Source organism: Rhinolophus sinicus, chromosome 8, assembly GCF_057876585.1.
Source record: "Rhinolophus sinicus isolate RSI-liver-muscle chromosome 8, RSI-T2T, whole genome shotgun sequence".
Lineage (NCBI taxonomy): Eukaryota > Metazoa > Chordata > Mammalia > Chiroptera > Rhinolophidae > Rhinolophus > Rhinolophus sinicus.
This window is the reverse complement of record NC_142508.1, coordinates 47,774,291-47,846,379: the sequence shown is the minus strand read 5'-3', so window position 1 is coordinate 47,846,379 and position 72,089 is coordinate 47,774,291. Positions and strand designations below refer to the sequence as shown.

Sequence of the window (72,089 nt, the reverse complement as noted above, 5' to 3'; positions counted from 1 at the left end):
GATACCTGTGATTGCATTTAGGACCCGCCAGGATACTCTCCCCATCTCAAAATCTTTAACTTAATCATGTCTGCAAAGTCCTTTTTGGCCATGTAAGGTAACGTTCACAGGTTTCAGGGATTAGGATCTGATATATTTGTAGTGGGAGGGCATTATTGAGTCACCACAAGTCTCACCATCACCCTTCCCCTGAACTATTGCCAATGGCCTGCTATCTGGCCCCATGACCTCCCTTCTCCACGCTGTCACCAGAGACGCCTGTCTGAAAGGCAAACCTGCTCAGGTAGCTCCATGCTCAGAGCCCTTCGATGGCTTTCTGCTGTCCACAGGACACAGTGCCCACGGCCTAGGCGAGGCCTCAGCACCACCCCTCGCACTGCCCTCCAGGTTCACATGCCTTGGGGACCAAAGTAGGCTCCTTGTCCCGTGCCTGGCCAGATGTTCACGGCTCCAGCTGACTGCTGTCAGGTGGGAATGCAGACTGCAGATTTTTAACAGAATCCAACTGTACAGGTTTGGTTTGGTTTGGTTTGGTTTGGTTTGGTTTGAATGTGAAACCTCTCAGTATTTAAATGTTGGCAGCTAATTAAAAAAGAAAGTGTAACATAGGGCAGGCCACACAAAGCGGTCTGCGAGCTGCCCCTTTGCAGCCTCTGCCCAGCAGCTGCAGCACTGCTCCTTTCTGCCCCCACCTGGGGCTCTAGCCTGCTCTGGCCCCTGTGCTGGAAACACACCCCTGACCACCCCGCCCCCACCCACACATACCCCTTGTCTGACTATCCCCAGCTCCCCTTTGTTCTCAGTTCCTGCTTCCGAGGGACTGACTCCAATCCCAGCTCACACCCCCTGCGGGGACGGTGCCCACACCCACAGGTCTCAGGGCTCTGTCTCCCTCCGCAGCATGAGCACCCCAAAGAGGAGGGTGACTCCCCGCAGTGTCTATTAGAAACCCTGGTACAGAGGGAGTGCTCGACAGACATTTGTAGAATTATGACTGAGTCCTCACCCTTAAGAAAACGTTAAACATTTTCAGAGCACAGCCACAAAATCATCCAATTCGGGAACATAAATATGGGTTAAGGCTCTTTCAATATGAGTCCTTAATTTTAGACTTAAGGATTGTTCGATATCCTCCAGCAAAGGACCAACAGGATAAAATCGAAGCCGCCTGCATTTTATGGGCAGGTTGGCTACCCATTGATTTGTCCATGGTTTGCTGCACTGAGGAGATCATCCTGCTTCAGTAGCCGGGACACCTGCACCATGTGCACACCCCTGCATGTCCCTTTATCCAAGTTTATCAATATACTGTGGGCAACATTCATCCTCGTGTGTATGAGAGACTCTTACTCTGCTGCTTTGTGGATACCAACTTGTTCTCAGTTCCTGCTTCCGAGGGACTGACTCCTATCCCAGCTCCCCACTCGAAAGGAGGCGGGCATCCCTTTAGGTAAATCACGCTGCTGGGAGTTTATACTCTCGTATTAATTATTACTGCAAAGGACTAATTCTAAACAAAGTTAGAATGCTTGCCTCATGCCCAAAAAAGTCCATTAAAAGAGTTAATTTGACAATAACCAATATAAAGAAGCGAAAGTTCAGAAATGAGAGTGTAAAATCAATTAGAACATTATATAGGTGGGTTGGGGGCCAGTGGGGGGGGGGCATAAACAAGCTGTAACAGTAGCTCCTGAAACAGAGTTCAGCTGCTTTGCACTTTCTAAATTGTCTGCATCAACACGCATTACCTTTAGGATCAAGCAAAGGATGAAATTTGTAAGTGTGCGGAGAAACAATCAATAAGCAGAGGCTTCCCAAGAGGCCACAGTACTGCTGGCCTGGGGGCAACAGCAGGTGGGCAAGACTTTGCCATCCAGGAACAAGTCACGACTCAGGAAGCTATGGCATGGCAGGTAGGGTGGCCCCAGAGGGTCTCTTGTCCCGGGAGAAAACCTTATGGGGCTTTCAGTTATTTTAATACTGTTTTCATTTCACTCTGTGTGTGTGTGTGTGTGTGTGTGTGTGTGTGTGTGTGTGTGTGTGTGTGTTTCCGCCCCTTTATATTCTTGTAACTCATGTTACTGAAGCAAATGACATGCTGCAGGAGCCAAGTCGCTAAATGCAGGGAGATGACAGGTTTTTGCCCGAGCACGGATGCACTGGTGAGAGGCCCGACCACATGGCCCTTCCTGAGAAGCTTCTCCTAGGTGCACTGGTTCTGCAAGGGACCGCTTCAGTGCCCAGCTCCGTGCCTGGCAAACAGAAGTGACGCTGGCTGAATCTTGAAGGATTACCAGATTGACTCCCAGCGTCTTCTCTAACCCTGAAAATGGCAAAGCCTAATGGCAGTTGGGGGCATGCTGAAACAGCCTAAGGTTGTGCCTCTTGACCTTCCCCAGGGAGATGGGACTAAGCAGATTTGGGGGCTTCCGGACTCTAAGTCAATGTTTTCATATTATTGTGAGCCTCCCCCAGTGATCTGGAAAGCTCACTCCACAGACAGGACTTGTCTAAGAAGAAGGTGGTTTAACCCCATTAACTCCATGGAAGTGAGAAGGGATTCCTCAGTTAGAAGGGGTGTGGCTCTGGGTCCCCTGGCTCTCCCTCCTGCCTGTTGCTTGCCTGACCACCGGAAAGAGGGATTTTGTTTAGAGAAAAAAAGAGGGGCACATCATATAAAGTTGATGGGGATGGTACAGCTTGCAACTGACACTTCACAACCAATTTAGAAGCAGCAGTGGATTCCAGTGGTGATGAATTCATCATCGCCTCCAACACCACTTGGACGGCAGGTGCAAATGTGGCTGGACTTTCCATTGCCATGGCTGTGAACCCCTAAGTTGTGAGGCAGAAGGCTGTTAATTTACTATGATGCTCAGTCCCCTCGACCGGACGCCTCCTCCCGGGTTGCCCTCGCCTTCCCACCCACCAAGCCCTGATGGTTCAACCTCAGAATGCCTGCTGGGTCTGTGCTGGTTTCGACCCTGGCTAGCCCTTGCCTGGATGGAAAAGAGCCTGTGTCTTGCTCAACACCTTAGAAAACATTGTGAAAAGTGTCTCTGGTGTTGCACAACTGGGCGGGGGAAGGGGCGCTGGCCAAAGCCTCCTTTAGAAATGCAAATCCGACCCTGTTTGCACTCTGTCCTAAATCCTTCCATCCTCTTCGCCCTGGGCCCTACTGCAAAGGCTCCTTTCCTGAGTCAGAATGGGGGTGAATCCTCGCAGCTCCTGACCACACTGCACACATCCACGTCTCCTCGCTCTGCACTCCCCGCTCCTTGACTAGAAAACCCTTCCCCACCGCTTCAGTCTAATAAGTCCTATTCATCATGTAAAACTCAGTGCCAGTGTCACCTCCCCTGTGACGCCTCTCTCTCCCGCTGCAGCTGCTGCTTTGATACTTGCCAGTGCGTTTTCTGCATCTCTGCAAACATGTATCCTGTCCGCCTGTCTCTCGTGAGCTTCCTAAAGGCAGGAGGTGGTGTCTTTCTCATCTTTGTGTTCCTGGTGTTTTGCACTGACCCCAGCAAAGAGAGGGCATTCAAATCTCAATTGAGGAACTGGACTGGGTGTTTGGTCCATGCTGCCACTTGGATCTTCAGTAAAAGTCTCCAGCCAAACAGAAGTGGCTTCTTTTGCCTGTGAGATTCCTGGCAGGCCAGTATCCTCCCCCTCTACACCCCAGGTCCCACGGTCCCTGCATCCAGGGCTGGAGCTCTGCAGAGGGCAAATGTGCCAAAGGAGCTGAGCACATTTTGCACCCTCCTAAGAAGCCCTGCAGACGTGCTGAGCCAGAACACCTGGCGAGGCCAGGCACGCATTGACCTCGTGCCCTTCCACATGGGGTGGAGGCTTCTAACAGTGTGGACAGGGATGCAGAGAGAAGCACCCAGGTAACATCCGAGGGGGAACGACTGGTGCCTCCTTGCCCGCACAGTCGGCTCTCCTCTCACTCACCCAGGCTGCAGCCCTCTATGCATCTCCACACCTCTGTGTGCTGTGTGCCCTGTGCTCCCTGCCTGCAAGGCCTTCCCCGCCTGGCAAGCTCTGCTCTCTCCCCAGCAGCCCTCACACACGTCCTCCCTCTGTGACCCCAGTCCCTATCCCCCTCCTCTGTGCAGGCTCCCGATCACCGATCTCCCGATCTCCGCTGCTTTGGGTGGCGATGACTGGCTTCTTCTCCTGTCCTTCACTCCATCTGCCCTTGGGGTCCTGAGACCAGGGCTGGGCTGGGCAGTGTTTTACGTGCAGCAACTACTCAAGGAATGCTTGTGGGCACAAAATCAGATGTTCAAACGGTGGGAAGGGCCACCCTGGAAAACAGCTACCCTGGTCTATGCCCTTCCCAGGAAGAGCAGGTACCAAATGCTTTCCTTTTTTCTGAAGCATATTTGAAAATCACTTGCCTAAATCTCTGCAAATGAGCATGAACAATTACTGCAACTGCGTAGGGTGAGCAAAAAGGTTAACTGTGTTTAAGACACTAATTAACCACGAAGACTGATAACGGGGCTGCTGAATCAGAGTCCTGGGCAGAGACACCCCGATTCATGGGGCTGAGCCCCCTCCTCTCTTTTTTTATGGGAAAACTACACCTTTCGTGCCCTCCTCTCAACGAGTGAGAGTTCGCTGCCTTTTCTTATTCTTGTTTAACTATAATATATAATTCTGATCAAGTCAAAATATTATTTGAACTTGTTTAGTTTGTGAAAGACCCACGATACATCTATTAGGTTGGTGCAAAAGTAATTGCGGTGTTTGCAATTCTTTTTAACCTTCTAAACCACAATTACTTTTGCACCAACCTCATAAAACCTCGATTCCAGTAAGTGGGGGTCTCGAGTACAAAAGAATGTCTCAATCAGAGTTACCTGCTGTGCCCTGTTTCTCCCCAAGCAGAGGGGTCCTGGGGGAGGCCGGGAAGAAGGAGCTCCTCTGAGGCTCTGGGTTTCAGAGGCTTCCCTCCATCTGGGCAAGGACAGAACAGACCACCAGCCCAGACTCTCACGGCTCAAATGAAGCAGCTGTGTTTCCCACTCAACACCCTCTCTCACTGGATGAAGGACACTGATTCCTGGAGAGGAGACACATATTTCAGGCCGTTTTCCATACACTGACAAGAAGTAAATTAGGAAATCATGTAAGAACAATACGCGAGTCGTCCCTTCCCATTGATCACATGTAATTTACATCCTACAAAGATGTGAATTCTTGCATTCTCCCTCCACAAGGAAAATCTCAATGATTTATTCATTTCAAATGAAAAATAGAAGGTAGATGAGAAGAATGACTTCACAGACGCATCGTTCTCGGGGCACGGGTGCGAGGCTCTCTCGCTCACTGCCCGAAGGGCTCCGTGTGCAAGTCCCTCTAATTAACAAGGTGAATCAGGCGGCAGCTCTCTAATTAGTGAGCATGACAAGCCAGCGGAAACAGGCAGGCAGACTGGTACACATCGCTGGCCAACAAAGGCACAGCACCTTCCAAGGGAAAAAAATGTAATTTCCTCTAAACAACTATTAAAAGTAAGACGGTTGGGGGGAAAAGAACACCTAATTTTAATTCTCACATTTCATGTGTATTCTTCATTCATTCTCAGGGACGACCAGCTCATTGGTAAGAAAGGGTCTGTGTCAGCTCTTTTTACCACCATTCCAGGCAAAGCATTGCTTAACACTGGTGTTTTTTTGCTTGAAATAGGAATCTACTTCTTCACTTTGGACTTATGGTCAATTTGTGTGTTTTAGTCCAGTAAGGACTACATGCTATTTCTCCTTACTCCTAATTCTTCCTAAAAATAGAGATGTCGCATGGGAAACCCTCTTCGGAGACTTCCTGGGAGGTGCTCAGTCCCTCAGGACACACTGCAAGGAGCCCCCAAAAGGCAGAGACAACTGGAACCTCCTGCTCTCCAAAAAGGGGCAGAGCCCAGGCAGGGCCCCACCTGGTTACCAGCTTGGCCTCAAGGTGAGCCCAGGCTGCCACTAGGTACAGGCCTGGCCTGCTGGCCATTTGCCCTGGGTTTACATGTCTCGGCTGCTCTGCCAAGGATTGTCAGCTAGTCTTTCTGAGCACACCCAGCAGGTGGGAAGGTATTTTAAGGGCACTGATGAGCCTCCCCGCTGCATAAGCCACGCTTTGTGGGTGCGGCCTGCAGTCACCCATCGGACAGCTGTGTATTGGTGGGAATACCACCACTCACGTCCACCTCCTAATCGATGGCTTCAGAGGACACGGCCACACCAGAAGACATGGCTGCACGTTGCAGCCTGGTGGGTAGACTTCTATGAGGACTGTGAATGACCTCTGCATCCCTTCCATTCCAGCCCCTTTCAGTGTCACTCAAAAGTTGTTTTCTTTTTGCATCAGGGACTGGTTGTTAGATAGACACTAGAAACAGTTTTGTGAATGGAGAACATACTAACCCAGATTCAGATCCAACACATCTGTTGGACACCAGCTCTTTGCCAAACACCGTGGGCATGTGCTCCTGAGCAGGCACTGAGGTCCTTTGTATAAAACTACCACTGTACAGCCAAAGAAATGGGCCATCGGGAGGGTAGAAAAGTGTGCCCTGGGTCCCTCAGCTAGAAAATGCCACTGGGAGCAGACGGTGAAGTCCGCTGTCCTCTCTTGTCCTTCCTAAGACTCTTCCCCAGCTCTCGACTGGCAGGCAAAAAGCTGTCACTTCATAAAGCTCGCTGCCCTTCTCAGCGAAGGCCAGTGAGCCACTCAACAGTTCTTTGCAATGGACAGTCACCCTGCCTCTCTCTGGAGAGAAGTAAGAATGATGAGTTTAGAAATGTGGGGACCCTTGTAAGGGCAGTCTGCCCCCTCTCCCCAAACCATTCTTCTCCCTGAAAGACTGAACTTAGTAAAAGATCATTTCAAGGCAAATAGGTGAAAAGGAGTGACTGGTCAAAAGAAGAAGCTAAAGGCAAGCTGTGGCCAAGTGAGAGGCCACATGTGCCCCTCTCTACTGAGCCCTGGGGCTCCCCTCCTGCCATGTGCCATGGCAGCTCCCAGTTTAAATTTTCTGTGAGTTTTTCTCTGCATCTGAGCAAACACCCCTCCACATGCCCGCTCTTCCCTTTTCAACTCTTCATTCACAATCAGGTTTCTCTATATAGTCTCTCATGTTAAGCTCAAACTCAACATTTAAGAGTTTCCCTCACACACTGGCCCACAAGGAAAGTGGTGGCCGAGGGGAGAGTGAGGGCAAGTGTGTCCCCTTTGCCAGCTCCCCTGCCCTTCTGCATCTTCTTCACCAGCTCTGCCTGGAGCAGCTTCCATAGCCTACCTCTGCGCCCACTCTTCCATGAAGCTTACTTTGATCACCCTCATCCTCAGCCCCCCCACTAGAGTGACATCTCCCTCCTCCCCATCATCAGACGAGACCTGACGGCACTTTTTAGAAACATGTATCACATCTGGTTTATACTGTACTGTCATCCATGCAGCAAAACAAAACTGTTCTCTCAGCCAGTCAAACCTGCGCTCAAATTCTGCCCCTGACAATTTCTGGCTATGACATCTTATTTTTATATCCTTGAGTTTCTATTTCCTTATCTGGGAAAAGGAGAAGTAACCCTCCGACCTTGGAGAGTTGTTCAGAGGATTAAATTAGAAAGCTGTGAACTGGTCTCATGTGGTGTGTGTTATACAGTGAGTGCTAAGGAATAAATGAACAAAAATTCTTTTCACTTTGGGGACTGCCTGGTATCATAAAAAGATGATGTATTTGAAATTCACGTATGTTGGGTATCAACCAACCGCAGGCAGGTCAGTCCTGAACTAGCTGTGTGACCTTGTGCAGTACACTAAAACTCTCAGAGCCTCAGTTTTCTCATCCATAATATGGGGTTAACCATACCTGATTCACGTGAAGTAGTGTAGTGGATGCCAAAGCCCTCAGCACAGGGGTCTCCAAAAAGTTAATCCGAAGCAAGAACTTAGTCTCCTTCATCTGTGCGTGCCTGGACCTAACAAAGAATTTGAACAAGAGAGTTGCTCTCAATAAGTGGATTCTTGTGGAAGGAATGAGAAGAGAAAAGGTGTGATAGATGCATGTTCTTTTTGCAATTTTTATTCATTATGGCCTTGGACAAGCCACTTGCCCTCCCGGGATCTTAGCATTTTCAATCTACAAAATGGGAGAAAATGTCACCTCATTGGATTGCTTCCAGAATTAAAACTTTAAAAATGTAAGTCTAGGAAAAAAGTGTGTCAAATTATGAAACAAGGACGATTTCAGAAATTTAGTTAATTATTTCAACTGATGGCTGGTCAAAACTTTTTTGCTCAATATTAAACATGTCTGCCTTTAACCTGTGGAGGCAAGCCATCTGAGGTAATTCATGACAGCTGTTTTTACATTACAAGTGGAAATTTTTAAATTTCACTTTAAAAATTACAACACTTTTTTTGTGCAAATAGTTTAAAATGTCTGAACGTTCTTACTGGAAAGTTAGTATGTGGTTAAAAATTCCAAAGTAATGCATTTTTAGGAATTTGCAAAGCATTGAAATAAGTAGATTAAATTTACTTATGTTTGGAACAGAATGATAAACACCCATTTAAGTAAATCATAATTTGTCTTTAGGAATATATTTTAGTGCTAATGCCTTGTAAATACATAGCTTGAAACATTTATTTATCTGAAAAGAACTAAAAAAAAAAAAAAAAAAAAAAAAAAAATGAGACGATACTTATTCAACCCTGGACACTTACTGGGTCCCTGCTGGTAGAAATTCCCCACAGAACTTCTCCAGTGCCACACCAGCTTTTCCCAAAGGTAGTTCATACTCCTAGGTGTTGGGGAAGGTCAACAATAAGATGTGACCACTGGTTTGACGCACAAGGTGGACCCCCGCAGTTGGAGGCTCCCCACAGCGCCCCCTGGGCTTTGGAGTGTGCGTTCTGCCTGCTTTCCCTGTTCACAGAAACTGCTCCAAGGAGACAGACTTCAGATAGAAAATGTGATATCGAGACTATCTGAATTGATATGTGACTAACTCCCTGGGTACGTGACTGAATCCTGTTTCAGGTTACACCTGGGAGGCTCCTGAGAAGCCTGCCACCCAATACTCATATTAGGGCATTGCTTTTCTGGCAACAGGTAATATCAGGGACCAGGGCTAAATGATGAATCATAATTAACAGCTTTAATTCAGAGTTCCCTAGTGAAAGTCTGGCACACAGTGGATTAGTTTCCTAGGGATGCCGTAAAAAACCACAAACTGTGTGGCTTAAACAACAGAAATTGATTGTCTCCTGGTTCAGAGGCTAGATGTTTGAAATCAAGGTGTTAGCAGGATTGGTCCCTTGGGAGGGCTGTGAGCCTGTTCCAGGCCTCTGTCCTAGATTCTGTTGCCTCGGGCATTTCTTGGCTTGTAGACGGTGTTCTCTGTATCTTCACATTGTCTTCCCTCTGTCATCCAAATTTCCCTTTTTTAAAGACACCAGTCAAATTGGATTAGGACCCGCCCTAATAACCTCGTCTGAATTTGATCATCTGCAAAGACCCTATTTCCAAATAGGGTCATATTCACAGGTACTGGGGGTTAGGACTTCAACATCCTTTGGGACACAATTGGACCCATAACACAGGAAAAACCATCAAGAGTCACTGGTGTCAAGGAGTCAACTCTCCAAGGCTGCAGTTGGGCAGGAAGCGGACATATGTGGTTGGCCTGCTCTTGCCAGGCCTTCCAGGAGGTGGCTGGCAGAAACACTGCAGTACGAGGTCTACCCATCGGCCCTGCATGCTTGGAAACTGGGTGTTGCCATATATGGAGAGCATATCCATCTCTCAGGGGCTGGATTCCATGAGGCAAGCTCTCAGGACTGCTGTAAAAAAGCAACCTGCCCATTTATTGATAAAGAGAGCCCACTCACAGGGAGAATGATGCTTGGGGCTACATGATCTGTACATTCCTCCTCCAGGCAGACAGCAACTTTGGGGACAGCGTGTGTTATGTGTTTTGGAGCAGCATAGCTTGGTCTCCATCTCCATAGTAGGCCTGGCCTGCTCAGAGGGAGAGGTGCTGCCAGGAGTCCTTGGGGAGTGCCTGGAGGCACCTCTCATGGTCTCTCTCCCTCTCAACCTTGAGTGAACTAGTCATGCTTCTAAGAGACACATCTTTTCTGAGATAGGCCCAGGAAGCTTCCTGTTGAAATGCTAACTCTGAAGAACTCAGCTTTGATCCAGTTCCTACAGATTTCATCACTTAGCTCTGAGATCATGCTCTCCTCTCTCATTTCCTGTTTTTGGGGGTATCTCACTATGGTCCCCAACTACTCATCCACAGCTTTCCTAAGAACATTTTGCCTTAATTTCTTCTTTCTTTAAAAATAATGAAGTCTACCCTCTGACTGTGGGAGTATATTCAGTTCCCCTCCTGGATAAGGTCTGTTCTTCCTCCCTTACAAGTAGGGGTGGACCACACAAGCTCACCAAGCTCCATACAGCAGCTCTGAGCAGAGTGGGCGATGCACGTGAATGGCCAGGAGGAGAAGGGCGTTAGTGCCATATTCACCGAGGTTGGGGGGATACAGATGTGACGAAAGAGCAAGGAAATGCTGGAAGAATTCCCTTTTTTGGACCAGGACATTTGTAGCTCCTGTAAAAAAAATCTGCTACTAGCTCATTCTTCTTGTGCTACATGAAAGGTTCAAACAGATCACGGATATCAATTATACCGCAATAAAGCCGGAAAAATAAGTAAAGAGAAACTTGAAATATTAAAACCAAACAAAACCAAATAGATCACTGATTTTTCCAAATGACAAGACAACTAGGTCACAATGAAAAAATAAGTCTTATTCCAGGATCAGTAATACATGCCTCTATTAAAATAAAAGTATTTGGGGGTAAGCAAGTATTAATGGCATTAATCATGCTCCAACTTAGAAAACCGCTTTGAAATCAGCATTCAGAATGAGGAGTTGAGATCATGGAAATAAATAACTAAATAATTTCTTACCAAATATGAAGTGATTCCTTTAATCCAGCATCCATCTCAATCTTTACTGTCTTGCTGAATACGATTAGCACCTAATTCCCGCTTTTAAGTTCAGACTAATTTCCCATTTATATTTCTGACACCTCCCTAGAGTCTACTTGACTTGTCTGACACATTTGCCAGATATTGGGAGGACTCCGTGTTGAAGAGAAACTTCTTCCCCTTACCATTTGGAGACCCTAATAGGTTTTGGGGAGGCTTGACATGTGGATAGAATCTCTGTGGAAAATCATGGACAAGTCATTAAAATACAATTATCACTAGTTTTAAAATAGGACTACCTTAAGGAAGATCCCCCAGATATTGGTATATTTAACGTTGTTTTGAAAAGTGTGTCTGCAGTGTTTGTGTATAAGAGCAGAAAATGCATAGCAAACGAAGATTCCCTTCATCCTGCCCCATGGAAATGGCAACTTCTGTGACTAAGACAAAGGATGCAGAACTAAGGAGAAGCCCTGGCACTTAGAACTAAGAATCTACATGATCTTGCCTGTGAAGAGACCAACAAAATACTCTGAAATAACAAACAGAAAGGCATAGAGGTTAAGAACAGGTGTCCTGGCTGGAGCACCTGGGGGGCTACTTACCTCATCCTACAGTCCTACTTATGGTGGCACCTGAGCAGAGAGCCAGTCAGCAGCTCTGTCCACACACAGAGCCAAGCTAGTAACCTTCCAGGCCAGGGAAATCAGTGAGCAGTTTGGTCTAATTCAGGTCCCCAACCAATGAATTCTACCAGCCTTGGAGCCTGTTCTGCCACCCCTCTCAGGCAGGGAAATGGGTTCATGGTCCTGCCTATGACTGAGTTTAGCCTCCAGCCCTACCCAACCAGGGAAACTAACCAGAGCCCTGGGAAGCTGTATAGCTCATCCTACAGCCCTGCTTACAATGGCACTCAAGCTGAGAGCCCAGCCAGTATCTCTGCCCATTAGCAGAGCTAAGCCAGTGGCCTGTCTGGCCAGAGAGCTTGGTGGGCCATTCTGCCTGATTTGGGTCCCCAGCCATTGAGCTGTAATGACTATAGATCCCATTCTGTGACCTTGCCTGGGCAAGGAAGCAAATCTGCAGTCCTACCCAACTGCCAAGTATAACATTCAGTCCCACTTAACTAGTAAACTTGACCAGAGAATCTGGGCAACTGTGGAGCCCATCCTATAATTGTACTTGGGCAGAGAAACAAGCCAACAGCCTTATCCAACTGTTCCCAGCTAGCAGCACCCCCCCAACTTCAGAGTTTGGGCAGTGGCCTTGCCCAAATATATACCCCGATAGCAAGCCTCACCTGACCGAAGATGCTACTACCGTATTTCCCCAAAACTAAGACCTAGCCGGACAATCAGCTCTAATGCGTCTTTTAGAGCAAAAAATTAATGTAAGACCCGGTCTTATTTTATTATAATATATAATATAATGTAATATAATAGAATAGAATACCGGGTCTTATTGTAATTTTTGTTCCAAAAGATGCATTAGAGCTGATTGTCTGGCTAGGTCTTATTTTTGGGGAAATGGTACCTGCCCCATCCAGAACCCCAAATTGCACTGACTGGTGAAGGTCTCTGCCAAAGCAAACCTGTAAAGTCTGGAAAAGGAGACTGCTTACTCAAATGTGCAGATACCAACTCAAGGAATCAAGGATCATGAAGAATCAGATAAACATGACATCACTAAAGGAAACTAATAATGCTTCAATAACTGACCCTAAAGAAATGGGTATCTATAAATCGTCTGACAAAGAACTCAGAATGATTCTCTCAAAGAAGTTTAGGAAACTACAAGAACACACAAACAATGAAAAATTAGGAGAACAGTACATGAACAAAATGAGTTCAACTAAAAAATAGAAACCATCAAAAATACCAAACAGAAATCCTAGAGCTGAGGAATACAATGACTGAACTAAAGAATTCAATAAAGAACTTAAACAGCAGATTTGACCAAGCAGAAGAACTAATCAGTGAACTAGGAAATAGGTTATTTGAAATTATCCAGTCAGAGGAGCAAAAAGGAAAAAGAATGAAAAAGAGTGAAGAAAGCCTACATCCTATGGAACTAATGGGATGCCATAAGAGGAACAATATACACATGGAAATCACAGAAGGAGAACAGAAAGAGAAAGGGATAGAAAGTATATTTAAAGTCATAATGGCTAGAAAATCCCCAAACTTGGAGGAAGAAATGGACATCTAGATTCATGAGGCCCAAAGGACCCCAAATAAGTTCAACCTGAAAAGAGCTGTGCTGAAATACACAATTAAATTGTCAACAGTCAAAGAAAAAGAGAATTTTGAAAGCAGCAGGAGAAAAGAGACTCATCACATACAAGGAAACCCCCATAAGACTACGGAGTGGTTTTCTCAACAGAAACTGGAGGCCAGAAGAGCATGGAATGACATATTCAGAATATTGAAAGAACTAAAACCTGTCAACCAAGAATATTATACCTGGGAAAGCTGTCTTCAAAAATAGAGAGAAAAAGACTTCCTTGAACATATAAAAGCTGAGGGAGTTCATTATCACTACACCTGCCTTACGAGAAATGCTAAAGGGTATTCTTCAAGTGGAAATAAAAGGATGCTAATTAACACACAAACATATTAATGTATGTGTAAAACTCACTGGTAATGGTAAATATATAGGCAAAGGTAGAGTCTCCAACATTGTGATGATGGTATATAATTCATTTACAATTCTAGTTTAAAAGTTAAAAACAAATGTATTAAAAATAACCATAACTACAGGGGTTGCCAGTTAGCTCAGTTGGTTAGAGCGTGGTGCTAATAACACCAAGGTTGCCAGTTCAATCCCCGCATGGGCCACTGTGAGCTGCGCCTTCCTTAAATAAATAAATAAGTAAATAAAATATAAATAAATAAATAAATAAAAATAATCATAACTACAATTATTTGTTATTGGATATACAATATTAAAAATATGTAATCTGTAACATCAATAACTCACAATGTGAGGGGGGAAGTAAAAATATAAAGTTTTTGTATACTATTGAAGCTAAGTTGTTATCAGTTTAAAATAGAATGTTTTAAGATATTTTATGTCAGCCCCATGGTAACCAAAAAGGAGAAACCTGCAGTAGATACTCAAAAGATTATTATAAAGGAGCCAGAGCATACAGCTAGAAAAGTCATAAAATCACAAAAGAAGTCAGCAACATAAGCAAAAAACAAAGAATCTACAAAACAATCAGAAAACAATAAAATGGCAACAGTAAGTAACAGATAGTTACTTCAAGCATAAATGGATTAAATTCTCCAATCAAAAGACAAACAATGGCTGAATGGATAAAAACACAAGATCCAACTATATTCTGCCAGTAAGGGACTCATTTTAGCTTCAAAGGCACACATAGACTGAGATTTAAGAGACAGAACAAAATGTTTCAAGTAAATAGTAACCAAAAGAAAGCAGGGATAGCTTGCCTAGACCAAACAAAATAGACTTTAAGCTAAAAATGTTCAAGAGAGACAAAAGAAGGCATTATATAATGATAAAGGGGTCAATCCATAAAGAAGATATTACAACTGTAAAAATTTATACAGCCAACATCAGAGCACTTAAATAAAACAAATGCTAACAGAACTAAAAGGAAAAATAAACAGCAATATAATTATAGTTGATACCCCACTGTCAACAATAAATAGATCATCCAGACAGATAATCAACAAAGAAACAGTGGATTTCAACAATACTGTAGACCAAACAGGTCTATATACAGAACATTACATCCAACAACACCAGAATACACATTCTTCTCATCCTCACACAGAACATTTTCTAGCATAGATCATATGTTAGATGACAAAACAAGTCTTAGCACATTTAAGAAGACTGAAATCATATCAACTATCTTTTCCAACCACAGTGGTATGAAATTAGAACCGATAACTTAAGGAAAGTTGGAAAATTCAGAGGTACATAGAAATCACACAACAGATTCCTGAACAACCAATGAATCAAAGAAGAAATTAAGAAGGAAATTTAAAAAAGTCTCAAGACAAGTGAAAATGGAAATACAACACACCAAAACTATGGGATACAGCAAAGGCAGTTCTAAAAAGAAAGTTTATAGTGATAAATGCATACATCAAGAAACAAACTCAAATAAACAACCTAACTTTACACCTCAAAGAACTAGAAAAAAAAACAAACAGCCCAAAATTAGCAGAAGGAAGGAAATAATAAAAATCAGAACAGAAATAAATGAAATAGAGAACAGGAAAATAATAGATAAGATTGTCAAAACCAAGAGTTAGCACTTTGAAAAGATCAACAAAATTGACAAAACTTTAGCTAGACTAACCAAAAAAGTAATCCAAATCAATAAAATTATTAATGCAAGAAAAAACATTACAACTGATACCACAGAAAGACAAAGAATCATAAGAACAACTATGCATCAGCAAATTGGACAACCTATAAAAAATGGATAAATTCTTAGAAACATACAATCTACTAAGACTGAATCATAAAGAAATAGAAAATCTGAGCAGACCAATAATGAATAAAGATTGAATCGGTAATCAGAAACCTCCCAAAAAAGAAAAGCCCAGGACCAGATGGTTTCACGGGTGAATTTTACCGAACATTTAAAGAAGAATTAACATCAATTCTTCTCATTCTTCAAAAAAAAAAATCAAAGAGGGAGGAACACTCCCAAACTCATTTTAAGACACCAGCATTAACCTGATACCAAATCCAGAAAAGAATATTACAAGAAAAGAAAATTATAGGCCAATATTGCTGAAGAATATAGATGCAAAAATTCTCAACAAAATAGTACCAAACTGGAATTCAACACCACATTAAAAGGATCACACACCGTAATCAAGTGAGATTTATCCCTGCTTTGCAAGGATGGTTCAACATATACAAATCAATAAATGTGATACGCCACATTAATAGAATTAAAGATAAAAATCATACAATCATCTCAATAGATGCAGAAAATCCACTTGACAAAATACATTTTTTTCATGACAAAACCTCCCAACATAATTTTACTTTTACATGTAATTTTGATGTAATTATTACATCAACATAGTAAAGTCCATATATGACAAGTCCACAGCTAACATCATACTCAATGGTGAAAGACTGAAAGCTTTTCATCTAAGAATCAGGAACAAGACAAGGGTTCCCACTTTCACCACTTGTCTTCAACATAGTACTAGAAGTCCTACCCAGAGCAATCAGGCAAGGAAGATAAACAAAAGGCATCTGAATCTGGAAGGAAGAAGTAATATTGTATTTGTTTGCAGATGACATAATTTTATATAGAGAAAACCTTAAACATTCCACCAAAAAAAATGATGTTAGCACTAATCAACAAATTCAGTAAAGTTGCAGAATACAAAATCAACATATAAAAATCAGTAGCATTTTGATACACAATAGTGAATTATTTGAGAAATAAATAAAGAAAACAATCTCATTTACAATAGCATCAAAAACCAAAAGGGAGGAAATAAATTTAACCGAGGAGGTAAAAGATCTTTACACTGAAAGCTTTAACACATTAATAAAAGAAATTGAAGAAGCCACAAATAAATGGAAAGATATTCTGTGTTCATGGATTGGAAGAATTAACATTGTTAAAATGTACATACTATCCAAAGTCATCTATAGATTCAATGCAATCACTATCAAGATTCCAATGGCAGTTTTTACAGAAATAGAAAAAACAATCCTAAAATTCATTGGGAACCACAAAAGACCCCAAAGAGCCAAACCAATCCTGAGAAAGAACAACACTGGAGGTATCACATGTTCTGATCCCAAACTATATTACAAAGCAATAGTAATTCACACAGTATGGAACTGGCATAAAGACAGACCCATAGACCAATGGAACAGAACTGAGAACCCAGAAATAAACCCCACGCATACACAGTCAACTAATATTGGACAAGGGAGCCAAGAATACTCAATGGGGAAAAGATAATCTCTTCAGTAAGTGGTGTTGTAAAAACTAGACATTCACATGCAAATAATAAAATTGGACCCATATCTTACACCATTTACAAAAATTAACCCCAGATGGATCAAAGACTTATATGTAAGACCTGAAACTATAAAACTCTTAGAAGAAAACACAGGGAAGAAAACTCCTTGGCACTCATTTTGACAAAGATTTTTCAATATGACACTAAAAGCACAGCAACAAAAGCAAAATAAAGACGTGGGACTACATCAAACTAAAAAGCTCCTGCATAGGAAAAGAAATGATCAACAAAATGAAAAAGCTATCTACAGAATAGGAGAAAATATTTGCAAACTATATATCTGATAAGGGGTTAATATCCAAATATATAAAGAACTCATTCAATTCAATAGCAAAAAAAAAATAATTATAATACTCCAATTTAAAAATGGGTAGAGGATCTGAATAGACATTTTTCTAAAGAGGACATGCAGATGGCCAATGGGTACATGAAAAGATATTCAACAACACTAATCACCAGGGAAATGCAAATCAAAACTACAATGAGATATCACCTCATACCTGTTAGAATGGCTATCATAAAAAAGACAGCAGTTAAGAATTGGTGAGGATGTGGAGAAAAGGGAACCCTTGTGTACTGTTGATAGAAATGTAAATCGGTGCAGCCACTATGGAAAACAGTATGAAGTTTCCTCAAAAAATTAAAAATAAAACTCCAATATGATCCAGCAATTCCACTTCTGGGTTTATATCCATAGGAAATAAAATCACTATCTCAAAGAGATATCTACACCCCCGTGTTGACTGCAACCTTATTTACAATAGTCAAGACATGGAAACAACCTAAGTGTCCACTGATGGATGAATGGATAAAGAAAAATGTGGTTTATATATAACAGAATATTATTTAACCATAAAAAGGAAGGAAATCCTGCCATTTGTGACAACATGGATGGGCCTTGAGGGCATTATACTAAGTGAAATAAGTCAGACAGAGAAAGACAAATACTGTATGATCTCATGTATATATGGAATCTTAAAAAAATGAACCCATAGAAACAGAACAGATTGGTGCTTGCTGGAGCCAGAGGGTGGGGGATGGGGCAAATGGGTGAAGATGGTCAAAAGATACGAACTTCCAGTTAGAAGATAAATAAGTTCTGGGGATGTAACGTACAGCATGTTGACTGTAGTTGACAATCTGGTATTGTACTTTGAAAGTAGCTAAGCGAGTAGATCTTAAAAGTTTTCATCACAAGAAAAATTATAACTATATGAGGTGATGGACGTTAACCAAACTTATTGTGAACATGTCACAGTATATACATATATCAAATCATTACGTTGTATATTTTAAATTTATACAGTATTGTGTGCCAATTATATCGCAATAAAACTGGGAAAATGTTCAAAATTCTTCGCCATCATCAGTTACATTATGAAAGATAAGTTCCATTGGTCTGTAATCGTCAAAGTCAACTGCAGGGGCTGAATCCGGGGTCACTGGCCTTGGCACTACACTACGGTCGTGAGACCCAAGACTCAGGTCAGCAGGGCCTTGTCTCTGTGTGAACTTTTTAAACCTTCACTGGCTTTACTGCTTCTCTGACTTTTCATATATTCCTTCTTCCTGTTATATAAACACCATATGCCTACTCTACATGTCCATTGAACATCTAATAGTCAAGTCAAAACTGGCATGTCTGAAGCCAAGCTTCTCCCTAACCTGCTCTGCCAACAACCTTGCCCATCTCAGTTAAAATTCTTCTCTTCCTGATGCTCAAGTGAAAAAGCTTGGAATCACTCCTCACTCCTCTTCATCTCAAACTCCATGTCCAGTCCATCAACACATTTTGTCAGCTCAGCCTTCAAAATATATCCAGAATCCAACCACTTCTCTCTCTACATTTATTGCTGCCACCCTGGTGCGGGCTGCCACCTTCTCCCATGGAATTACTCCAGTGGCCTCTGCTTTCACCCAGACTTCTTACAGTTATTCTCAACACAGACTGACTGGACCTATGATCAATTAAGTCAGATAATAACCCTTCCATTAATAAAAACTCTCCAGTGGCTCCTCACCTCACCTAGAGTAAAATTATATTGGGATCTTAGATTTATTTGTTTGTTTGTCATATGTGTTGCTGTTGTTTTTAGTTTTTGTAAGAGATACAGTGGCTTGCAGTAAAAAGTTGTGGTGGACATGGAGAGGGATGGATAGATAAAAGAGATGAAACAGGGAATGGGGGGGAAGTATGTAGTCAAATCTAACTAACTTTTTTTCATTATAATAATTTCTACTGCTTCTTAGCTTAGGAAGTCTTCCCTTCTTCAGAGATCTGATGAACATTCATTTGAGATTTTTATGTGCTTCTTTCTTATAGGGAGAACATTTTTTTGTCTGCTGCTAAGATGCAAAGATCCTGTGAACTCTGCTTTCATTGAGCCAAAAAGGCTTTAGAGAAGAGGGGTAGAGCAGGAATGTTTCATCTCCCCTTTGGATGCCAGCCTACTTTTGTTTGCTAGAATTAATCTGTGTTACACTGACTACCAACTTATTATTCTTTACATTTATACAGAATCAGTAAAATATAATTAATGGATAGTTGTTCATCAAAAATTATCTTCTTTTAGCCAAAGCCAAGATAAACAACCTATCACTATCAATGACTGTAAGAAGAATATTCAACAAAGATATTAAAATGTATCAGTTCATTTTGGACACCTCCAGTATCTGGTCCATAGAAACATTTATCCTATTTTCACCACTTTTGTAAGTATCATGGAGAAACCTTAATTTATGTTAGTAGACCCTCCTAAATACAAAACAAATTCCCTCCAACTCTTAACTTACAGCTCATCCCCCTATAAGAGAGACAGATTTAGGAGAAAACTGACCATATTATTGACATTAATAATAGAAATAATGGCACTTACCTACTTTTTCAAAAACGTAACTGGAGGGGAGAAACATTTTTGAACAACAACATGCTAAGCAGCATCTCATTATTCAATTAGGATGATAGCCTTATAAATCAGAATGCTCTTTAACAGGCTGAAAGATAGGGTATTTCCCATGCAAATAAGAAATTAAAAATGGATATTCAAGCAAGGCTTCTTTAGTCATCTAGCTACCAATTAGTGATGCACTGCTTAATTTACACATAAGCTGAGTTTGGGGAATATGATTGTGTCTTGCTTAGCATTTGATTTTTCAATACTTGGGGAAAATGGGAGTTTTTACATCTTTTTGGGCAATTGGCTACATGGATAGAAAACAGATGTGAGCTTGCTGTGTGCCCTACCCGAAGTTAAGGGAGCAACCTAACTCAGCCTCAACCCCAAAGGAAGGCCCAAACTGAGGTCCCCAGTCATGTTTGGTTTTATCCAGACATGGCTTATCCAAACAAGCTTGGAGGTCAAGGCTGAATCCAAAAGTCGTCTCAAATTAAACAAAATATTTTTGATCAATTTTTATCATTCAGTAGGCACCAACCTAGGGACAGAAACTTGAAATATCTATACAAAGCAGAGTTTCTTTTCCTTTATCCTAGATTTTCCTCTCTTAAATACTCATATTCTATATTCTAGGGTTTGCACAACTTTAGGACTCTTAACCAGATTCTCTTTCAGCCTTGCCTTGCCTGTCTGGACCAGCCACACATAATTTCCTCTCTGAGTATCTGCCAAATGCAAGTCACCTCCCTTCTAGTGCTCTCAGCCTGGTCCTTGACGGCACAATGGCCCAGAATACCCGATGACAGCTGAACCTGCATCCCTTCTGTGGGTCAGCATCACTCGATGCCCACTCAGGAGAGTTCTGATGACCCCATCTTTCCTATCCTTTGTGGGCTACTCCACAGTTCAGTGAAAGCAGCCTGAAATCTCAGACCTGGGAAGGGCTTGACGGCTTTTCTGAGCCCACAGTTTCCTGTGCTCTGGGACCTCCAGATTAGGGATAAAGATGTTAAACAATAGTGACTCTCCTGATATCAGTGAGGCTCCAGATTGTTCATGTCCATTTTCATGTTTTTTACGTATAACCAGCTTTCTACACATGGCAAGATATCATCCCCAACTCTTATTGGAAACAATTTTTTAAAAAAACATCCTCCATCCTCCATTGAAATGTTTTTGATGTCACCACCTTGAGCCCTGCAGCTGCTTATGCTGCCTAGGGAAATCCAATGAGTCTGATTCCTTTCTATCTTCCATCTCTTAATTGCCTGTCTTATTTTTTCTTCAATTTTCTTTTTATGTGCTGGGAACTCTTACGTGCCTCATTTAATTAATTTTTTAACAAAAATTTTAACATTATGCTATATTTCTTTCAAGTTCTTTTTCTTTTGTTTCTGTTGTATAAGAAATAAAACGTTACCACTAGAGGTGAAACCCCCATTTTTTTCCTTGATCCCAATCTCCACTTTTCCTCCCAAAGGTAACTGGAAGTTGGTGTGTATCCTTTCTTTTCATGTTGTTATATCGATTATATGTAGAGAGAATTTATAATTCTGTTTTCCTTACTTTTAATCTTTGCATCATGTGATATTATACACATCACCATTCCACATCTTCTCTTTATCAATGCATTTTCAAGATTTATCCATGTTGATGCACGTAAATATAGCTTGATAATTTTAACTGCTTTATATTAACCTATTATATAAAATTTCTTGTTTTAAACCCATTTTCCTATTGGTGGACACAGTTTGTTTCCCATTTTTTATCACCACTAATAGTGCTACAATAAAGACCCTAATATAAGTCTCCTTATACACTTGTTCAATACCTCAAAGGTTTATAACTAGGTTTGGGGTGGCTGGGTCAAAAGGAGTGTATGTATTTAACCTTCAATGGCTATTACGATCTCAAGCACAACTGGCTATTCTCATTTGTACACTAGCTTATAGGGTGACTTCCTGTCACTCCAATACGTTTCAAACCCTTGTCAGATAGTTTTAAAAATGTGACAATATTATGGGCATAAAACTAACTCAAAATTAATTTTAACTTCCCTGATTACGACAGAGTTGAGCATCTTTTCATATGTCTAATGGTCACTAAAATATCCTCTTCAGATCATTGTCTATCTTTTGCCACTTTTTTTAAATTGGGGTCTCCCTTCTTTCCTTCCTTTCTTCTTTCCTTCCTACCCTCCTTCCCTCCTTCCCATCTATCCTTTTTTTTTTTAAGGCAGGCTCTTGTTGTTGTTTTTTTAACTTTTTATTTTATTTTAAGTGTGTTTTTCCAGGACCCATCAGCTCTAAGTCAAGTAGTTGTTTCAATCTAGTTGTGGAGGACGCAGCTCACTGGCCCATGTGGGGATCGAACCAGCAACCTTGTTTTTAAGAGCACCATGCTCTAACCAACAGACCTAACCAGCCGCCCCTTTCCTTCCTTTCTTTTTCTTGAGTGTTCTTTATTTTTTAAGTTTAATTTCTTTTATTTTTCAAATTTAGTTTTCAATTACAGTTGACGTACAATATTATGTTAGTTTCAGGTGTACAACATAGTGACTAGACATTTATATACCTTACAAAGTGATCACCCTGGTAAGTCTAGTATCCAACTGGGATAAGGAATCATATGCAAAGACATTAATTTTTACTGTTATTGTTCCAGCTGTTATACTATTAATAGATACAACCTATTTATTCATAAATAAATATATTCATAGCAAAAATAAGGATAATCAAACCTGACATAACCATCTGTCTAAAGATTTTAATTTCTTCAACCTTAAAAAATTCTTAAGTGCAATTATAATTAAGTGGTTGGAAAAGGATCTTTCTTAATTTACAGTACTTTCTGCAGTTTGGTGAAGGTAAAACTTCTTAATTTTGTAAGTTGGTGTGGATTAGTATGTTTTCATGCTACACAGTTGAAGGGTCAAAATTAAGGATGCATGGTATATCACTTATGCTAATTAGCACAATTATGCTAATACAGTTATCTGGTGGCCACTATATTGCCAAAAAAACTCCCATACATTTGATAGCATTTAAATTTTTATTTATAAAAAGTTATGGTTTCTATACTGCTATTCACTAAAAACCACCAGCAAATAAAGAAACCTCGACATCCAAGAAATGGACATGATAAAATGATGTGATCAAAGCTAAATGATATGTGACATTAGAAACATGGAGGTATGAGGGGTCCCCCTTGATCTCTCCCCTTGAAGGTAAAACAAGTCGAATAGCTATAATTCAACAAGGGATTCCCTATGCAACACACAAACACGTCTGAGATACACACATAGAAACATCTGAAGGTGGGTGAATTGGGGCATACAAGGGGGAAGGAAGTTGAGAAGTGCAGAGACGGGGCCGTGGTACGAAGCCCGGAGCTCACTGCGGTCCCGGGAGAGGGGAGTGTTGAGACGGCAGGTGCACTCTCTGTGGCCCCAGCAATCCTGCCTGAATGATCAACGTATAATACAGCTGAACCCAGCAATGGGGCAGAGACTACAGGGCAAAGACTGAATACGGAGATGCTACAACTGTGGTCTAACAGCCCCCACTGGCAGGCAAAACACAAAGCCACCTGGCCACCTCCCCCTATCTTCCCAGTGTTAGTTGTGGGCCCCAGAAAAAAAACTGTAGCAATGTCAGATTAAAGAGCAGAATATCTACAACTCAGAGCTGGAGAGACAGTTCCTGAGCAGCAGATGCACACTGCAGCTAATTCCAGTGACAAGGGAGGAGATACAGGGTCAAGGCAACTGTGATTTGGCAGTTGCCATTACTCAGAGGAGAACAAAGACATAAATATACCAGCTGCATCTCCCAGCCCACTCTGCCTCCACCTTTTGTGGCTGATCCCAGCAGGGGCACCCAGGGCTACTGAGGCACACAGCTCTGCATCTGGCTGCAGCGGCAGCACTGGGATTTCAGGGGCTCAGAGTCCCATTACCCACCACGTCCTCCTGTGGGGGGAGGGGTGTGCCCTGAGACCAAGGAGACCTGGTCATACAGGAGACACCCACCTCCCCAGGAAATCTTCTACCGAGACAACAGGACAAGAGAAAATAAAATGCTCCAGCACTATCTACTAGAAAACTAAAGAAAGACCTCTTCATATCAACTTGCTGCAGAGTCCATTCCCATAAATGCCCAGGAAGAGAAATAATTCATAAATATTGGTTACCATAAATAACCAAGGTAACAAGGCACCACAGAAAGAAAATTTAAAAATCTCCAGAAAAAAAAGACACGGAAATAGATGACTTAAATGATAGAGAATTCCGGATTGCAGTTCTGAAAAAACTCAACAAGATGCAAGAAAACTCAGATAGCAGTTTAATGAACTCAGAAATAAAATCAATGAATAAAATGAATATTTTACCAAAGAGATTGAAATTTTTAAAAAGAACCAAATAGAAATTCTGGTGCTGAAGAACTCAGTAAAAGAGATGAAGGATGAAATAGTGAGCTTAGGAAATAGAGTTGACCAGATGGAGAAAAGAGATAGTGGTATCGAGAATAGAAATCTGGCAATAATCAAGATGAAAAAAGAGAGACTTGAGAGTTAAAAGAAATGAAAGAACTCTACAAGAACTATCTGACTCCATCAGAAAGAGCAATTTAAGAATAATGGGTATACCAGAAGAAGAGAGGGAGAGGGCACAGAGAGCCTATTCAAACAAACAGTCAATGAGGACTTCCCAAACCTGTGGAAAGAACTGGATCCTCAAATTTAAGAAGCAAACGGAACACTTAATTATCTTAATCCTAACAGGCCTTCTCCAAGACACATTATATTGAAGCTGTCAAAAATTAGTGATAAAGAAAGAATTCTCAAGGCAACCAGGGAAAAGACCTGCAAAGTAAAGTCCATTAGATTATCATCAGATTTTTCAACATAAACTCTACAAGCCAAGAGGGATTAGAATCAAATATTCAAACAACTGAAAGAGAGAAATTACCAGCTAAGAATAATATATCCAGCAAAGTTATCCTTTAGATATGAAGGAGAAATAAAGACCTTTCTAGATATAGCAAAGCTGAGGAAATTTGCCATCACAAGGCCTGCATTACAGGAAATACTGAAGGAGGTTATTTTAACCAAAACAAAAAGACAAAAGGATACAAAACTATGAGTAAGATTACTAACAGACAGACAGAGGCAGAAAATGGCAACCCCTATACAAAATAGGGCACTATACACTTAAACATAACATAAAGGGTAAAGAAGATAAAAGCATTTTTTAAAAAGGAAAAAGAGAAGAAAAAGACAACTTGCTATGCAACTCAGAAATAAACTCACAGCATAAGTAGGGATAACTTGTGGCAACAAAAACAAGAGGGGGGGAGTGTAAAGGTCTGAATCTTCAAAGGCAAATGGAGAAAAGAAGCATGCTGATGAAAAGGACTACTGTATACATGAAACTTTCTTTTACATAAAATTGGTGGTAATCACTAAAAAAAAAATTCAGAACTGAGACACATAACATAAAAATGGAGGAAACAAAGGAAAAACTCATAGAATACCACCAAATTAAAATAACAGACAGAAACACACTGAGCTACCAAAACACACACACACACACACACACACACACACACACACACACACACAAAGATAAAATGGCTATAGGAAATCCTCATATATCAATAATCACCCTAAGCATAAATGGACTAAACTCACTAATAAAAAGGCACAGAGTAGCAGATTGGAAAAAAAAAAAATCCAACCATATGCTGCAAGAGACACATCTCAGCTGCAAAGACAAATATAGATTCAAAGTTAAAAGGTGGAAAACAATACTCCAAGCAAATGGCATCCAGAGAAAAGAGGGTGTATTTATACTTATATCTGACAAAACAGACTTTAGGATAAAAAACGTAACAAGAGACAAAGATGGACATTTCATAATGACAAAGGGGGCAATACCAGAAGACATAACACTTACCAATATATATGCTCCCAATCAGGAAACCCCAAAATATATAAGTGCTATATACATAACATTTACCAATATATATGCTCCCAATGAGGGAGCACCAAAATATATAAAGCAACTACTAACAGAACTGAAGGTAGAAACTGACAAAAACACAATTATAGTAGGAGACCTAAACATGTCATTGACAGCTATGGATAGATCATCCAAACAGAAAATCAATAAGGAAATATCAGCCTTAAATGACACATTAGACCAAATAGACATCATTGACGTTTACAGAGCCTTTCATCTTAGAACACCTGACTACACATTCTTTTCTAGTGCACATGGAACATTCTCAAGGGTAGACCATATGTGGTGACACAAAACTATTCTAAACAAATCTAAGAAGATTGAGATCATACCAAGCATATTCTCTGACCATAATGCTTTGAAATTGGATATCAACTGTAAAAAGAAAGTGGGAAAAACCACAAATACATGGAAATTAAACTACATGCTACTAACAAATGACTTCAAAGAAGAAATAAAAGGAGAGATCAGAATATACATAGAGGCAAATGAGAATGAAAATACATTGTATCAAAATTATTGGGATACTGAGAAAGCAGTATTAAGAGGGAAATTTATATCACTACAGGTCTATCTCAAGAAACAAGAGAATTCCCAAATAAACAACCTAACATTACATCTTAAAGAACTAGCAAAAGAAGAACAAATGAAACTCAAAGTCAGCCGAAGGAAGGAAATAACAAAAATGAGAGCATAATTAAATGAAATAGAGAACAAAAAGACAATAGGAAAAATTAATGCAACAAAGAGATGGTTCTTTGGAAAGATTAATAAAATTAACAAACCCCTGACTAGACTCACTAAGGAAAAAAGAGAAAAGACACAAATAAATCAGAAATGAAAGAGAAGTTGTGATGGATACCACAGAAATACAAAGGATCATACAAGAATACTATGAAGGACTATATGCCACCAAATTCAATAACCTAGAAGAAATTGGCAACTTCTTAGAAACATATAGTCTTCCTAGACTGAGTCACGAAGAACTGGAAAATCTAAATAGACTGATCAACAGTAAGGAAATTGAATCAGTCATCCAAAACCTTCCTAAAAGCAAAAGTCCAGGACCAGATGGCTTCACTAGTGAATTCTACCAAACATTTAAAGATGTTTTGAGGGAGACAAGATACTTGTCTCCCTCAAACTCTTTCAGAAAACTGAAAATGAGGCAATACTTCCTAACTCATTTTATAGAGGTCAACATTACCCCGATACCAAAACCTGGTAAAGATAAAACAAGAAAAGATAACTACAGACCAATATTTCTGATGAATACAGATGCAAAAATCCTAAACAAAATACTAGCAAATTGAATATAAAAATACAACAAAAAGATCAAGTGGGGTTCATTCCAGGGGCACAAGGAGGGTTCAACATATGCAAATTGATCAATTTGATACACCACAATAACAAAATAAAGCGTAAAAATTATATGATCATACTAATAGATGCAGCAAAAGCATTTGATAAGATACAACCTCCACTTTTCATGAAAACACTTAATAAAATGGGCATAGAAGGAAAACACCTCAATATAATATATGCCATATACTACAAGCCCTCAGCTAATAGCATAGTTAATGGTGAAAAACTGAAAGCTTTTCCTTAAGATCAGGAACAAGACAGTGATATCTTTGTCACCACTGTTATTCAACATAGTGTTGGAAGTCCTGGCCAGAACAATCAGGCAAGAGAAAGAAATAAAAGGCATCCAAATTGGGAATAAAGAAGTTAAATTGTCACTGTTTGTGGATGACATAATTCTTTATATAGAAAACCCTAAAGACTCCACAAACAAACTATTAGAAATAATAAACAAATACAGCAAAGTTGCAGGATACAAAATCAATAAATAAAAATCCATTGCATTCCTATATACTAACAATGAAATTTCAGAAAAACAGATTTAAAAAAACAAAAAAACAAAAACAGGTCAATTCCTTTTGCAAGTGCAACTAAAAGAATAAAATACCTAGGAATAAACTTAACAACGGATATGAAGGACCTATTCACTGAAAACTATAAGACATTACTAAAAGAAATTGAAGAAGACACAAAGAAATGGAAAGATATTCCATGTTCATGGATTGGAAGAATCAACATAGTTAAAACGTCCATATTACCCAAAGCAATAAACAGATTTAATGCAATCCCCATCAAAATCCCACTGGCATTTTTAAAGGAAATAGAACGAAAAATCATCAGATTTGTATGGGATCACAAAAGATCCTGAATAGCCAAAGCAATCCTAACAAAAAAGAACAAAGCTGGAGATATCACATTCCCTGACTTCAATTTATACTACAAAGCAGTATATAATAATCAAAACAGCATGGTATTGGCAGAAAAACAGACACATAGACCAATGGAATAGAATTGAGAACCCAGAAATAAACCCACATACATATGGGCAGATAATTTTTGACAAAGGACAAAAAACATACAATGAAGAAAAGAAAGCCTCTTCAATAAATGGTGCTGGGAAAATTGGAAAGCCACGTGCAAAAGAATGAAACTGGACTGCTCTCTGTCACCATGTACCAAAATTAACTCAAAATGGACCAAAGACCTAAACATAAAACCTGAAACAATAAATTGCATAGAAGAATGTCGCGTCTAGCGCAACACAGGCAGTGAGAGAATGAGAAGGGGCGGCGAAGGGTTAAGAAACAAACAGAAATCAAGAAAGTTATGAAACAGGGGGTCAAGGGTCTCCCAGCCTCAAAGGACTGAGAGCCCCAAATGGGGCCGCCTTCTGGCTTTTATTGATGTACACACAAGGAAGTAGTATTGTTTTCTCCACAGTCTGTGAGTCTCATACATCATACCAGAAAACTGATTCAAATCTATCACCCTCGCCTGCAAACAGCCGGAATAGAAAGTCCCATGATGTCATAACAATTATGATATGTGCCTCCCCAGGGACAAATCCTTTATGCTGAAACTTATTGATAAGAATGGAAGGAGAACTGATGTTACCACATCATTGACTCACTTCCCAAGCAGGTTATGGGAAGGAATATAGCCACATAGGCAGAAGCTCTCCTTAGCTGGGGGAAGGTTGGGGGCTGTGCCCACCTCTATAGACCCCATGAGTTCTCCTGGTGGTCCCCACATGGTTCCGCCTGGCTTGGGTTGTTCCTCCCGTGAGGAATCTTACCCGTCATTGGCTGACCAACCATCTTTTGGGGGCCAAACAGGGAGACGTAAGGTGTAAGCACAAAGGTGAAGCAAAGTCCCTGAAAGGAACAGTCTCACAGACTCTCCTTTCTTTAGGGACAGGCACGAGGGGACAGATAGTTAGGCTGCTGCGTGACAACAGAAGAAAATGTAGGTACTAATCTTATGGACCTTAGGTTCAGAGAGGATTTTATGAATGTGACCTCCAAGTCAAGGGAAGTAGAAGCAAAAATAAACGAATGAAACTATATCAAACTAAAAAGCTTCTGCACAGCAAAAGAAACCATCAACAAAACAAAGAGGCAACCAACCCAATGGGAGAAGATATTTGCAAACCACACCTCTAATAGGGGCTGATATCCAAAATATGTAAAAAAACAAAAACAAAAACAAAAAAAACTCATGCAACTCAACAATAAAAAACACACAATCCAATTGAAAAATGGGCAGAGGACCTGAACAGACACTTCTTCCAAGAAGACATATAAATGGCTGTCAAATATTTGAAAAAATGCTCAACTTCTCTAGCTATTAGAGAAATGTAAATCAAAACCACAGTGAGATATTCTTGGAATGGGTATTATCAACAAAACAAGTAATAACAAATGTTGGAGAGTTTGTGGAGAAAAAGGAACCCTCATACACTGCTGGTGGGAATGTAAATTGGTACAGCTAATATGGAAAACCTCCAGGTTCTTCAAAAAATTAAGAATAGAATTACCATATGACCCAGCAATCCCTCTTCTGATTATCTACCAAAAAACATCTGAAAAAATTTATCCATAAAGATATATGTACCCCTATGTTCACTACAGCATTATTCACAGTGGCCAAGATAAGGAAACAACTGAGACGTCCTTCAATATATGACTGGATGAAGAAAAAGTGGTACATACGTACAATGGAATATTATTCTGCCATAAGAAAAGATGAAATAAATACTGCCATTTGCGAAAACATGGATGGACCTTGAGATTTTCATGCTAAGCATGATATACGGCATATAAAACTGAAAGCAACAAAAGAACAAGACAAAGAAACAAATAAAAAATCAGACACAATGATAAACGTCTAAGTTTTGCTTTGTCTTGTGCACCTGAAACTAATTTAAAAAAATAAATTAATTAAAAAAAAAAAATCAGACACAGAGAACAGTTTAGTGGTTACCAGAGGATAAGGGGGGAAGGGGGTAGTAGAAGAGAGTAAAGAAGGTCAAATATATGGTGATGGAAGGAGAACTGACTCTGGTGGTGAACACACAATGCACTATATAAATGATGTATTATAGAATTGTACACTTGAAACTTACATAATTTTACTAACTGATATCACCCCAATAAATTTAATAAAAATGAAAAAACAAAAGCTAAATGATGCTGCACCACAGCTATCCACTCTGTACGCCAATCTCCTTGACACATCTGGCCTTTTGACTCAAGTTCATTGCCAAGGCTATCTTTAAATGGGAGCTGCTTTAAAATAGATTTCTGCATTACAAGTGGCTGCCGACATCCCAGCCAACACCTCATGCCACCCTAGGTTTTTCAGGGGACACATGTCCCATGCAGGCAAGAATGAGACAACTGTTTTTTTCTCTTGCATATCTAGATAATAAGGAGACTCCCAAAACAATTTGGGCAACCAAACTAACATTAATTAGTTATTTTAGTATAATGGATCAGCTGGTATCCCCGAACACGTTTAATCCCTCCGAGTTATAGTTCCGTCATCTGTAAAACTGAAATCAGTTCAATGGTCTCACAGAGTTGTTGTAAGAGTTCACGAAGAGCTGTGCCCATCACAGTTTCCCGTCTATATAGCAGATTTGGGGGACAAGGACTCTAGCAGTGCTTGGCACATCATGAGACTTGATAAATATATGAAAATAAATGTTAGTTAAAGATTCTAGTTATCTTTTGCTGCCTAAAAAAATTACCTCAAAACTCAGGAGCTTCCAAACAATAAACATTTATTATCTCATAAGGGTTGTGAGGATCAGGAATCTGGCAGCTTAGCTGGATGGTTCTAGCTTAGAGCTTCTCGTGAAGTTGTAATTAACCTGTTAGCCAGGGCTTCTGTCTTCACAAGGCTCAACATGGGCAGGAGGATCTGAGGCTGTCCTGAATTCCTGCTGGGCCTATCTAAAGAGTGAGCCCTTCCGATTATGCCTCTGAACCCTGGAAATTGACCTCGTTGTACGTAGTTCTTCCTAGATGAGGTAGGACCAGGATCTCTGCTTCCCAAAGAGGTAGCAGAAGAAGGAAGTTGCTTAGAACATCTGAATGCTAGAAGCACAGCATGGAGAAAGGGTACTTGGCTCGAATGGAGGAATATGCTGTAATATGGCCTAAGAGAAAAAGGGAAAACAGCAGGGAATGATTCTACCTGTGAAAAAAGGATGGAAAATGACAAGTTGCAGCCGGACTTAAGTATATGTTTGTATCCGAAAATTGGAGGTGATGTGGAATCAAGTAGTTAACATTCTCAACTACACGGAATATTTCTTTACTATACCAATACCAAAAAAAAAGTGTCAGTAAAGAAAAAGATTTGGGGAGAAGATTAAACTCACCCTGTAAGAATAGAAATCATGGCTTAATCTTGCTGTCTAGGACATATGCTACCCTCATTTGAAATTATTTGTAGTCAAAAGAATTTCTGTATTGGATTTATCTATAAGCCCCAGCAGAGGTGAAAGTGAATATAAATTAGAGACAAAGAGTCTGCTATAAGCCATAATATGACCCACAGCAAGGCAGAGAATCCACTAGTGATAAAACCATACTACCTAGACCAGGAAGGGCGTAACCTCAGGCCAAACATTCTCACAGCAATTGACAGAAGCCCTACTTTGGAGGTTCAATGTAAGGTAGTTATTCTGTGCAATTATATTATTGCATGTATAATATGATTCCTTATGTAGTTACTGTAGCTTCAGGTTATTACTGTATAATCATAAGGCATAAAGAGAATACCCACTCCATCTTTTGGGGGTGTCACATACCCTTAAGATATAGATGAACTCCTAGCAGCCATGTTCGTACCACATGACAAGGCTTTCTAGCCATAACTGTCTGGACCAGGAGTTGACAACTGTCCAGATGAGCCAATCTGATGCTGAAAATGAGGAATTAACTCAGCCTGGACTATTTCCTTGAACGACAGGACACGAACCTAGAAACTGGGGTGTGTCTTATCACAGCGAAGAGAGGAATAAAGCCAACTCCCCATGAGAAGTGGAGGCAAAGGACCTGGAGAGAGGGAGGGAACATAGATATAAAGGCTCCTCATGGATCCCGATTTCAGTCCTTTCTGAGGCTTAAGACTCAAGTACGTAGCCTACCTTTGGACTCTGTTAAATGGCCTGCTATTGTACAATGGTTGTAGCTCCCTCTGTTTATTTATGCTAGTTTGAACTTGTTTATGTTACTTGACACTAAGATTCTTAACCGAAATAGGCCCATAGATTTAATACAACTCAATATACCTCATATTCCTCTTGTCTTAACTGTGAACCATATTGTTTCCTGCCTCCCTTCCCCATCTAGAGCAAGCCAGAGGGATTAATGAATGGGCGACATAGTGTTAATATAAAGATGGGTCTTGTAGTAGAAAAAAAGATAACTTTTAATATAAGAGAAAACAATTGTGACCTCTTCATCCCCTGCTAGCTACATTCTCAGCTTTAGAGCAGTGACTTATACATGGTAGGTACGACCAAAGATTTGTTCAACTGAATTTAAGTATACTGACTGAATTTAATGTCTCACACTAATGTCCAACACTAAGCATCATAATTCATGGGGTAACATTAGACATTAGAAGCATTGCCAGGGAGTAAGGAATGAGAAAAATGCTAGATGTTTTTCCTCTTATTATTTAATTCTGTCTCAGAAATACTAACCAGGACACTAAGCAAGAAAAAGGTATGAAATAAAATGCTACACAAAGTTTTGGGAAGATGGCATAGATGTACTTTTCCCTATCCCTCCAGCTAAATAACAACTAAAAACCCTGGGTATTATGTATATAATGAACATAAGAAGACTCTGAAAAGTGGAGAAAAAAGAGAGGATTGGCTAAGAATCTTGGGGATGACTACCATAGCATCCCCAAGGAACAACACGGTAGTGACTTCTCTGGATTTTCTTTTTGCCTTAAATACCCAAGACTTATAACTAAAGAAACTGCAACACAGAAATACCAAACAGCACAGACGGAAAAAAAAAAAAAAGGCCCCAACAAAACCCTGCTCTTTCTAGTCAAAGGTCCAGGAAAGAGATTAGCAAGACAGAAAACTCTTAGACAACAACTGTTCTACTCCAGTGAAACGCAATAGAAAAAACTGTGAACTCACCTGCCAGCACAGGGTAAGTGGGGAACCTAGTCTTCCACCCTCACAGGCTGTAATGAGGTGCCCCAAATCCCATGTTCCCTGTTATCAGGGTGGTGTCACAGAAGCAGAGTAGGGGGCTGGGATTTCCACCCTCACCCAGTAATAACAAAGCACTCTTCACTCTGTCCACAGGCGTGGTGTCAGAGAGACCTAAAGAAGACTCAGGACCTTCACCACTGCACAGTGGTAAAGAACCTACCCCAGCCCTCACCCTGTGGTGTCAGTGGAGGCTACATGGAGAGTAATAATGAGAAACTTATCACTCCCGGACAGGGTTATGTCAGCAGAGGCCAGTAGGACTATGTCAGTATGAAGCCAGAACTCCTTCCCCTAACCCGTGACAATGAGAAGGCTCTCCCTTCACAGGTGTCAACAGAGGCCACGTCGGAATCTGGACTTCTACCACTGCCTGGCAGTAATGAGGCAGCACCTCGTTTCTTTTGCTGGAGAAATGTCACAAGAAACAGCTAAAACAGAAGGTTTAAATGAGATCCAGATTCTCATAATACCCAAAATTCCATCTCAATAAAAAAAATCACTCATACCAAGAACCAGGAAAATCTCAACTTGAATAAAAAAACACAATCAATAGATGCCAACACCCAGAAAACAAGGATGCTAGACTTTATCTGACAAATATTTCAACGCCGTCATTATAAAATGTTTCAACAAGCAATGATGAACAGGCTTGAAACAAATGATAAAATAGATTATCTCAGTAAGTAATAGAAGATATAAAGAAGAAGCAAATGGGAATTGCAAAACTAAAAAGTACAATAACTGAAATGGGCTCAACATGGAAGGGACAGAGGAAAGAATCAGTAAACTTGAAGTTACAACAACAGAAATTACCTGATCTGAACAACAGATAGCAAGCAGACTTTTTAAAAAACGAATAGAGGTTGTGGAACTATAACAAAAGATTTAACACTCATATCATCAGAATTCCAGAGGGAGATGAGAATGAGGGTGGGGACAAAAAGTGTTCAAAGATCTAATGGTTAAAAATCCCCCAAACTTGGCAAAGACCTATGCCTATAGATTGAAGAATCTAAGAAAATCCCAAATAGGATAAATTCAAAGAAATCCACACTAAGAGACCTCATAGTCAAACTTCTTAAAGGTTAAGGCAAAGAACATATCTTGAAAGCAATGAGAAAAACAACATCTTACTTATGGGGAAAAGCAACGTGAATGACTGCAGATTTCTCATCAGAAACCATGCAGGCCAGAAGGAAGTGGCACAACATTGTTCAAGTGATGAAAGAAAAGGACTGTTGACCCAAGTATTCTATATCCAGTGAAAATATCCTTTAAGAATGAAGGAAATCAGGACATTTCCAGAGGAAGGAAAACTTAGAGAATTTGTTGCTAGCAAACTACTCAAAAAGAATGGCTAAAGGAAGTTCTCTAAACAGAAGTAAACCTATAAAAGAAGGAATTTGGAACATCAAGAAAGAAGAACAATATAAAGAATTAAAATGTGGTTAAGTACATACATTTCCCTTCACCTCTTAAGTTTCCTAAATTCAGTTTGACAGTTAAAGAAATTATAGGGTCGGCCCGGTGGCTCAGGCGGTTAGAGCTCCAAGCTCCTAACACCGAAGGCTACCGGTTCGATTCCCAAATGGGCCAGTGGGCTCTCAACCACAAGGTTGCCAGTTCAATTCCTCAAATCCTGCAACGGATGGTGGGCTGCGCCCCTGCAACTAGGGTTGAACACAGCACCTTGAGCTGAGCTGCCGCTGAGCTCCCGGATGGCTCAGTTGGTTGGCGCGCGTCCTCTCAACCACAAGGTTGCCGGTTCGACTCCTGCAAGGGATGGTGGGCTGCACCCCCTGCAACTAGCAACGGCAACTGGACCTGGAGCTGAGCTGCGCCCTCCACAACTAAGATTGAAAGGACAACAACTTGACTTGTTGTCCTGGAAGTACACACTGTTCCCCAATAAAGTCCTGTTCCCCTTCCCCAATAAAATCTTTAAAAAAAAAAAAAGAAATCATAATACTTTCGCATGCGATTCTAAATGTACGTACAGGAAATACTTAAGACAATTATAAATCAGGGAGGATAAAGGGAGCTAACAATAAAACAAAATACATAAGAATACACTCAACAGCAAATGTGCTAGAGTTACATGGGAAAAACCATAAAACTTCAGTGAAGGCTAAATCTTGTAAATGTAGACAAGCTGACTCTAAATTTATATGGAAAGCTAAAGGAACTAAATTAGCTAAAACAATTCAAAAAAGAAGAAAGTGGGAGGTTGTTGAATAACTAAGGTGTACACCTAAAGCTAATATAATATTGTATATTTTAATAAAAATATTTTTTTAAAAAGAATAAAGTGAGGCTCTGCCAAGAGCTGTCACATCCAAGACCAGGAGCCACCATGGCCGCCGTCATCATGGTGTCAGTAATTAACACTGTGGACACCTCCCATGAGGACATGATTCACGATGCCCAGATGGACTACTATGGCACTCGCTTGGCAACCTGCTCATCAGACAGGTCTGTCAAAATCTTTGATGTGCACAACGGAGGGCAGATTCTCGTCACAGACCTCTGGGGTCATGAGGGTCCTGTGTGGCAAGTGGCCTGGGCCCACCCCATATATGGCAATATCCTGGCATCCTGCTCCTATGACTGGAAAGTCATCATCTGGAAAGAGGAAGACAGCACTTGGGAGAAGACACATGAGCACACGGGACACGACTCCTCAATAAACTCTGTGTGCTGAGCCCCATGTGACTATGGCCTGATCCTGGCCTATGGGAGTTTGGATGGGGCCATCTACCTGCTGACCCACACTGGGGAGGGCCAGGGGGAAGTGAAGAAGATCAACAATGCTCACACAATTGGCTGCAATGCCATCAGCTGGGCCCCTGCTGTTGTACCTGGAAGCCTCATAGACCAGCCATCTGGACAGAAGCCCAACTACATTTGCCTCAGGCATCTGTGACAACTTCACTGAGCTGTGGGAGGAAGAGGAGGACGGCCAGTGGGAGGAGGAGCAGAAGCAGGAAGCACACAGTAACTGGGTTCGAGATGTGACCTGGGCCCCCTTCGTTGGCCGACCCACCAGCACCATCGCCAGCTGCCCCCAGGATGGTCGTTTGTTCATTTGGACCTATGATGATGCCTCAAGCAATACATGGTCCCCCAAACTACAGCATAAGTTCAATGATGTGTGGCACGTGAGCTGGTCCATCACAGCCAACATTCTGGCTGTCTCAGGTGGAGATAATAAGTGACCCTGTGGAGGAAGTTCGTCAGTGGGACTCCCATGGGCAGTGGGTCAGCGATGTCAACAAGGGCCAAGGTTCTGTGTCTGCTTCCGTCTCAGAGCGCCAGTAGAATGAGCAGTGACAAGACAGGTGGGGCCTGGCTTCCCATCTTCCGACTCCAGGACTGCCCCTTCCGGGGTCAACTGACCAAACAGCTGAGAGAAAGTGCTCCCAACTCCAACAAGACAACTTTCCCAGGAGTAGTTAAAACTGCAACCAGACTGATCGTCTGCCTTAATATGATTTGATATGGTTTATAATTAATTTACTGTTCAGTTGAAAGTGCTCATGTTATAAGGGAAAAACTACAAATGATCTTCAAATCTATTATTTTAAAACGTTTTTGGCCATCTTTATGTATGTTTTGGGTTCAGGCATTATTTGGGGTGTTTTGTTTCCAAAGTAATTAAACATATTGCTTATAATTCTCCCTAAAAAAAAAATAATAATAAAGTGGGAGAAATCAGTCTACCCAATTTCAAGATTTACTATATAGTTGCAGTAATCAAAACTGTGTAGTATTTTCTGTTTTCTCAGATGAGTAGATTTAATGTTGGAAGAAACCCACTAATCTTCAGATAAATCTACAAATATAAAACAATTCCAATAAAATCCTTATGGAATTTACCTGGGAAAAGAAACGCCTGAATCAGCCAAGAACATTTTGCAAAAGAAGGGTAAGAGACTTACCGTACCAGATACTGGCATGTATCGTATAGTTTCAATAATTAAAGTATTTCAGTGGTGGTAGATAGAAAAACAAACCAGGGAAAGAATAGAAAGTTCATAATCAGATCCATGCATATGCACAAATTTAATATGAGTTTATGTACATAAAAGAGTTGCTTCAGATATTTTGACTGGTTTTATAGTTGTTTGTGGCAGGATGGTAAATCGAGCCCTTATGCCAGAAACAGACATTCCTGGCTGCTTTCAGAGAATACACCGTAGGGGGTCCAGGCTATAAGGGGGAGACAGCTATGAGAGCCTGCGGTGATCCAGAAAAGAGCTGTGGTTTGGAACTGGAGTGTGGTAGCGCTCTGTGAAAAGTGCCCAGATTTGGGTGGATTTTGAAGAAAGAGTCAACAAAATTTGCTAATGGATTAAATGTGTGGGTAAGAAATAGTGGGTTCCAGGATGACGGAGCAACTAAAAGAATAGAGCCCTGAGTCAGGCAAGCCCAGAGAAGGTACACGCTTTAGGATTCAGGCCAAGGCCTGTTAGACATCCAAGTGAAGAGGCTGAGCAGGCAGAAAATACAGAGCATGCGTATGAACGCACACATCTGCATTTTCCAAATTTTCCATAATGAATTACACTATTTTTACATTATTTTCTCTGAAAAAGTTGTTGCAAAAGCCATTAGCTCTATTTTCATTGAATTCAGAACCTCAGAGTCCTCTTAATTTCTAATTTAGAGATTTGCTCCCTTAACAGTTCAGAAGAAACTGAGAAATGCATGTGAGAGATACGAGTCGATTAAGGAAATGACTCCCCGCAGCCTTGGAGAAATCCTCAGCTTGGAGAAATCCGCGGCAGGAGGAAGAGCGGGCCCAGCCTTCACACCACCGAGCATGGTGACAGGCCCAAACCACCGCTGAGGCAGGATCCACCTCCTATGGATTCCCTTTTCTTTCTTTAAGCAGAGAACCAAAGATAAGGAAGTTCTTTCCTCACTCTGCCTAGGAGGACAAAATGGCAGCTTTCTTGAAAGTGGTGGAGATCGAGTTAGACCTAATACCCAGGTAAGGAAGTGGGTTGAATTCCACATAGACTGAGTACGTGGTACTTGTTTGTACGGAGATACAAACAGGAACATAACAAGGAATTTGCCATGCAGTAAGGAGAAAAATTAAAATCATGGGCAAGAAGGGAAAAGGAAAGAAATGAACATTTATTAGCAACCACTCAGTTGCCACTCATTTCATCATAACTAGGCTGGGAGACAGGAGTCCAAGCTTGCAGAAGGGGAGGCGGCAAACATCCCAACACAAACACCTAGATGTAGTGGTAAGTCCGAAACATTTAACAACAAACCGATGAGGTGTCCTGGCTAATCACCAGTCCTGCCCAGGCAGGTGGTAGGGAAATCCACTGAGAAAAGAACTTGTACTTTGTCCCTACAAAAATAACCAGAAGTTTTTTTACAGGCAAGTAACTTTCCTGGCTTTTGTTTTCTGGAAGCCTGAGCAACTCAAGATTATGAGTAGGGAAGAGACAAGAGGGGGAAAGGCTAGACCTGTGGGGATGGAACGGGGCAGAAAGAAAGAACACAAGTTGCCCATCTGAGGAGGGACGGAGTCAGCAGGTGCCATAAGCAGCAGGTAGAGCTAGGCCTCATTAGGAGGTACCAGCTCAGTGTACCCCAAGAGGCTGGAAGCTGGACCCCAGTCTCCTACATTTTCTTTGATCCCAGGGCCAAGCTCATGATAGAAACAGCAACCTTCTCACAATCAAGGGAGCTTGGAAATCAGGCTACTGGGGTGATTGAGAGACAGAATATAGGTCTCTTCCCTGATTGTCCACACCAAGGAAGGCTCCCAGATCCCTGTGAGACCCCGGGAAGGAGGATGCTTTATTTCCACTCCCCACGATGAATCGGATCAAACTTCCCTCCAACACAGCCACGTGGGAATTCAGAATTCAATTTATTTTGATTTAAGGGAAATCAAGGGAAGATTTCCTTCTTACACACAGGGGTCTATAGACTAAGACGAACACCCTTTACAGACGTTTCCAAGTCCCTAGTCATTTACTTATGGAGCAAAACTGGACGGGGTGTGTAGCAGAGATGTTCACCTGGGGCTGTGGTTTTAATAACTTCCTTCATTATACAAATAATATTTTCATTCTTGCTATGGGCAGCTTCTGGACTGGCTGTTGGCAACACAAACTTCACAAGGACACAAGCCCTGTCACTAAGTACCTCAGTCTGGAGGGTGGCAGATATGCACCCACAAATGATTCCTGAGCTCCCTGTGGCTGAGAGACACAATTCAAGAGTTGGGATTGTCACCATTCATCCTGAGAAGACCCTTCCTATTGGTCAGTGGTCGATAAAAAGTCACCACCACGCAGAGTAGGTGCCTAAATTGTAAGCCAAGAAGTTTCAAGGACATGAACAGACTCGAGGGTATGCCTGGTTACAGCACCCCATATTAGGAGTCCTGCTCTCGAAAGGCCTCTATCACCAATAAATATTGTGATATGATAGGGAAATTCCAGGATCCCATAACAAACAGGGAACCTGAACAGCAACAGAAGATTAGGACCTAAAAGTTTTAGGGTGAAAAAAAAACCCAAATAAAAACAGTCTACCTGGAAAGTTACATGCGTTAAAAATTACCTAAGATTCCTGGCCCAATATAGTGGACCAGGCAGGTATGATTTTTGTTCTCTTTATATTAGCCAGAGAGCCCCATCTGGAAATAGCAGCACACTCAGTTTGGATCAGTCAAGGACACTTTAATATAGAGATTATTTTTTTTAATGCGGGCAGGGTATAGAAAAACCACAAAGAAAGGGGCAGTGGCCCAGGGCCAGAAAGACCGGGTCCTTTGTCACACCTGAGCTGCAGGGGTGCGGCTCCTATGGTCTAGAGCTAGAAGCCTATGTGAAGACAGCTGCCTGGCAACAGCTGTGGCCTTTAGTAAGGGACTCAGCCAGCCCGAGGCAACCTCACAGGGAGACAGCTGAAGGAATAAATGCCATGGCCTCATGGTTTCCTCTCTGATCTTCTGCTGGGGCTCCTCATTGGCTGGCTCCAACCAGATGTAGACCACAAGACAGGCAGTTAATATATCTCCACCGTTCAGCCTCCTGGAACAAAGGTAAGGGTGAAAAGTGGATGGGAGGGGATGGCAAATGGAAGGCATTTGGCAAACTCTTCCTCCTGAGACTGCAGGGAAAGGATGGTAGAAGAATAGAAAAGATTCACTCCCACACTATAAAGGGAACAGGAAAAGAATCATTGGCGGACTGGATTTCCATAGAGGTTTGGTTGAAGGGAATGAATGGACGGGCATGAATCAGCAGGGCAGGGAGGATTGAGAAAGCTGCCGTTTGAACCTAAGTCAAGGCCTGTAGCTATGAGCAGGAAACTAGCCATGAGAGGTTCTAGACTCAGAATTGTCAAGCTTGACAACCACCAAGTGAGCAGTGCGGCTGGAAACAGGGGAATTGATTAAAGGGTCTATATTCTGAACAGTCTGCCATCTGTCTTCTCAATTCCAAATGTAAAAAAGCCAGCAGCCAGGTAGTCATTCTTCCCTGGACTTATGGGCATAACATCAGTCTTTAGGTAAAAGGTTCTCTCAACGCTTCAACAAGCTGAATATAAAAGATTCAACCTAAATACATCATGGTGAAAGTTCAGAATACCAAGAGGACAAAAAGATTTAAAAACTCCTGAAAGAAAAAAAGAGTTTGAAAAAAAAAAAAAGAAAAGAACCAGACACATTAGCTTTCTCTTCAGCAATACTAGGTGCTTGAGGACAATGGATTTTCAGATTGCTGAGGGAAATTTGTATCTAGAATCCTATACCCAGCCAAATCACTGATCAAGTTTGAGGACAGAATAAAAGCACTTTTCAGAGCTGCAAACACTCAGAAAGTTTCTGTCCCGTGTACCTCTGCTGAAGAAGTCACTTAAGGAGTTAGTCCTATATTATAGAAGTCTAGCTGATACAGAAAACATAGAACTTGGGAGAACAGGGAAGAACCAGAATGTCAGCTGTACAGCAGCCAGAGAAACCACCTAGCCCTGCCTGGAGCAGGAAGACAGCAGGCTTTGGAAGGGAGGTCCCCAGGAAATGATGTGGAAGGATCCCATAGGAGAGTATGACTGAGCTTTGTAGTAACTGAGAGTAGGAAAAATGCATAGAATGCACAGAAGAAAAAAAAAGGAAAGATAACTAGAAACTCTAGGAAAATTGCACCATAAGGTCATAACAAAATATTGTGAAATCAGGGCAAAGGTGAGCAGAAGTCAGGGGATTTAAAAAAAGGATGGAATAAATTCTAAGTAATGGAGAAAATAATCTGGGAGGTATGAGTCATATAATGAATAATATGCTTCTTTTTTCATCAAGAATAAAGAAAAGTAACCAGCAAAGGGGAAGGGGGAACATATACAAGAAGGGTATGATCTAAAAATAATGTAGAAAAAAACATGACGTGACTATGAGCAATTAGTCAAGTACAGGGACAAATTCTTTTGAACATTCTTCTGTGAGTAACACAAGAGGGGGGTCACTGGGAAGGAATGTAATCATAGTCTCTTCTCAGCTCTGAAACAACAGTATTTACTGTTTATAATGTACATGTACTTACAGCCTAGAACTTTTTTCTTTCCCCAGATATCCACATGATTTATGCCCTTACCTCTTTCACGACTTTCTTCAAATATCACCTTTTTAGAGAGCCCTTTCCTGACCATTCAATCGAAATTGCAAAACACACAGGTATGTATGCATACATGTACACACACACACACACTCCCTATACTCTTCCTAGAGTAATTTTTCTCCTAAGCACAACTAGCATACTAATTATCTGACTTCCTTATTTATTTTCTGTCTCCCCCATACTGAAAAGTGTGTTCCACAAGGGCAGGGATTTTTCTTTACTATTGTATTTACTGCTGTCTCCCCAGCACCAAGGACAGGGACTAGCTCATGGTAGGTCGGCAATAAATATTTGTTGCATTAATAAATGTTGAATTAAGCCGCAGGCAAGTCACAGAGCCATAACTGTGTTTATGTGATAGAAATTAAATGTCCTTATGCTTGGCAATGCAAAAACAAAGGTACAGCTCATGAAGTTGGGGGTTGAAAGGCAAAAAAAAATAAAAGAGGGAGAAGGAAGGTTAAGATTGCTAATATTCTCATTTCACCACATGAAAAATCAAGATACTGTCCATAGCTAATGAATAAGAAATATAGGTTTAAGAAGGTTATTTAAAGTTATATAGTTAACAATGAAAATAACTGAAAACACTGGTGTAACTATGTTGGTATAAGTGAGACACAGGAGGTGAAAGACATATTAATAGAAATTAAATTAAATTTCATCTAACATAACAAAAATCCACCAGATAATTCTAAAGTTGAGACATTCAGAAATGTAATTATAAGCACAGTATTTAGAGTTTGGAGATAACTTCAGAAGACCTTATACCAGAAAGGGTTAAACATGATTGCTGTACTACCACTTCTGTAGATAATAATTATGAACTCGACAAAATATGTTTTAAACTATTTAAAAGCACTAGAAAGTGACCTGAAGCAGGCATGAAGATGAGGGGATTCAACCCGTGAAAGAAGGATATTGCACTGGGTGAGATCTATGTTTTTACTGATTTTCCCCAAAGGCACACCTGGGGGGTGGAGCTGGAGCAGTACACTGCATGGGCTGAAGCAGCTAGAACTGAAACAGAAAGACTGAGTTGGCTTGAAGTGCTAGAGTTTGAAGTAGCCAGAGAAGCTGAAAATTGGGAGGAGAAAAGCCAGTTTTAAAAAAGAAAAAGGAGTCACAGAACAGGGAGTCACCAAATTTGTATGTAAACGCCGCTCATATCCTTACTTAGCTGACCCTGAACTGTGAATGTGCAGGGAAATTCCAAGAAGCCTGCTGAAAAGCAGCAGCTTGGAAGACTAGAAAAATTGAGCAGATTTCAGCCTTGGTGGAGTTCCCATGCAAGGCAGTAAATATGCAGCGGACAGTAACCATTATAGACACTATCCCTGTCAGAGGGATCCTCCATGCAATGACAAGCAGAATTACCAGAATAGTGAGAGTGGGGAAAAGAATGAGGGATGGGCGAGTGCTCCTGAAGGGCAGGCCCAATGGTGCCAGCCCTATAGCAGGCACAGTTCCCACCTTACTACATGCAGAGACCCAATGGGCGACGAGCACAGAATGCCAAACTTCCTGTGCAGAGAGAAGTGATGGAGGGTGTGACAGTCAGGTTGCAGGAGAACAAGGTAGATCAGTGAGACAAAATATGCATCAGGGCTATAGACCAGGATTCCTTTAGAGGCTTTCCTTGCCAAAGACAGCCTAGTGAGGATGGCAATGAAGAAGGTAAGGAAAATCAAGGAGATGAGACCCAAGGCAGCAGCCACCTCAACCTCAGTACCACTGCAACTTCAATTACCGATTTAGCTGCCCAGAAAACCCTCAACAAGATGGCAGAGACAAAAGCAGCCAATCCACCAGCTGAGAATTCATCCGCTCCCAAGGCTGAGCAGGGTGGGGATGAGTAAATGCTCACTTACTATCTTTACCATCATTCAGTTTAGTCATCCAACAAGAAGAAATGAGTATAAAATTTCAGCAATAAGAAATGAACAAAAGATTGGAGCTGAAGAGCTTACATGTTTGCTTTTTGCCCGTTGACCAGATAACCAGAACTATCTGCATTATCTATGCAGCATGGGTTTTTATTAGTTTTACTTAAAGACATCTGTTTTTGGTAATGATGAACTTTTTTTTTTAAGCCTGTTTTTCCTCAATACCTCTAAAGTTTTTTAAATTGTTTCATAGCTGGTAAAGTTGAGATTCTTAAGAATCTCTTTTAATTTGTAATAAAAATTTACAACTTTATTTTTTCAAAAAAGTCAACAAACTGCAAGAACCTGTTAATAAAGGTCTATAATAATAATAATAATAATAAATGTTCTCTAATCACAACAATAGTAAACTAGAAATCAATTACAAAAACCTGAAAACCACACAAATATGTGGAGGCTAAACAGCATGCTGCTAAACAATGAATGGGTTAATAATGAATCAAGGAGGAAATTGAAAGATACCTTGGGACAAAGGAAAATGAAACATAATAACCCAAAATCTATGGGACACAGCCAAAGTAGTTCTAAGAGGGAAATTCATAACAATACAGGCTTACCTCAAAAAAAAAAGAAAGAAAAAAAGAAAAATCCCAAATAAAAAATCTAAACTTATATCTGAAAGAACTAGAAAAAGAAGAACAAACAAAGCCAAAGTAAAAGGGGAAAAATAGTAAAGATCAGAGCAGAAATAAATGAAATACAAACTAATATATATATATATATATATATATATATATATATATATATATATATATATATGATTAGTGAAACAGAGCAGAAATAAATGAAATACAAACTAATATATATATATACACATATATATATAAAAGACTAATGAAACCAAGAACTGGTTCTTTGAAAGGATAAGCAAGTTGATAAACCTTTAGCCAGACACATCAAGAGAAAAAAAAGAGAGGGCTGAAATAAATAAAATCAGAAATGAAAGCGAAGTGACAACTGACACCACAGAAAAGGGTTATAAGAAAATGTTACAATTATATGCCAACAAATTGGATTTGTTGGAAGAAATGGATATATTCCTAGAAACATACACTCTTCCAAGATTGAATCAGGAAAAAACAGAAAATCTGAACAAACCGATTACTAGTAGTGAAATCGGATCAGTAATCAAAAGACTGCCAACAAACAAAACCCCTGGACCAGATGGCTTCACAGATGAATTCTACCAAACATTGAAAGAAGAATTAATACCTATCCTTCTCAATCTCTTTCAAGAAAAATGAAGAGGAGGAAAAAAAACTTCCCAAACTCATTTTACAAGGCCCACATTACCCTGATACCAAAATCAGACAAAGACATTCACTACCAAAAAAAGAAAATTACAGGCTAATATCCCTGATGAATATAGATGCAAACGTCCTCAAAAATATTAGCAAACCAAATTCAGCAATACATTAAAAACATCATATACCATGATCAAGTGGGATTTAACCCCAGAATGCAAGATTAGTTCAATATCTGCAAATCAATTAACATGATACACCACATACGAGTAAACAAAACATAAAAATCATATGATCATATAAATAGATTCAGAAAAAAACATTTGACAAAATCCAACATTCATTATGATAAAAACTCTCCATAAAGTGGGGATAGAGGGAACATACCTCAACATACTTGCACTTGTAATAAAGGCCAAATATGACAAACCCACAGCCAACATACTCAAGGAGAAAAGCTGAAAGCTTTTTTTGTTAAGATCAGGAACAAGACAAGAGTGTCCACTTTTAACCACTTTTATTCAAGTATTGGAAGTCCTAGCCACAGCAATGAGACAAGGAAAAAATAAATAAATAAAAGGCATTCAGATTGGAAAGGAAGAAGTAAAACTGTCATTATTTGTAGATGACATGATACCGTATAGAGTGAACCCTAAAGATTGCACCAAAAAACTATTAGAACTAATAAATAAATTCATTAAAGTAGCAGGATGCAAAATTAATATTCAGAAATTGGCTGCATTGTATACAATGATAAACTATCAGAAAGAAAAATTAAGAAAACAATCCCATTTATAATTGCATCAAAAAGAAAAAAAAATACCTAGGAATAAATTTAACCAAAGATTTAAAAGACCTGTACTCTGAAAACTATAAAACATTGCTGAAAGAAATTGAAGAAGACACAATAAATGAAAGGATATACTGTACTCCTGGATTGGAAGAATTAACATCATTAAGATGACCATACTACCCAAAGCAATCTACAGATTCAATGTACTCCCTATCAAAATACCAATGGCACCTTTCACAGAACCAGAACAAATAATCCTAAAATTTATATGAAACCACAAAAGACCCCGAACGGCAAAAACAATATTGAGAAAAAAGAAATTTGGAGATATCACACTCCCTGATATCAAACTATACAAGGCTATAGTAATCAAAACAGCATGGTCCTGGAACAGAATTGAGAGCCCAGAAATAAACCCATGCTTGGATCAATTGATCTACAAAGGAAGCAAGAATATACAATGGGGTAAAGACAGTTTCTTCAATAAATGGTGTTGGGGAAAATGGACAGATATATGAGGTCTGACAATTAAGTGTGTGAACTTGTTGCTAACCTTTTTTGATACCAGAGGGAGTATTCATTATGAATTTGTACCAACTGGACAAACAGTTAACCAAGTTTACTATTTGGAACTGCTGAAAAGGCTGCATGAAAAAGTTAGATGACCTGAACTTTTCACCAAAAATTCATGGCTCTTATATCACGACAGTGCACCAGCTCACATGGCACTGTCTGTGAGGGAGTTTTTAGCCAATAAACAAATAACCTTATTGGAATACCCTCCCTACTCACCTGATCTGGCCCCCAGTGACTTGTTTCTTTACCCAAAGGTAAAGGAACTATTGAGAGGAAGACATTTTGATGACATTCAGGACATCAAGGGTAATACGACGACAGCTCTGATGGTCATTCCAGACAAAGAGTTCCAAAATTGCTTTGGAGGGTGGACTAGGCGCTGGCGGCAGTGCATAGCTTCCCAAGGGGAGTCCTTCGAAGGTGACCATAGTGATATTCAGCAATGAGGTATGTAGTAGTTTTTCTAGGATGGGTTCACGAACTTAATTGTCTGACCTTGTATGCAAAAAAATGAAACTAGACTTCCTTCTTACTCCATAAACAAGAATAAACTCAAAATGAATTGAAGACTTAAATGTAAGACCTGAAACCATAAAACACCTAGAAGAGCTCTTTTTTTTCAACAAGGCTGTGGAGCAGCCTCCCCAGCAGACGTAGAGATGCAGATCTTTGTGAAGACCCTAACAGGCAAGACCATCACACTTGAGGTCAAGCCCAATGACACTATTGAGAATGTCAAAGCTAAAATCCAAAACAAGGAGGGCATCCCACCTGACCAGCAGCGTCTGATTTTTGCGGGCAAACAGCTGGAGGATGGCCGCACTCTCTCAGACTATAATATCCAGAAAAAGTCCACTCTGCACTCGGTGCTTCGTCTGCGGGGTGGTATCATCAAGCCTTCCCTCATCCAGCTTGCCCAGAAGCACAACTGTGACAAGACTATCTGCTGCAAGTGTTACGCTTGCCTACATCCCCGTGCTGTCAACTGCCACAAGAAGTGTGGCCACACCAACAACCTACGCACCAAGAAGATGGTCAAATGAGGGCCCTCCATCATCTTGGCTCACAGGGTGGCCTCCTGCCCAAACCCTTTGGCCCTGGGGCTTCAATAAATTTCCCTTTCATTGAAAAAAAAAAAAATCCTAGAAGAAAAAACATAGGCAATAAACTCTTTGACATTGGCCTTAGCAATATTTTTTTGATATGTCTCCTATGGCAAAGACAACAAAAGCAAAGATAAACAAATGGGACTACGCCAAACTAAAAACCTTTTGTACTGCAAAGGAAACCATATAGGTATACAAATATCTAATTATTATGTTGTCCACCTGAAACTAATATTATATATATGTATTATATATATATATATATATAAGATTCTGTATGTCAATTATAATTGAGAACTAAATTTTTAAAAAGTGTAAATAAAGTACATATTCCAGTTAAATGGCAAAGAATATCAGACTACATACACAAGCAATACTCAACTACATGCTACCAATAAAAGATGCACTTTAAATATAAAATGTGGTTGAAAGTAAAAGTGTGGGAAAATATATACTATGCAAACAGGAACCATAAGAAGGCTCCATGGCTATTTTAATATTAGAAAAGTAGACCTCAAGTATTAGTAGAGATAAAGTGGAATATTTCATAATGGTAAAGGAGCAACTCATCAGAATAATATAATTATCCTAAATATGTATGCACCAAACAACAGAGCTTCAAAATTCATGAAAGCAGGAAATGACAGGAGAGAAATCAACAACTACACAAAAATTAATTTGAAATGGATCCCAGACCTCAACTTATAAGATATACTACAAAGCTTCTATAGAAAACATAGGAGAAAATCTTTGTAAACTCGAAGTAGACTGTGATTTTGTGATTTATAATAAGAAATATATATTTGGTCTTTGTCCCCATATCTGACACAGAGCTCCTAAAACCCTTGGAATTTCCTGTGATGAAAGCGATAAAGAGTCTATTGTTATGTTAATGAGGTGACTTGGAAAGCACTTAAGGATGGGGACTGGTTCCCTGGAGAATCAACCATGTGATTACAGGGGTTGGAACCCCCAACCTCCTGGGAGGTGGGAGGGACTAGAGGTTGAATCAATCGCCAGTGGCCAATGATTTAATTAATCATGCCTATGTATGAAGCCTCCATAAAACCCCAAAAGAATAGGGTTCAGAGAACTTCCAGGTTGGGGAACCAGAACTCTTCCAGGTGCTAGGGTGCCAGGCTCAAGCTCCATGAGGACAGAAGCTCCTTTGTTCAGGATCTTGCCTTACGAATCTTTTCATCTGGCTATTGATTTGTATTCTTCCATATCCTTTGTAATAAATTGGTAATCCAGTGAATAAATTGGCTTCCTGAGTTCTTCAAATTAATTGAACCCAAGGAGGAGGTCATGGTAACATCTGATTTATAGCCAGTCAGTCAGAAGTACAGGTTAACAACCTCGACTGTCCACTAGCATCTGAATTCCACTCTAGCAAATTAATCAAACCACAGGTAACGACCTGGGCTTGCAATTGGCATCTGAAATAGCAGGCAGTTTTGTGGGACTGAGGCTTTAACCTGTGAAATATGATGCTATTTCCAGGTAGATAGTGTCAGAATTGAGTTAGATTGCAGGACACACAGCTGGTGTTGGAGCAGTGCTTCTTGATGAGGGAAACAAGCCCCCTACATTGGTATTAGAGTGCAGAACAAATACAGTCAAAGATTTATTAGACAGAACACAAAGAGCACGAACTGTAAAATAAAACAATTGATAACATGCATTTCATCAAAATACAAAATCTCTGCTAACTTTTCCTCCCAAGATTGAGAACAAGACAAGGATGTCTGCTCTTACCACTTCTATTCAACATTGTACTGGAGATTCTGGCCAGGGAAATTAGACAAGAAAAAAAATAAAAGGCATCCAGATTGAAAGGCAGAAATAAAAAACTACCTTTATTCTCAGACAACATACTCTTATATATAGGAAATCCTATGGAATCCACTCTAAAAAAAAAGAAAGAAAGAAAGAAAAAAAAGAAGGACTACAACTAATGAGCGAGTACAGCAATTTGTCAGGATAGAAGATCAACATACAAAAATCAATTGGACTCCTATATGCTGGCAACGAACATCTAAAATAAAATTAAGTAAGCAGTTCCATTCACAATAGTATCAAAAAGAATAAGATACTTAGAAATAAATTTAACAAAAGAAGTGTAAAACTTACACTCTGAAACTACAAAACATTGTTGGAATTAAAGAAGATCTAAACAAATGGAGAGACATTGTAGCTACATGAATTGGAAGACTCAATATTGTTAAGATGGCAATTTCCCACCAATTGGTCAAAATCCCAGTTGGTTTTTTTATCCCCACCCCCACCCCCAAGCAGAAATTGACAAGCTGATCTAAAATTCATGTGGAAATGCAAAAGACACAGAATAGCTAAAAAAATCTGGGGGGAAAAGAACAAAGTTGGAGGACTTTCACATCGTAATTTCAAAACTTACTGCAAAGCTACTGTGATCAAGACAGTAGCCCTGGAATAAGGATAGACATTGAGATCAATAGAAGAGAATCGGGAATTCAGAAATAAGCCTTTACATTCATGGTCAACTGATTTTAGAGCAAAGTACCAAGATATTTCAAGGGGAGAGAGAACAGTCTTTCAACAAATGGTACTGGAACAACTGGACAGCCACATTCAGGAGGAGGTAGTTGGACACTAACCTCACACCATACAGAAAACTTAACTCAGAATGCATCAAGCCCTAAACATGAGAATTAAAACTATAAAATTCTCAGAAGTTATAGTAATAAATCTTAGTGACTTGGGTTAGGCAATGATTTCTTAGATATGATATTAAAAGCATAAAAGATAAAAGAAAAACTAATACTTGGACTTCATTACTCCCTCTAGTGGATCTAAAATATAACCATATTTATAACTATTTCATCTCACTTGACACACTAATAAAGGAAATATCTATAGCAATCACTCTAATCAGTGGCCATTTTAAAAGTCACTATGATGAATTAATTTTGACAGGAAGGGGCATGAGGGCTTTTTCTGGGGTGATAGAAATGACCTGTATTTTGAGTGTGGTGGCAGTTACACAACTGTACCAATGCATCAAAACCAATTTACTTGAAGACTTTTGATTGTGCTTTTCACCGTATGTAAATCATAACTCAATAAAAATTTTATTTTATAAAAGGATCGCTGTGAGGAGTGACATGAGAGGAAGGGAAAATGAGACCAGTGGTGTGCTTTTCATGATAAGCCCTTCGGTACTCCTTAAAATTTGTAAAAGCATATGTATGAATTACTTCAAATTCTTTAAGTTTTAAAAAATAAAACCCATCTGAATTTGAAGCTTCTTATTATCATGGTTTCATGGAAGACAGAAGATGAAAAGAAATCTCCTATTTGGGAAGCTGTCATTGACTCGCCCGCCCTTCAGAGCACTGGTTGGGGAGACCACCAGGAGGTCCAGAGGCAGGGTGTCAAGTGAGAAGACTCTTGAAAGCCACAATAGAAATGAAGTTGTAATCATTTATTCCCTGTTGTGAAGCTACTGTACCAAACACATAATCTCTAAAAAAATGAAAGTCAGAATCTCAAAAGCTTCCATTTTTTTAATGTGAAAGCTTATTTGCATATCAAAATTGCCTCAGGACAGTAAGCAGAATTAGAAAATTAAGGAATTACATTAGGAGGGAGAGAAAGAAGTAGGACAAATATGTGAAAGTATAGAGCATGCCCCTCTGTCACAGAAAAGCTGGCTTCAAGTTTACATCAACCACCCCAGCAACATTCATAAATAAAGAGCACGACTTAAAATATTATGGCTGTTGAATTTGGATGATACTATTACTACAAATTTATTTACTAACTCAATGACAAACAAATCTTTTTCATTAAAAAAACACACATCTGTACAGCATGACTCCCTCTAGTGGATCTAAAATATAACCAGATTTATAATGATTTCATCATTTTTTGGAACAATAGTAAAAGAAATTTCCATCACAATCACTCTGATCAATGGTTATTTTAATGGTAAGTACAGTGACTTAATTTTGCTTTCCTATATAGTATGCTTTTTTTCCATTCCCTCACCTCTAAGAAAAAAGTACTTAACATTTATCTGAATAATTAACCACTCATAGATCAGAAAATGATAGACATTTCAAACATTAGCTATAAGGATAAAAATTTGAAAACTATTAAAGGTTGTATTATACTCAACATAAATCATAAATATTTAAAGAATTTCACATTCACTTTCTAGTAAAGCACAACTTAAAGAGCCATTTTAACAGACCATTTGCCCACATGCCACTGCAAAGTGTTCAAAATTGGGTTAGCAATCATTTTTTAGTAAGTAATAATTCAAGTTTTATCTCTACTTATTTTGATAAAGTAAAATTTCAAATATAATCTAATTATTCTTACACCCTCAAATCTCAAATGCAGTTTAAAAGTTTTTGTGAACATTTAGTCATGTCATGACTACATTTTGCATTTGGGGACATATACAGTTGACCCTTGAACAATGTGGGGGTTAGGGACACTGATCCCCCCACCACACAGTCAAACATCTGCATATAACTTTTGACTCCCCCAAAACTTAACTACTAATAGCCTACTGTTGACCAGAAGCCTTACTGATAACATAAACAGTCAATTTACAAATATTTTGTATGTGTATTATAGTACATAATTATAGCATGTATAATTACATCATATAATTCTTACAACAAAGTAAGCTAGAGAAAAGTAAATGCTATTAAGAAAATCATATGCGAGAGAAAATACATTTATAGTACTTTACAGCACTGTACATATTTATTGAAAAAACATCTGCGTATAAGTGGACCCATGCAGTTCAAACCCTTGTTATTCAAGGGTCAGCTGTAGATAACATATAAGCAACAAAATGTTATGTTTTAGTTGACATAACTTCCATTTCTAGACTACTGAGGTTACCACAACTCAGTCACAGATGCCACTGCTGGGAAACAGGCACCCCAAAGAAAGCAAAGATAATGACATTCAGTTGAGCTGATCTTTGTAGTCTGATTCAAGTAAAATGTTAATAACCAGACAGCAAGCGCTGTGATTCCATGATTTGGGATGAGTTTTACTATTGCAAATAACTGACTGAAGTTTCACATATCTTTTCAAAATGAAGATTTTGATACGGCAACACATCTTAGAAGTGTGGCTGTTACAGAAGTGAATTTAGGTAAAATATTGATGACAAGGTTCCATATGCCTAGGATATAACACTTAACAGAAGATGAAGAGATATATTTCCCACCAAAATCGAATGCCACTGCCATCAACAACCCCACAGAGACTCAGCTACCTAAAATGGAAATGAAAATATAATGTATGGAAATATTCTCTTAGAAAAACTCCTTAAGGCTTCACATGTATTAATGTATTAGTTTGCAAACATTAAGATCAAAGCCAAAGCAACAAATATATCCTAAAAAGTTTTTCATCAGATTTTTATTAATGATATACAAGTAGCAGGGCATAAAACATTAATGGGCTCAAGCCTTGAAATGTCAAACCCAATGATCTCTAGCCATACTCACCTCCTTTACTTTTTGTTTCAGCCTTGCTGGCTCTGGGTCTTCTTGCCTTGGGCAACTCTACATGGTTAAAAAAGGAGAAAGAAAGGTTAACAGATGGTTTAGGAGCCCTTCATCTGTTGCAGTAAGTTAAAAATAGCAGAGGGAGGAGAACAGAATTCAAGGTGTCAAACACAGAGGCCTAAATTCATAGGCATGTGATTTCAAGCCTTTAGGCTTACCCAATAAGCTGTTAAATATTCAGTTTTAAATAAAATCTATTGTAACTTGTAAAAAATCAACTCATGTTACTTATAACTCTATTGCTAACTCTGAAGTTGAAAAATGGTGCTGTTCTTTTTTAAGTATTCAAGACGCTGGACACAGTCCTTCCACACTCATTAGGCCCTCTATGTAATTCTATGCCCCCGAATCTTTTCTTTCCAGGAAGCCCAACTCATCTGATAAAGAAGCAGCCACTATAAAGCAGAGAAAGAAATGTGCAGAATGCACATTTCCCATTTCCTGGATCCCAAAATGTCCTGTGATGCCAAGCGGTCAGTCCCTAAATCTCTCGGACAATGAAATCAGTCCTTAATTGCTAACAGATCTTTGCACGTCTATCACAGAAATATGCCGGCAACACGCGGCAGGATTCCCTCCTTCCACGCTGCTCAGCATGTGCTGACATACTTAGGGCCTAAAGAGCTATGTGAAGGAGAAAATACAAATAAAAAATATTTGACTTGAAAAAACAAGAGACAACAAATGCTGGCGAGAATGTGGAGGAAAGGGAACTCTTGAGGACTGTTGTTGGGATTGGTGCATCCACTATGGAAAACAGTATGGAGGGTCCTCAACAAATTAAAAAATGAACAATATGATCCAGCAATCCAACTTCCAGGTATTTATCTGAAGGAAACAAAAATACTCACTTGAATATGCACACACCCCCCATGTTCACTGCAGCATTATTTGCAATAGCCAAGGCATGGAAACAACCTGTGTCCATCAACAAATGACAGATAAAGAAGATGTGAGATATATATAGAGAGAGATATATATAGATCTATATGAATGTAGATATAGATATAGGTAGATATAGAGGAAATATTACTCAGCCATAAAAAAGAATAAAGTTTTGTCATTTATGACAACATTGGTAGAACTTGAGGGCATTATGCTAGGTGAAATAAGTCAGACACAGAAAGACAAATACCATATGATTTCACTTACATGTAGAATCTAAAAAGAAAGAAGAAACCAAGTTCATAGATACAGAGAATAGATTGGTGGGGATTTGAGGGGGGGTGAAATGAGTGAAGGGAGTCACAAGGTACAAACTTCCAGTTTTAAAATAAATAAGTCATGGGGATATAATATAGAAGTTGGCAACTATAGTTAACAATACTGTATTATTTGAAAGTTGCTAAGAGAGTAGATCTTAAAAGTTCTCAACCCAAGAAAAAAAATTCTATAGCTGTGTATGGTGATGGGTATTAACTAGACTTATTGTGATGCTCAGTTTGCAGTATAGACAAATATTAAATCACTATGTTGTACACCTGAAACTAATATAATGTTGTATATCAATTATACCTCAATTTTAAAAAATCAAAAAACAAAGTAATATTTGACTTGAAATTCCAAAAGAAAAAAAAAATTGGCTTGGTTTATCAGCAACACATTTTAAACAGAATGCAGAATGACTGTGCTAACGCCAAAATGCACCCACTTAAATAGAGAACAATGGTAGAGATCACATCAGAGGGACCTAAATTTGGACACTGACAATGCAGAGTTGTGATGGGAGAGGAGACAGCTTCACTGTTTACAGAAGAAGGAGCCTCCTGGTGCTGGGCTAATGGGGGGCTTCCCTTCTCCCCAGAGAGGAACCCTGAGCTGCCCCCTGACTGTCCCAGTCCTGACTGCGGTAGCTGGGCCCGCCCCATCCAACCCACAGCTGTCCTATGTAGCTTCTGATGCAGAAACTGCCTGCACATGCTAGCTTTTCCTTCTTTAAATCATCTGCCCCAGATTCTCCCAGTTACAAGAAGTGCCAGTCAGATCAGCCGCTTGTCTATCACTCCCTCCTTGCCATCACCAAAGCCTCCTTGTTTTGCTCTTTGAAACTGGTGGGCAGAGGAACAAAATGAAAAGAGTGGAGTAAGAAGGAGAAATAAGAAACAAGGTCATCATCTGAACATGAGGAAGGGAAAGGGTGTTAAAGATCGAAGGCGAGTTAAAAAAAAAAGGCATACAACAGGGATCCTGGAGAGTGACAGAGTGAACCAACTGGGGACATAGATTCCTATTGCTGAGCTGTGCTAAGAGCCCCCTTGAGGTTTGTGGTCACAAAATTAAAAGTAGGGCCAAGTTAGTGTAGCACTGGGCAAGTAAAGGGACCAGGGAGTGGGGCGGGTTCTAAGGAGAGAGTGTAGTTATGGACCACACTTATAGACAGCTGCACTTCTAGCTACCTAAAAAGGGGGGTAAATCAAAAGGGAAGAGAGATTGTCTGTAGGAAGTGGAATTATGGGTAGTCTTTGCTAACCTCTTTATATTTTTCAGTATTTTCTTAAGATTTTGCAAAGAGTATGTATTTCATTTTATAAACAGATGAAAACAATAGAGCGATTTCAAAAACATATAAAAAAATAAAAAATCCAGCACAATGAGGTTTTATTAGGAAAGAAAACAACTAACCCAAATTCTTGTAGAAAAACTGCTGCCCCCAATTTGGATGCTTCCTTGACTATTAATTTGGATATTAATGATAACCCTCTACAACAGGAAAGATACTAATGAATCACTTGGGGAAAATGAAGGAAAGCACAGTACTGGAAAAACACACCAAAGACAAATCTGTGCAGCTACTGAAAACATAACAGGATGTCCACAGGGCCTGGGTGTCCTCTCTGTAGATTTCTAGCTGAAACGGCTGGAGATCATTTTCCAGCCATCGCTGGAAGGTGGAGTAAAGAGGAAGAATTCCCTTCTAGATCAGTCTATGAAATAACACAGTGAGAGATGAGGGAAGCCTCGGAAAACCTGGTGATACTTCTTAGTCAGAAACCCATGCAAAAGCTGCAGCCTGTTTCCTGTTGTCTGAAGCCCCACTTTGCTCTATGAAGGCTAGGACAGAGGGGCCCGAAACCCCTTCCTGGTCACATGGAAGGCTGAGCATAGAGATCTGATTTGGAAGGGGATGGGTGCCCCCGGCTTTCTGGGCCCTGAAGGCCAGCAGAGTGTGGGAGTCCTGCCTGCTCTGGGCAGCCATTCCAGCTGTTGTCTAGTGCTCTTAAAAGGACCGCTCTGTCAGCCACAGTTGCTTCATCTAAGAACCAAATCTTCCTAAAGCATCTGTGTTGCGGGAACTCCGCATCTATAGGCTTGGTCAAGTATGTGCAGAAAGACTGACCTTTGAGCCTAGGGGGAAAAAATGCCTGATCAGTAGACACAGACACACCACACTTTAGTTTGTTTTCATTAAATCTCAGTATTAAGTTCTTGTTGGAAGACATGGGGAAGGCACTGGACTGAAAGATCCTTCGCTTCCTCCTGCTTTAAATTTAAGGATGATAAATTACCATGAAATTAATTTAGTTTTACCATTACACTTGTACTGTGACTCCTGAGCCAAGGATATTCTTGTGTAAAAGTCTTTGTAGATGTAACATTTTGTATGCCTGCAATACCTCTGTGAATTATACTGATATTGGGAAAACCTATTAATATTTTGTAAAATGACATGCCTGGTATGGATGGCATTTGGCTTTTTTTAGGGGGAAAAGAACATAATTCTACAAAATAGTAGAAATTCTACTGAGTGGACTGCAAAGGCGTGACAGATACACTAATCCCAATTACTTGAGGTGATAAGGAATGGGAAACTATTGTTTGAAAAGATAATTTCCGATATAATTGGAAATTGGAGGCGGGTGGGTGTCTTAAGAATCTCTCTCTAAAAAGAAAAGAAAAGAAAACCATAAAAAAACAAAAACATTTTCTGAGTACTTTGCTTTTTACTCAGAAAAAGTTAACTCCAAAAGCCACTGCAGCTACCACACAGACTTGTATACCAGGGTTTCTCACTGGGATTTTGTTATAAATAGGTTCAGCACATTCCAGGGTGATTGTTTCTTTCACACTTGCCAACTTTACGAGGTTTGTAAAAGTGAGGATGAATTCTGATTTGCCTGACCTCATTTAAGAACAGGAATACACATTCTCTTAGTTTGAAACCCTGAGTATTCTTGCTTTAATCTTTCAAACTCCCACCTTCCCAAGGCACCTCAGCTTTCATCAGTGCTTTTCTCATAGTCATGCCTCTTATAGTTTTATAATTTTTTTAAAACGTAATACTAGAAGAGTTTAAAGCATTGGTATCCATTTTCCATTAAATGAAGTGTCAAAACTCCAGATGCTGTGCTATAGAGAAACCACCACACCAACAGTTTTAATTTTAAACCCATTTCTTCCCCGTTCTGATGACAGAATTCACCTACGGCACTATTACCTTAGAACTTTCATTTTTAATTAAAGAAGTTAAGTTCGCAACAGAAAACACGTTGCTTTCACATTATCGTTGTTAACAAAAAGTGAAAGTTAAAAGCAGTGTACCTGTGGATAAAATCTAGTTCTAAACTACAGTTTCTCCTTTATCTCAGGAAGGCATTGAGTTAAAGATCTATGCTTCTGCCAGTCTTAAAATAAAAGAAAGAAAGAAAGTTGAAAATATTTTCAAAACAACTATTTTAGCTGATTACTAGTCAGAAACTAGAATAGATATTTCTATTCGGCAAAGGTTTCACAATTCTGAAGATACTTTCAAAATAATATTTAGATAATTAGTAAAAATAGGCAGGAAAAATCCCAAAGAAAGTGAAACAAATATGATTTGAGGGAGCAAACAGAAAACAATAAAATGATAGGCCTATCAAAATATATTAATAATTACATTAAATGTAAACAGTCTAAACACACCAATTAAAATCGCTATTGTAGAATGAATAAAAACGATCAAACTATATGCTATTTATAAGAAACTCACTTCAAATATAATAATATTGGTAGGTTAGAAGTAAAAGGATGGAAAAATATATACCATATTACTAATTGAAAGAAGGCTATATAAATATTAGATAAAGTAGATTTTAGACCAAAAAACTACTTGAGATTAAAAGAGGCATTGCATAATGATTAAAAGATAACTTACCAAGAAAACATAACAATCCCAAATGTGTATGCACCTAACAACAGATCTTCAAAATACATGAATAAGAAATATGTTTCAACTCATTTTATGAGACCAGCATTATCCTAATACCAAAATCTGACAAAGACAATATAAAAAGGGAAAGCTACAGACCAATATCCCTCATGGACATAGACACAAAATTCCTTAATAAAAAATAAGCAAATGAAATACAAGATACATAAATATAGAAAATATATAAAAATAACAATAACACCACAATCAAGTGAGTTTATGTTGAGCCTGCAAGGGCTGGTTTAATATTTGAAAATCAATGTAACCCACCATTTAGCCTAAAAGAGAAAATCCCCATAATCACTATATAAAATAAAATTTTCAATTGATACAGAAAAGACACAAATTCAACTTCCATTTATTGAAAAATTAGAAACAGAAAGAAACTTTCTAAGTTGGATAAAAGGCATCTACAAAAAAAATTTTTTAAGCAACCATCATATTTAATTGTGAAAGACTAAATGTTTTTCCCCTAACATTAGGAAGAAGGCAAGGATGTCTACTCTTATTATTTCTATTCAATATTATACAGGAGGTTCTAGTCAGGGCCATTAGACAAGAAAACTAAATAAAAGGCATTTATATTAGAAAGGAAGAAAGAAAACTATCTCTATTCATGGATGACATGATGTTATATATAGAAATTCCTAAGTAATCCACCAGAAAACTCTCAGAACTAATAAAAGAGTTCAGCAAAGTTACCGATATAAGATCAATATACAAATTCAATTGTACTTTTATACTCTAGCAATGAACAATGCAGAAATGAAATACAAAAAACAATTCTATTTATAATACCATCAAAAAATAATAAAATACTTAGAAAGAAATTTAACAAAAGAAGTGTAAACCATAAACTCTCAAAACTACAAAACATTGTTGAAAGAAACTTCAAAAGACCCAAATAAATGGAAAGACATCCCATGTCCATGTATTAGAAGATAATATTTGTCTTATATATTAATAATTAATAAGTTTAATATTTAATATGCTAAGATGGCAAAAACTTCCCAAATTGATCTACAGATTCAATACAATCCCCATCAAAATTCCAGCTGGATTCTTTGCAAAAATTGATAAGCTAATTCTAAAATTCATATGGAAATTCAAGGGATCCAGACAAGACAATCTTGAAAAAGAAAAACAAATTGGAGGATTCCCACTTTCTGACCTCAAAACTTAGCTACAAAGGAATGGTAATCAAGACAGTGTATTACTAGCATAAGGATGGATATACAGATCAGTGGAATAAAATTGAAGGTCCAGAAATAAACCCTCACATTTACAGTCAATTTATTTTCAACAAGGGTGCCACGACAATCCAATAGAGAAAGAATAGACTGTTCAAGAAATTGTGCTGGGACAACTAGATAGCCACACGCAAAAGAATGAAGTTAGATCCCTACCTCATATCATACCCAAAAAATTACTCAAAATAGATCAAAGACCTAAATTTAAGAGCTAAAACAATACAACTCTTAGAAGAAACATAGATGTAAACCTTCATGACCTTAGATAATGGTTTCTTGGATATGACATCAAAAGCACAAACAACAAAAGAAAAATGAATAAAGAGGTTCGTCAAAATTAAAAACTTAAGTGCAGCAAAGAACACCATGAAGAAAGTGAAATGATAATCCAAGAATGGGAGAAAATATTTGCAATATATATTGCAATATATTTGCAATATATAATGCATATATATGACAAGGTACTCATATCTAGAATATATAAAGAACTCTTACAACTCAACACAAACAAATGAAGTTATTTCTCTTTTTAAAAAGTCTCTTGTTAAAATGATAATTTGACACATGTATCAACTTTTACTCTGAAAACCTCACTAAATATTTTCTAAAAGAGAGAGAGACAGAGACAGAGACAGAGAGAGAGAAAGAGAGAGAGAGAGAGAGAGAGAGAGAGAGAGAGAGAGAGAGAGAGACATAAACCCACAAGAAGAGGAAGAATAATAGAACAGACAATAACAAATTTGGGGAGGTGAAAAGCAGGTGGAAGAATAACTTAATAGACACAGAAAGCCAAATCCTAAACTGAGAACTGAACTAATCTATACTGTATTACCTTCAGACTCCTTCTATCTGTGCAAATCCTCCATTCTCCAGGGGCCTCTTCCTTTTAGACATTACCAATATTCTAGCCCATCCTCCATTCACTCTAAAATCCTACCTCTGTGACCCAAATAATAATAAAGTAATAATAATAATAATAATAATAAAACAACCTAGGGAGCTCTTATGAAGTGCCTCAGTATAATTCTGGGTCTTTATAGAATGAATAGACTTTGGCATTTGGTGGTTATCAAATTGTTTCTCATTAGTCAATCTTATTTCCCCAGTTTGGGTGTAAATTTCTTAAGAGGAGAATTTTTATTTTATCCAGCTCTAAAATTTTTCGCAGCACCAGACTCCAGATAGTAATCAATAAGTACCTAAATTAGCTCAGTTCATAGACTACACACCTACTGATCTTCATTAGTGCCAATTAGGCAATGTCCAATTGGTAATCCAAATTCAGGGAGCATGCTTCTGTTGCCATTTTAGGTCTTGGCATAAAAAAATTTGCCAGTTGTCCTGAAGGACTGCAGGTGGCATCTCAGAGATCCATCTACGCATTTACTGCAGGGTGACCTGCCTCGTTTAGTATTTAGCAACCAGACTTCTAAATAGCAATAAACCCCATGCTGAGTAGGCAACAGATGAAAAAAAAAAAAAAAAAGATGCCTTTTATGGCACTTCATGATAATGACTTTATTGCCAAAAGCCATATTAGCAGAAGATGGAAGATTCAATTTATAGAATCTCCTGAATGTCTGTCTGTTCAACAACAGCCTGTTCATGCCCAAGAAGAGATTGGTGCCTGTGGAAAAACGTATTTGAAGGACAACCCACAATGCTACTTGCTTTGCCAAGTAAAAGAATTCACATTCTTTTATTCTTCAAGCCAAAAGGGGGCAAAACTAACCAAATGAATTAGTGCATCCTGCTCTAAACATCAGAGTCAAATTGGAACACTGAGAATTAGAACCGCCCCACTCACTGTGGTGATCTAAAAGTCACTTAAGACAATTCAGAGAAATGCCAGAAAAACTTCCTTCTTTTTGAGACAACAAAAGCAGATGGAAAACTGCTAAAATGGCTCAAGTATGTGGCACTTTTATAACATTTATGTGGCTCTTGAAAAAATCAGCTTTAATTGACTCTTTTGCTTCCCATGTCCTAGTTCTGTCAAAACCTCTTCTGCTTTTTTAGGGACTCCAATCAGAGAACAAACCATTCCGAATGTACTTTACCTTCAATTACTATGATTCAGAAATGATGTGCTTCTTCTCTCGCCTTGCCAAAAAGGCAAAGGAGGAAGGCAATGGAAGGAAAAATTAGAAATGAAACCTATTTCTAAGATGGCATCAAAAACAAAACAAAGAGGAATTACACTGACAATAAATTTTGTTAGGTGACCTAGCAGAGCCTCCAGCTTCCTGTGTGACCAGGAAAATTCCATTAAACCCCTCTGTTTTATATTATCTCCGTATGAAGCATAAGGAAGTTAATATACTTGGACCTCAAATGCCAAATCAGAGTTGGAAGAGGCTGATACTCACCTTATTTGCCTGCCCTAGATTATACTTGAGGTACCTTGAAAAGCATGTTGTGACAATAAATGCAATGATGACAGTTGTTAATTCTTAGAAGGTGGAAGTAATGGGTTGAAAAAACAAAGAAACAAAAAAATCTTTCACCTTCATTATGGACAAATTTGACCTTGGCTTAACCTTCTAGTTCTGTCCCCCCTGGAAACCTGACCAATGTGGGATGTCAGCTGGTTCCCAAGCTATCTTTGGGCAGGGGGAGGGAAGCAAAAAGTATAGCTCTCTGAAGTGAGTAAATAGTGCCAAGTATTCTTGGTTTGGGTGTTGTGAGTCTAAAAGTCTGGCCAGACCAAAGAAAACCCCAAGATTGGGGGCTTAATAGAAGAGAATCACTATGTAAATTTTTTAAGTATGGGTATATTTTAGTCAGTTTATCACTACTTTCTTCTCTTTTTTAAACTTTTTATTATAAACATTATTATTTCAAGAAGAAAGGAAAAAATCCTTATAACCACCACCAAGGTCAAGAAATACAAATTTACCAGCAAATCCAGAAATCCCTCCACGTGTCTTGTCCCAGTGTCAATCCCCCCTGCACCCCAAAAGCAACCAATATCCTGGCCTTTTATAGTAATAATTTCTTTGCTTTGTGAGTGTGTGTGTGTGTGTGAGAGAGAGAGAGAGAGAGAGAGAGAGAGAGAGAGAGAGAGAGAGCGCGCGAGAGAGAGAGAGAGAGAGAGAGAGAGAGAGAGAGAGAGAGAGAGAGAGTTTATCACCAAGCATGCACCCCTACCGTGTATGTGACTTGCCCTTTCAAAAAATTTAATGTCTTTTAGGTCTCTCCATTTTACAAGTCGCTCTCTATCCCTTTTCGTTACAATTTATCTGTCGAAAACCTGGGGCATTTGACCTGTAGAGTTCTCACAGCCTGGTTTTACTGATTGATACTCTTGGTGTATTTCAATATGTTCCTCTGTATGTCTTGCAAATTAGTAACTAGATCTAGAGGCTGAATGAGACTCAGGTTCAATCCCTTTTGTAACACCATATCGGTGTCAAGGTCTTTCATTTGGAGACAAGGAAAGTCTGATGATCTCTCTTTTTGTGCTGCGAGCAACTGTCAATGCATCTTGCCTAAACCCATTAAAATGGTGATATTCTAATTCTGTTATTTCTTTTTTATTTATTAGTTGGAATATGTTTATAAAGAGATGCATTCCCTCTCCTACTTTTTGCTCACCGTTGGCCCAGGTCACCTAGAAAAGGCAGGATAAATGCTTCAGTCTTTCCTTTTATTTAGCAATTTCCAGATAATAAATTGGATCCCCATCATCCTCTGACGATGACCAATTGGGTTTTTATTTTAAAAATCATTATACACTCATAGATTTAAACATACTTTGATACGTCTTGATCCATTACAAATATTTCATTTATTGTAGCCCAAATGGTCCCAAATTTGGCCAATAGAAGCCTTTTCAAATTTGCTCCTGAGTCCTTTTGATATGTACTTATAGTCTCTGCTAGCTTCCTCACTATTTGGTATGACAAGATGTTTTAATTCACCTTGTGCATTTTCTTCCCCAGACCTGCAATCAGTCATTTCTCAAGAGCTCTGGTTTCTTTTGGTGGGAAATGATATTTCAAGGCTACAATCTGGGCACTGGGGATACTCATGCTAGGTCTTTTCATTAGTCAAAACTAGAAATATACATACATACATACATACACACACACACATATATAATATTTTTAAAAAATAAAATAGGTCATGAGTTCATAATGATAACTCCTCATTTAACCTCAAGACGACTTTTAACATAATCTCCTCTGTATTACATTTATGTCTCCTTTTTTCTATACTGGGCACCTTGCCTAGTTCTCTAAAACATGAGATAATTAGAATGTCTCACAGTTATTCATTTATTTTATCCCACATTACTACACACAATGGTCTCAGATTAACACTAATACTCGTACTACCAATCTAATTACTGAGAACAGTTTTTTTAAAAAAACCTTGCATGTGCTCTCTCCTTTTCCCCCAATTGTTTATAGTTATCCTGTATTGACAGTGTCACAGCACACAGCCATTGCATACCATACTCTCTTCCTAATACCCTCATCTAGTCTAAGATCTATAAATAATCATATGTTTAATGTTCACCAGCAGTCCTTATATTCGTGTCTTTCTAGTCATTTTGGTTGTCTAGAGCTCTTTAGTAGACTCCTTAGAAAGATTCGGGGAAACATGATTTTCTGAGTCCTTGTAAATTGATAACAGTAATATTTATACTTGAGAGCCAGTTTTCCTGGATATAAAGCTTTGGCTCCCATTTTCTTTCCTTGAGTATCTTAAACATATTAATCCATTTAACTGACTTTCCTTTGTAAGTCACTTGCTCTTCTTTTTAGACAGCCAAAGGAATTTTCTTACAAGTTCAGTTACTTTATCAGAATATGTCTTGGTGTTGATCATTGTGGAATAACATCCATTCTGGAACAGTATTCTCAGGTACATGGTGACCTCTGTCAATATGCGTTTTCAAATACTTTTTAATTTCAGGAAACTTTTCTAAAATTATAGCTTTTCGTGTTTGTTCCCTTCCCTTGCCTGAATCCTCTTATTATTTATATGTTGGATCATCTTTGCCTATCTTCAATATTTGCCAGTTCCTCTAGAATATATTTATTTATCTCTTCCCTCATTTTTAATTTTTAACATTTTCCTCCTTTTAACTATTTTAAGACATTCTCTGTCATTTTATTTGTGCTTGTATTCCTTCTAATTTAGTCTAATTAAAAATTTGAAAATATTTTTCTTTTATTTTTTAAAAGAGTTCTGTCACATTTTATGTTTTTCCCATTTTGATTCACGCTTATTCTTTCGTCTTGTGTAATTTTCTTAATGTTTTTATTTTATTGTGAAATAGAAGGTTATACTTTGGATTTGTTTCACGGTGGTGTCTATGTGTATTTTCATCGTCTGAAGATACCTTATCCAGCTATTTAATCTCCCTTTAAAAATAATAACTTGTTATGGTATTTGACCTCAATTGCTTGCTTATTTTTATGTAAAATTCATTTTCTTGAAATTTTAGAAGGGGTGATGGTTCAGGTTAGTTTTTATCCATGGTTTTTGGTGTTGTCAGCTAGTGCTTTATTTTTATGTGTAAATTTGGAGAGATCCAAAAATTCTGCCACCATCTTCTCAGAATCCCTTGTTACTATGTTTTATTTAATATGATCATTCAAATAGCTAATCTGAACACCAGATACCAAGATGGGTCTATCCAATGCACTTAGAGTATCAGTACAAGTTGAGGTGACCCTAAAATGGTGAACCCAACCATTATTATAAAAATTGCCCTGCCAATTTTTATCAAAAACACAGTGTGTGTTTTTTCATGCGAATTTGTTTCAGTACTTCTACTAGAGGCTCACATTCATTTTTCCTACATATCTTAGTCCCATTGCCTGTATAAAAAGGGTAATTCTTTTAAATATTAAAAAGATACAATGTTTATTCCCTTGTGATCATATCCACCAAATAAACAAAGCCAAGATTCGGTGTACCAAAAAAGCTATTAGAAACAATCAACGAATACAGTAAAGTTGCCAGCTACAAAATCAACGTACAAAAGTCCATTGCATTCCTATACACTAACAATGAAATCTCAGAGAAAGAAATACAAAAAACAATTCCTTTTGCAATTGCAGCAAAAAGAATAAAACACCTAGGAATAAACTTAACCAAGGACGTGAAAGACCTATATGCTGAAAACTACAAGACATTTCTAAAAGAAATTGAAGAAGACACAAAGAAATGGAAAGACATTCCGTGCTCATGGATTGGAAGAATCAACATAATTAAAATGGCCATATTACCCAAAACAATATACAGATTTAATGCAATCCCCATCAAAATCCCAATGGCACTTTTTAAAGAAGTAGAACAAAAAATAATCAGATATGTTTGGAACCACAAAAGACCCTGAATAGCCAAAGCAATCTTAAGAAAAAAGAACAATACTGGAGGTATCACACTCCCTGACTTTAGCTTGTACTACAGGGCTGCAATAATCAAAACAGCATGGTATTGGCAGAAAAACAGACACATGTTTTTCCACAATGGAATGCAATTGAGAACTCAGAAATAAAACCACACAAATATGGACAGAAAATTTTTGACAAAGAAGCAAAAAACATACAATGGAGAAAAGACAGCCTCTTCAATAAATGGTGCTGGCAGAATTGAACAGCCACGTGCAAAAGAATGAAACTGGACTGCTATCTGTCACCATGTACCAAAATTAATTCAAAATGGATCAAAGACTTAAGCATAAGACCTGAAACAATAACCTGCATAGAACAAAACATAGGTACTAAACTTATGGACCTTGGGTTCAAAGAGCATTTTATGAATTTGACTCCAAAGGCAATGGAAGTAAAAGCTAAAATAAATGAATGGGACTATATGAAACTTAAAAGCTTCTGCACAGCAAAAGAAACCATCGACAAAATAAAGAGGCAACCAACTGAATGGGAGAAGATTTTTGCAAACAGTGCCTCCTATAAAGGGCTAATATCCAAAGTATATAAGGAACTCATGCAACTCAACAACAAAAAGCAAACAACCCAATTGAAAAATGGGCAGATGACCTGAAGAGACATTTCTCCAAAGAGCACATACAAATGGCAAACAGACATATGAAAAAATGCTCAGCATCACTAATCATCAGAGAAATGCAAATCAAAACCACAATGAGATATCACCTCACCCCAGTCAGAATGGCTATCATCAACAAGACAAATAGTAACAAGTGTTGGAGAGGCTGTGGAGAAAAAGGGACCCTCATACACTGTTGGTGGGAATGCAGATTGGTGCAGCCATTATGGAAGGCAGTGTGGAGGTTCCTCAAAAAATTATGAATAGAATTACTGTATGACCCAGCAATCCCTCTCCTGGGTATCTACCCAAAAAATCTGAAAACATTTATACATAAAGACACGTGTGCTCCAACGTTCATTGCAGCTTTGTTTACGGTGGCCAAGACATGGAAACAACCAAAATGTCCTTCGATAGATGAATGGATAAAGAAGTTGTGGTATATATACACACAATGGAATACTATTTGGCAGTAAGAAAAGATGATATAGGAACATTTGTGACAACATGGATGGATCTTGAGAGTATAATGCTAAGCGAAATAAGTCAGACAGAAAAAGCAGAGAACCACATGATTTCACTGATATGTGGTATATAAACCAAAAACAACAAAAGAACAAGACAAACAAATGAGAAACAAAAACTCATAGACACAGACAATAGTTTAGCGGTTACCAGAGGGTAAGGGTGGTGGGCGGTGGGAGATGAGGGTAAGGGGGACCAAATATATGGTGATGGAAGGAGAACTGACTCTGGGTGGTGAACACACAACGGGATTTATAAATTATGTAATACAGAATTGTACACCTGAAATCCATGTAATTTTACTAACAATTGTCAACCCAATAAACTTTTGAAAAATTTAAAAAATAAATAAATAAATAAAAAAGATTTGGTGTACCAGGCAAGAAATCAGTGGCATAGCCAGAATACAGATAGGTCCCTATTCAGCTTTCAATCTCAAAACGAGCTTTTTGGAGGCCACAGAAAGACCAACACCCTGAAGGCTGAGTTTCCTTTTCTTTTTTAAATTTAAAATATTTTTATGTTATTATTTTTTAATTAAAGTTTACTGGGGTGACAATGGTTAGTAAAGTTACATAGGTTTCAGGTGCACACTTCTGTAATATATCATTTATGTATCACATTGTGTGTTCACCACCCAGAGTCAGTTCTCCTGAAGGCTGAGTTTTCTTGAGAAAGAAAGGCCCCTGCCATCTCCGGCTGCAAAGTTCCTCTTTAATATCCATATTCCAAGCTGGGAAGGCACCCGAGGTATGACCACTTTCTGAGGCAGAGAAGACAGCCTATGAGTCTTCTCCAAGGGAAATTCCCACTGGAGAAGAAAAGACAGGGCTTCTATGATGAACAGGCACCAAGGGTGGGAGAGAAGGTCAGAAGGGACCCATCTGGATCTGGCTTCCCAAAAGAGCAGAGCCTGCCACATGGGCTCACTGGTGATCACAGGTGGAAGATATGTGGGTACACCAGCAGGAGGAGTGACACAGGGACAGCCAATTCGCGTACATTCTTAAGTTGGCGACCACCTCAGACATAGTGACTCAATCCCATGGCACCACCCCAGAAGCTTGACAAAAGGTGCATTCTTCCGAGAAGAAAGTAGCACCATTTACCCATCAATCAGCTCCTATCCCCCATGAGTTAAGGGTTTCCCTGGGTGTATTATCTCCCTACACTTGCAGGCACGTACCCCTGGGCATCCCACTCCCAGCGCCAGAGGCCGCAGGGCAAGAACCGAGAGCTGCAGGGAGGTGCTAACAGGTTTCCCCTGTGCAGAACTGGAGGCTGCTGCAGTGATATCTGCAAGAGGTGAGAGCAATCAGTGCCCAACACAGGACCCAAGGAAGCGCTCGCCACAGTGAAAGTACAAAATTAGCAGGTGTTCTACCTTTCATTACAAGGTGATTGATCACTTTCTGCAAGAAGAGAAGCTGTCTATAGAGTCTGACATCAGATTTGTATTCATTTCCCAGGCAGTAAGGGACATATAAACTGCTATGTAAATGTAAAAGAATACTTTATGAGTCATCTCTACGGAGAGCGAACCCTCCCCTGCTCTGATGGCAGAGTCCCTTCTCCTGGATCGTGTGCGATCTATCTGTACACTCGCGCTGGAGTTTCCACGACCTTTAGAGCACTTAGGAAGCTCTGCCACAGATGAATACAGACCAAGTTCAGGGGCTCCTTGACCTTGCCAAGCAGATGAAGAATGATTCTTCCCATTGGATGGTGTCAACCTTAGGAACCAGGGAGGCCCAGGAGCAGCTGCCAAGTTTCCCATATCATATATAAAACGCCAACAGACTGTCCTCTGACACACAGCCAGCCTTCAAGACGGGTTCAGGAATCACTTTTTTCAGTATCCTTGAATCAACAATGTCATAAATGAATCTCTGTCTTAATGTACGTTTTTAATATCCTTTCTCCCTTTCATATCCGCTTCAACCTGGAAAAAATGTTCTTACAATACTGTGTATCTGTCTTGCCACTTCCTGGAATATAATGAAAGTACGTATCTCTCTGTCTCTAAGTCATTAAGGTCAGCAGCCGTGCCTTAGTGATCTCTGTACCCCCAGGACGTAGCACATAGAATCACTCAATAAATTTTAGTTAAACTGAAATGTGTTTTAGCTTATCTTTCTAGTTTTAGAAATATCTGAAGTGTGGTTACCTTTTGGTCACTGCATATGTAAGGTGTTCATTTCACCCTCGATGAGAAGCTTCCTTTTCAGTCTGGGGTCCTCAGCTGGCTTCATCATTGCACTAAATCATCCCTGGGTTTGGGGTCAGGCTCTGCACCTCAAATGACAAGAGCCAGCATCTATCGGATGCTTACTGGGTGCTAGACACCACTCTGTGTCCTTTATATGTTTTATTCATAACTCATTTCCTGCTCCTATCAACCCTATAAGGTAGGTACTATTATTATCTCCCTTGTATAGGTGAGAAAACTGAGCAAATTCAACAATTTACTCAAGATCCCACAGCTAGAAAGTGTGACTCTACCTTAAGCATATGAAGTATTTTTTGGCCATTTCTGCTCTGAGGGCTGAATGACATCTCTGCCAAAGCATCTGTGATTCTCTTTGATGCTGTCTTGGTCCCTCCCTAAACTCTCTATGGATTCTAACACTCCCACTCCCACAATATACCCGGTGTCCTTTCTGAGAAATTAGAGTCATAAATCAATAACTATGTTTCTTGTTAACTTGATCATGTGTCTGTCCTACTGCCCCTCCCAGGATGGTTCCCCCCAGGTGGGTGGAGATGCTGAGCTTTTCCGGGGTGCTGACCAGCTGCTCCTAGCACACGCTGTGTGAGTATACAGCGCATGATGTAAGACACTCTGCACTCTGGGAGCTTGGAAAGAAGCCCTAAACCCATAAAGGCACAAATACCACAAGACCCACAAATGAGACATGTAAATAGCACGCCAGCAGAGTTCAGAGAAGGAAGAGAACACCATACATTGAGTAGGAAGGTTTTCTAGATCACATTTAAACAGATGAAAAAGAGAGGAGACAGCATCTCAGGCAGGGAGACCAACTTTGGAGAAGACAGAGAAGTGGGAACACAGCTGCTGCTGCTGTTATTCTGATTCTAGGCTTGCTGGACTCCTTTGGAGGGGAAAGAATTGCTGGCAGAGACTGCCACCAGCACTTGGAAAAGTACTCAACCATAGTTTAGATCAGGGCTTGACAGACTCTGGCTGTTTCGGGAATGCAGTTTTCTTGGATAGCCATCATGGACAGTCCTCATGGCTGCTTTCCACTACAACAGCATAGCTGAGTGGTGTGAGAAACCGGGTGGCCCACAGAGCCTAAAATATTTACTATCTGGCCCTTTAAAGTTTGCTGACCCCTGGTCTAAAATATCAACTCTCCAAGAGAAAAGCTAACAAAGCTAACTGATTGGAACTAGGGGTGTACTATACTAAAAAACATATATCAAAACTTAAAAGAAATTCAAAACACCCAAGTTAATCATATCCTCAAAAACGGTATCAAAGAAGATAAACTGAAAAACACTGATATTACAGATTCAAATGTAACCACTTCCCCAAGTTTCAAAATATCCAAAAGCCTATTCTCATCTGTACAAATTCTATGGTTATGGGACTGACAGGGTTGGGGATTTCAATCATCAAGTTCTCTCATTCAATAAATATAAAATAGCAACAAATACAAAAATATTCAGAGGTCATCTGAATCTATTTGTTAAGCACATTTTAAATGAAAGAAAACATACATAATCCATCGATGTGAAATAACTTTAAATAAAAATTTGGTTAAAACATATGTTGTACAGGGATAAAAATCACAGAATTAAAATGCATTAAAGCCAAGGTCTTCTTACCAAAAATGCCGCTAAGCATGACAATTCCCCATCTCATGAATGATGATGAAGGACGAATGTGGGTGTCTACACACGCTTAGGTATTTATAGGACTAGGGGGAAAGGCATGACAGACACAGAGATGAAAAGCATGGTACAAACAGCCCTGCCTTAGAAGACACAGGCCTTAGTCAGAACTCTGCCAGGAACAACTCATGTGTCCGAGCGCAGGGCACGTAACCACCCTGAGGCTCAGCTTCTCCAGTGAAGGACTCCTGCTGGAGGATCTCTAAGGCCTTTTCCATTTGGAGAGTCATGAAAATTAACAGAACAGGAGAATATATTTGAGAACAAGGGAAAACTGATTAATTTAAGGAACATAAAGGAAGGAAATCCTTTTACAGCCTTCTGTTTTTTGTTTCTTTGTTTTTGGTTACAGTACTTAAATAGACTTTCTATATTTAAAGTAATAAAAGGACTTCATGCACGACCTAATATTATCTAGACTTCCAAGGACCTTAACGTATTGGACCCTCCCAGATCAGAAAGGAAGCTGTAGAGAAAGAGCGAGGAATAAACACAGAAGTCCCCTGAGAAGAGTAATGCAGTTAAGAAACAGCCTGTGGCCTTAAGCAGCTGTATGCTCATCCACTAACAGTGCTCACTTGCAGAGTATGGCACAGAAACAAGGCAACTGCGTGCCTCCATTCCCTTCTCTGTGCTCATCAACAGCAGTAATGAAGACCGCCCTCCAGGGAAAATTAGAATGAGATTTGGGAAATGGCACCAAGCACAT

The 72,089-nt window shown here is 39.4% G+C and overlaps 1 protein-coding gene and 2 pseudogenes across 2 annotated transcripts; all 3 read left to right on the top strand.

Annotated features, from left to right (window-relative positions):
• Positions 1-35,940: 35,940 nt before the first annotated feature.
• LOC109453150 (protein SEC13 homolog pseudogene) lies at positions 35,941-36,908 on the top strand (annotated as a pseudogene).
• Positions 36,909-38,521: 1,613 nt separating this feature from the next.
• On the top strand, positions 38,522-44,091 carry LOC109453138 (Y-box-binding protein 1 pseudogene; annotated as a pseudogene).
• A 3,359-nt stretch (positions 44,092-47,450) lies between these two features.
• Positions 47,451-47,834, top strand: LOC109453147 (ubiquitin-ribosomal protein eL40 fusion protein-like). Of its 2 annotated transcripts, XM_019742655.3 has the most exons (2): positions 47,451-47,553; positions 47,641-47,834. In XM_019742655.3, exons 1-2 carry the CDS (start codon positions 47,451-47,453, stop codon positions 47,832-47,834), a joined length of 297 nt encoding a protein of 98 aa, XP_019598214.2. The 2 variants fall into 2 exon arrangements, with proteins under 2 accessions (XP_019598214.2, XP_019598213.2); XM_019742654.3 differs by having other exon boundaries at positions 47,451-47,834.
• Positions 47,835-72,089: the final 24,255 nt, after the last annotated feature.

Bases quoted from the DNA above. Each gene is read 5' to 3' on its own strand.
- LOC109453147 (XM_019742654.3), top strand. From the start codon at position 47,451: ATGCAGATCTTTGTGAAGACCCTAACAGGCAAGACCATCACACTTGAG.